The sequence below is a fragment of the Silurus aristotelis genome (assembly GCF_946808225.1).
Source record: "Silurus aristotelis genome assembly, chromosome: 10".
NCBI classification, from domain to species: domain Eukaryota; kingdom Metazoa; phylum Chordata; class Actinopteri; order Siluriformes; family Siluridae; genus Silurus; species Silurus aristotelis.
In genome coordinates this window covers 17,430,835-17,502,923 of record NC_139583.1, presented here as the reverse complement: position 1 = coordinate 17,502,923, position 72,089 = coordinate 17,430,835, and the positions used below count along the sequence as shown (strand labels likewise).

Below are 72,089 nucleotides of genomic sequence, written 5' to 3'. Positions count from 1 at the left end.
TCTACTTTCATTTCTGGATATTGCCTTTTGTTGTGGATTACTCGTCCCGAGCGGATATCCTTTCTGTTGATGACTCCTCGCGTTGTGTGTGTGGCACCGAGGTGGTGGAATTGGCACCGAGGTGGTGGAATTAACTGTCCCTAGATGTCCGTACAGCGAAGGCCATGATTATCTTCAAACAACGACTGAAGACCTACCTCTTCCTGAAACACTTAAATTAGCACTTTCCAAGTTTGTAGAATTCTAGGGTTATATTTATATTAAGTTTGTAATCTGGCGTACCAGTGTAGATTTATTCATTACTAGAGATTCAAAGCACTTTTGTACGTCGCTCTGGATAAGGGTGTCTGCTAAATGCCGCAAATGTAAATGTAAATGCAAATGTTTGTGTATTTTGAGTTAAAAAAAAGACAAGATTGAGTTACTCCCGCTTCCACGTCATCACCCTGACAACATAGTTTGAAAATAAAATTTTTAAGATAAATATAATTAAAACATAAATATCAAACATTTTGATACATTTAAATTTTTTTTTTTGCACAAGTATATTCATTTTGCCATTGTTAGTTTTACAGCTATGACTAAATATATTTTAATATTAAAATGTAATTAATATGTAATTATTTCTTACATGGCTGCTGAAAATATTTTATACAAAATTTGAAAGAAGTCAAATGAAGTTTAGTTAGGGTGATTGTAAAGAAGATTTTTTTTGTACATCTATCTGTACCTGTAGATGTAGAGATTGTATGTAGTATGAACTGAATTATTCATAGATTTCAAAATGTTGTTTTTATAATATTCATACTATTCTCAACACTACAGTTCAATACAAAAAATACTATTGTCATTAAGGAATGTAATTATTATTATTGATCATTTATGAAATTTTGAAAGAGAGAGAAGGTTGGATGGTGTGGAGTTGGTGAAGCAGAAAGTGGATAGGATTAGTAAGGAGGAAGTGAGATCAGCGATTAAGAGGATGAAGAGTGGAAAGTCGGTAGGACCAGATGACATACTCCCGGTAGAAGCGTGGAGATGTTTAGGAGAGATGGCAGTGGAGTTTTTAACCAGATTGTACAACAATATTTTGGAAGGTGAGAGGATGCCTGAGGAATGGAGAAGGAGTGTGCTGGTACCGATCTTTAAGAATAAGGGAGATGTAAGGAAGAAAAGAGGAAGCTCAAGGAGGAGGTTTATGGATGTGGTGAAGGAAGATATGCAGGTAGTTGGTTTGAAAAAGGCAGATGTAGAGGACAGAGGGTATAAAGACAGATTATCCGCTGTGGCAACCTCTAATTGGAGAAGCCGAAAGAAAAAGAAGAATCTTTTTCAGTCATGTTAAAGGTTTTTTGTTGTTGTTGATTTTTTTTTCAGCTTGTGTATTTACATGCAAGTAGATACTCACACATGCCTCCAATCACAATTCCAAGTGAACTGAAGTTGGCAAAGCCACACAATGCATAGGTGCTGATGATTTCTGATCTGACCTTAAATGACAAAGACTATGTCCTTAAGGAGAAATTGGGCAATCACATAATCAAACGTAATATTTTTACCGTTTGTTTCAATACTTGAATTTCTTAAACATAATATGTTTGTTATTAATCTTAAAATTATTTTTAATCTATCAATAACTGAATGATACAGAATACAGAAATATTTAGAATAATTTTTTTACAGCCAGTATGTTACAAGACCAAATTAATTCAGATTGTATTCCAATACAATATTCTTTACTTACATTGAAAACAAAACATACTTTGTTTAGATTACAATGTGTTTCAGATTCTCGGCTTTAGAAAAACTGAATAGAGTTTTAGATTCTCGGCTTTAGAAAAACTGAATAGAGCAACTCACTGAAATGTATTTTCCCACTTCATCAATGCCGTTTAATCGATTGTTGATCAATTTTGAAAGCTTCTCATAAGCTATAAATTCATTGAGGAACAGTTTTGTGCCAATAAGTTCAGCCACAATGAAGCACTCATCAAATGGTATGCCCATCATGAAGGCTACCGGCATGAATACATAGGAGCAGATGAGCTAAAGTGTTGGGGACAAAAGTCACTTATATAAGTAACATATATATATATATATATATACATTACATTTAGACCAATTAAAATAAAAGACATAGTGGGTTTAATCATACTGGACCTCAAATGTGATCTCTGGATATCCCACCATTCCTCCTAGCCAGCTTAAAGCTGCATTGATGAAAGCCAAAATGGCAAGAAATCCAATTAGGTTGGTAGCTATGTTAGCCACAAGCCCAACAGATGCAGATGCTCCACTAGAAGCAGCCTCGAGTATATTCTGTTCACCACTTATTGAAAAGAACAAATAAATACACTGACAAATAAATTGAGCCTTTTGGAAAATTTCACATATTATGAACAATATCATATGATGGAAATTTACCCGCCGTGTACTTTGATGCTGTCTTCAGATGTAAACTTGCTCTCTTCTGTTTCTGGATATGAGAGCTTGGACAGGGCTAATGCACATGGAGCAGCCATTACAGAGGCAGCTATCAAAGATGAGGCATCAATCTGTGAAGATTAAAATTTAAATCAGCACAAAATATTATACAGTTTTTAAACACTGGAACCTTTTCCAGTCTTCTTTTCAGATGAAAGGAAATAAAATTTTGCATTTAATTTGAAAATCAAGGTACCAGAGTCTGGAAGTAGAGAGGAGAGGATCTAAAGGCCACTGTCAAAGAAACCTGAGCTTCCATACCACCTCAGCTGTGCCACAGACTGATCACCTCCATGCCATGCCAAATTGAGGCAGTTATTAAAGCAAAAGGAGCCCCTACTAAGTATTAAGTACATATACAGTAAATGAAAACACTTTCCAGAAGGCCAATAATTCACTTAAAAGGAAGTATTATAGATAGTGAATTGGTGGGTTTTGTTAAATGTAAGCCAAAATGATCAAAATAAAAAAAAACTAACATTTGAAATATATCAGTCTGTGTGTGATGAATCTATATAATTGTCAGAGAACCACCAGCCATGCCCCCCTCTAGCGCTCAACAATCCCGCTCAGCCTCTCCCTCCTACTAATTACCTATACCTTTTTCCCCTTAATTAAGCACCCTTTAAAAGATCCCTCTCCCCTTCACTCGCCGTCTGATCTACAGTATACATCCCTCAGATCACTTGGACTTCCCACTGATCCCGCGTTCCCACTGTTTCTCGTATTCCTTGCTACCCTTCTCAAGAACCTCGCTTCAGCTAAGTTCATTATTTTCAGCACTCCCTTCTCTGATACTTCTTTTCAGCTCTGTTAAGATCAATAAACTTCACCTCGCTTTACTCACGGTGTCTGACGCCTGGTATTCCATGACAATAATATTTCCTTTTTTTGTCTCGAATTACTAAAATAAATCAACATTTTAATGATATTAAAATTTATTGAGATGCACCTGTATATCCACTAAACTTATTGTCAGGGTGCGAGCGAAACAAAAAGCAGAAGCTGGAGTACAGCTCGCTTGGGTTTTAATGACATGCGTGAGAGAAAGAGAGATACACACACGCACCTGCGCAAACGCGCATACACACACGCACGGCAGTCCTTCGGTTGAGAAAGAGTCCGAGGTGCGCTTTGGGAGAAGCGTAGCTGACCCAAAATGCATGGGGAGGAGAAGCGCAGCCGGTACAGGATTCTGGAGTCCGAATAGAACGGATAAGAGGAGTCCTGTGTGAAAACTGGAACGCGAAAACATAACCCGCACGTGAAGTCCAACACATAAAATAACGAACGGCGAGATAATGTGAGAGAGGGGTTTATGTAGGAGCGGGGTGGAGTGATGATGAGCTTCAGGTGTGCATAGTTACGCCTGGAGCTCCAGAGAGAGCGGAGGCATGAGTGATGAGCCCCAGGTGTGCGTGGTTAAACCTGGAGCTCTAGAGAGAGCGGAGGCATAGAGAGTCACCAAAGGGGGCGTGGCAGGTGGTTCCCTGACATTACCTCCCCTGAGGGGGCGGCACCTGACGCCCCAAACCCACAGACGCTCGGAGGGCCAGGCGGAAACCAGAGGCCGCGCGTCACCCATGGCGGAGTCCAGAGGCCACGCTACAACCACGGCGGAGATGAGGGACACAGTGACACCTTCGGCGGGTCTGGGAGCCATCAGACCTTCAGAGGAACTCGGAGGTGTGGCTTCGCCCAGAGAGGAGCACAGAGGTGAGACGTCTCCTGGAGAGGGACGCTGAGGCATGACTTCGCCTTCAGACGGTCCAGGAGGTGTGGTTTTGCCTTTTGGGAGACTTGAGGCTGAAACGTCTTCATCGGAGGAGCTTGGGGCTATGGTGTCGCCCTCAGAAAAGTCTGGGACCGCGACATCACTGCCGGATGGCTCTGGGAGCGACCCGGGGCTGTCAGAGGACCAGTGGGTTGCCATGCCACCGTCATAGGCAGTCGGAGGCGATTTGACCTCCTTCTTGTGGCCAGGCGACGGTGCGACGACCCTCTTGCGGCCAGGCGACGGTGCGACGACCCTCTTGCGACCAGGCGGCGGCACGACGACCCTTTTGCGGCCAGGCGGTGGCACGACGTCCCTTTCGCGGCCTTGGGGCTGAGCTGAGTGTTCTGGGGAGCTCCGGGCCGGAACAGAGCTGTCCTGGAGGTCCTGGAGCGGAACTGAGCTCGCTTGGAGACCTTGGAGCGGAGAGAAGCTCTCGTGGAACTTGCTGGAGCTGAGAGGAGCTCTCGGGGACATGCTGGAGCTGAGAGGAGCTTTCAGGGACATGCTGGAGCTGACAGGAGCTCTCGGGGACATGCTGGAGCTGAGAGGAGCTCTCAGAGATGCTCTGGGACGAAGTGGAGCTCTTGGGGACGCTCTGGAATGGAGATGAGCTCTCGGGGATGCTCTGGGACTGAAAGGAGCTCTCAGGGACGCTCTGGGATGGAGAGGAGCTCTCCTGGAGCAGAAAGGAGCTCTCCTGGAGTGGAAAGGAGCTCTCCTGGGGGTCCTGGAGCGGAAAGGAGCTCTCCTGAAAACCCTGGGGTGGAAAGGAGCTGTCCTGGAAACCCTGGAGCGAGAAGGAGCTATACTGGAAACCCTGGAGCGGAAAGGAGTTGTTCTGGAAACCCTGGAGTGGAACAGAGCTGTCCTGGAAACCCCCGAGTGGAAAGGAGCTCTCCTGGAAACCCTGGAGCGGAGCTGTGCTCTCTTGGAGGTCCTGGAGCAGGGTGAGGATCTCCTGGAGGCCCTGGGGTGAAGTGGTGTCATCCTGGAGGGCCTGGAGCAGGGTCTGGAGCAGGGTGGTGATCCCCCGGGGGTCCTAAAACGGAGCGGAGCTCTCCGGGATAATCTGGTGCGGAACCGAGCTCTCCGAGCTCTCAAAAGGCAAAAGCTGGAGTACAGCTCGCTTGGGTTTTAATGACATGCGTGAGAGAGAGAGAGAGAGAGAGAGAGAGAGAGAGAGAGATACACACACGCACGCACACGGCAGTCCTTCGGTTGAGAGAGAGTCTGAGGTGCGCTTTGGGAAAAGCGTAGCTGACCCGAAATGCACAGGGAGGAGAAGCGCAGCCGGTACAGGATTCTGGAGTCCGAATGGAACGGATAAGAGGAGTCCTGTGTGAAAACCGGAACGCGAAAACATAACCCGCACGTGAAGTCCAACACATACAATAACGAACGGCGAGATAATGTGAGAGAGGGGTTTATGTAGGAGCGGGGTGGAGTGATGATGAGCGTGTGCGCATCAGGTGTGCATAGTTACGCCTGGAGCTCCAGAGAGAGCGGAGGCATGAGTAATGAGCCCCAGGTGTGCATGGTTAAACCTGGAGCTCTAGGGAGAGCGGAGGCATAGAGAGTCACCAAAGGGAAAAGGCAGGTGGTTCCCTAACACTTATACACTTCAACTTATTAACCTCTTTATCTCTGTAAAGCTGCTCTGGGACAATGTCTATTATTAAAAGTGCTATACAATAAAGCCTATATTAAAACAAAATGGAATGAATTGAAGTGAAGTGAATTCTGGTATTAACAACCATGTCATTATTAAAAATACTTTTTTATTTTTCATATTTAAATAGCTGGGTGTACAGGTGTTATAATATAAAAAAAAATATAAAAAAAAAACAATAGTATTTTTCTGTAATAAAATGCAATGTGCCTGATCTTTTCACAGAAAAACTGCTTAAGATCCTTGAGTGTGACAATCTTTCTCACCCCAAATGAAATAAAAGCTCCCATAACACTGCCTGCAATTGTAGCAAAACCGCCAACAATGACAGCATGAATCTCAGACTTGGTCATATCTTTTAAATAGGGACGAATCAGCAATGGTGCTTCTGTCTGATACAAAAAGAAAGTAAGGATGTTACCATAACAGTTTGGATGTCACTAGATCAAAACTTAACAGTGCTCAACATTAGGTGAAATTTAAGCATTGCTGAATGGAAAAAAAAAAAGGGATTATACCAAATTTGATTCTATCGCGCTCAGCTGAGCTTTGTAATTAGAATTAATATATGCAGTTTTTTTTATGTTTCTAAAACATAATTATAATTATATTATAATATTTATAGTTATAATTATATTATAATATAGTTATAATATTTCTCAAACAGAGGCTTTTGATTTAGTGCATATAGGGATCATCTTAAATATTAAAATAATTTATTATACAAATAGTATTAAGAATTAATAATTAACAATAAAGTTTTTTTATTTTACCTGTCCCACAAATATATTTCCTGCAACACTCAGTGATTCTGTAGGAGAGGTTCCCATTGTTATCTGCATTATCCAGGAAATCTATGGAAACAAAAAATGTTCATTAATACACTCACCACAAAGATATTACATGATTCAAGGTTTTAATCATTCTTACCTTAATGATAATCCATTGCATCACACCAAGGAAGTAGAGTACTGACATAATACTGCTGAAAAATATCACTATAGGCAAAGCCTACAAAAACATAAAAAGAATCAAGCCTCAGTTGTTTTGAAGACAAAAGAAGTGGGTATTCTGTAGAAACTGACCTGAAATGCAAAGATGCCTGATTCTACCAGACTGCCAAACACAAAAGATGAACCAGCATGGGTATAGTTTAAAAATGTCTGAAATAAAAAATGTATACAATTATCAAAATAAGATGTCAAATGTAGGCAAGAAGTATGTTAAATGCATACCTTTATCTCATACAATTTAATCAAATTATTTTTATTTAAATCTTAATTTGATACATTTGTAAACAGCAAAACTAAAGCCCCATCCCATTTGAATCAGTCACCAATAAGAGTTTAATTATCTGTAAAATTATTAGTTAAACCTGAATTTGTGCTCCGAGCCATTTAAAAGCTATGAAACCAGGCTTAGTCCTTATGACAAACAGGCCCATGATGAATTGTAAACCAAGCCCCCAGAAGATTGTCCTCCAGCACACCTGAGGATAAATATTAAAATGTATTTACAGTTTTACGAAGAGCTCTTATATAATCTCAGTTTGATATGAAATTTACAATGCTATTGTCTGCAAAAAAAGTATCTACTTATTCATAAATTATATAGAATAAAACTTGCTTGTATTTCTCTACTTAAATTGAATCATTTTGCACATTCTTCACTTTTGAATTTGTCTTATTAAATCATAGCCTTTGCCACTTTATCACTTGAAATTTTACATTAACCTCTAGTCGGCTTTCAGATACTGTAATACTTGTGTACGACTTTTGCTGTGTGTTTATTCTGCCATATGACAAAAATGTGTATAATAAATTCAAATATTTTTAAAAAGGTCATTATATGAATGCCTGATATTAATGCTCACTGCATATCTTTTTGCAGAGAAGATAAACAAGCCAAGGACAAAGAGGCAGACACCACCAAATGAAATGAGCTGTTCAGGGTTATGCCTTGTGTCAACTGTAATCCAGGCCACCAACAGACCTAGCACTACTAATATAAAACACCTGTAACATATCAAGAAAAGAAAAGTTATGTTAATTGTCTCTGCCCCCAAAAAAAAAATTTTATTGAAAGATGATGGAAAAATAAAACAAGACTGAGTGCTAAATTAAGAAAGGTTGAGAATTATTGTCTAGTTCAAAGGTAAACTGTGTGTTGCTACTTTAGGTTTCAAAGCAGAAATCAAGTACAAAGTGCAGTGCTCACCATTTTATCCACCTTAAGTTGGTTTTAAAGCAGCTAACAGCAGGTTTTAAGAAGTGTTTTATAGTCTCTCCCTTAGACCTTTTTATGAATTCATACAATGTGAAAAACACTCCCATGCTGGTAAGGACTACAAGAGCAATGGCATTTTGGAAGTTCATCCAGCAAGCAGCAACAAAGTATGCCACATAGCCTATGTTGTAAAAAAAAAAAAAAAAAAGAAAATACTCTTAGAATGACAAGAATCCAGTATTATCACTATGGTGACATTATTTGCAATGTATACCTGCAGTAAGTATCCCCAGGGCAATGTATTTGAAGATTCGGGAGTGAGCCTTCAAGCAGTTTTCAGTAGCCATGATGGGTTCGAATATTTTACTACATTGTCCACAAACAATATATAATTATGTGATTTATGTATGTATTGATTTTTTTGTATTACTTCTAAATTCCAAAGTTTGTGGCACTTTCAAAGGGTGTAACATTGTTTTTTATACAATTGTTTTTTTGAACAATTATATATTGATCTGTGCTATCAAGACAAACCTTGCAAATGATTTTGACTCTTTTTCTGATTCATTCACTCTCTCACTATTGTGATCTGATGTTTCCTCCTAGAAACCCAGAAAAGCTCACATTACATTCTTTAGTAAATAAGCAAAGTATACAGTCAAATCACAATTTTGGTAAATGGAAAATTCCCCAAAGCACTTACCTCAGCCTCAAATCCTGCATTGTCCACTCCTTGTCCATTACTTTGAAAGGCATTTTTCAACTCTATGTCATCAAAATGCGCTACAGGAAAAAGCTTAATTTTAAAATCTATTACCCATAACCAGCAATTAGAAAATTTGACAGCGTAATTAAGAAATAATGTGAAATTTCTTAACACTCAATGAAATATTTCTCATTGTGAATTCCCTTTTTAAAGCAAGAAAGCAATTCAGCAGAGAAAGGAGTAATAGCTTACTCATTCTGCTTCCTCTTCGAATGACTTACAAATGCGTAGTTGTAAAACATTTATTAGCAAGAATAGTCAGAGCTTTTAGTAGGATCTTATTACTAATTAACTGCAGGGTTGTGATGTCATGTTCTATCGCTCTAATCTTATCATATTTTCTGGAAGTGTAACTCATATGCTTAGGGAGGGGTTAAGATAAAAATAAATTAACTTAATAAGATGTAACTATTATATGAACAGTAAATCCTGACAACTTGTCAGTCTTTAATATGTGTTTAATTGTGTGTTGTAGTGTTTCTGGTTGTGTGGTTTGATAAATCTTAATTTATGTCTAAAATATAATATTATGAATAAAATATAAGTTTATGAAATTTGTAAATTATTGCATTCCTTTTTTATTCACAATTTATACAGTGTCCCCCTTTTGGAATCGGGTTTGTACTTCCTGGTCTGATTAAATCATCTAGTTTTGTCAATGTTAGCATTCATTGCCATTTGCAGTAATTTGTTTCTGTAAAAAATAAAATTAAACAAATAAAAATTCAGTTATCACAAGTTTTATTTCCCATAAGTCGCACATAACTAGGCTAATTACTAATACTATTACTAATACTATTACCTTTCTATTGCTGTGAACCCACAATATGTGGTCTCCATGCAAGGAGCTCTACATACAAGTGAACAGGCTTCAAAAACAAAACAAATCCATTAGAGATATACCAGGAACAATGACCAAAAACATTCTGCAAATGTTAGCAAAAGTAAAAAATTTACTTTTTAAATTTAAAGGTAAAGAAGTGGAATGTTCTGCAAAGGATGAGTCAATCACATTGGCAAAAGAACCCATGAATAAACTACTGGCAGTTGCAGTGAAGGCCTAGAAAAGCATAACAAAGGAGGGAACCGAGTCACTGGTGGTCCACCTGTTTGATATAAAAAGGGATATGACTTTATATACAATCTCAATAATTATCAAAGATCATTTGTTTTTAAGTGGGGTTGTATGAGTTACCTAGTACCTTATACTACCCCAGAGTAGACAGTGATCCTACGTGCATCATTTAAAATAAAGCGGCACTTTATTTAATTCTGGTAGCATAAAAAGCCGGAAATATGAAAATTGTGATATAGATATAGAACTGTATGCCTGGCCTAGTGTATTACCTGCATTAGACAGCACCTGCATTTGACAGCATTTAGCACATATATTTCGCTCTAGTCTAAGAAGTTTCACCTGGTGCTGTGTTGTGTCTGTGCTCAGCAATGTGTCTCTCTGGTTCTGTCTCTGCTCTGTTACTTGCTCTGGAAGAGTGCTGATCACGGTCTACTCTGAAGTAGTATGATGTACTAGGTATAGTACATTACCTCATACAGCCCCACTTTAAAACAACTGAACTTAGATAATAATTTTGAGACTGAATATAAAGTCATATCTCTATTTAAATCAAACAGGTGGTCATTTAAATAGGACACCATAATTATTAGCATAATCACTAACTAGTTACGAGCAGTTTGCTAGTGTCAACCAACATTAGCAATGACATGCAACAATCTAGAGACCTGTATGGGACGGATCTTTTGGCTATGGATATGTTACCCGCTCCTGCCCACAATATTTAAGTTTTGTCCCACTCCCGTCCGCAGGTAGAGACCTGCGTGGGATGGATCCTACTTCTACAAAAATATTTTATTTTCTCCCACCTGCAATATTTAAGTTTTATCCTACTCTCGCCCGCAAAAGCCAGCAGGTAAAATGTATAGTAGTTTTGTAAGTTATAGTAGTAGTGTAAGTAGTTTTGTTTTTTAATGCACTGACTGCTTGGTCCTTTTTTGTTTCACTTGCTTTCCTTTTGAATATGAATGAAAAATAAGCAGAAAATTGACAAATGTTTAGTTTAGAGTTTGACTTTTGTGTAAATGATGAACATAAACTTTAAAAAAGGAACTTTTCAGAACATAGAACATTAACTGAAACGCTAAAAGACCCAAAATAAACAGGCCAGGTTTTTGTTGTATTGTATGTTCATGGGAAGCCATCTTCAGCAGCAACAAATGGTATCTAAGTAAAAAGAACTCCATCCAGAGGGTATGCATCACAGGGAAGAAACCGCTGAAAGGCGTGCTTCCAAAACCTGTGAACAAGTGCCGGACCAGGCAGGTGAGGTTGGGGAAAGGGACAAGCCTGTCTTGAATCGTCCTTGTCTATCTGCAAATCCCAGGAATTAGCACACCGCCCTGCCTCAGCAAAAGAGCAGGGCCAGAACCGTGAGGAGTGAGGGCACCCTCCTCGAAGAGTGCCCATCAGGAGTGGAACAATTGCATAGACATGTGAGCACAGTGCTTGCAGTTGGCTCCCTCAAGAACCGACTTAGCATGCTCCACTCCTAGACAAGCCACACAGAGGCTGTGTGTATCCCCCCCCACTGAGATATAGGGAGGAACACAGCTGAAAAGTGTGCTTGGACTTTTTGCTCATGTTCATATTCATTTATTTTTGGACAAACAATTGACAATCAACATGACATACACACAGACTGCTTAATGAACAAACAGAAGCTAGCGCCGGCTTCACTCCATGTGCATTTTATATATCTTCCTGTATGTGATGTCACCCCACTGGTGACGCCATGCCTTCTATTAGACAGATTAAACACGTGATTCAAAGCATGGACAACACGGAAGCGTTCTAAAAATGTTGCAATGCAGCTCAAGTTAACGAAAGGGAACGTCTCTAGGTTACATATGTAACCCTAGTTCCCTGAGTAAATGAGTCGCTGGGTCGGACCGCTTTGGGAACGCGACTGTGTTGTCCATGCTTTGAATAATGAGTGTAATCAGTCAAAATTGAAGGCAGGCTGTCACCGGCAGGGTGACATCAGGACCAGGAAGTATATAACACACAGGAGAGAAGCCAGCTTCAACTTCTGTAACCGAGAAGGAAGTGCTGAAGGGACACCATAGATGTGTGGCATAGAGACGCAGCATCTCGTTCCCTCAGGGAACTAGGGTTTACATACGTAACCTAGAGACATTCTCTTTTAGTAACTCGAGCTGCGTCTGACTGCTTTGGGAACGAGAGTCCAATACCACCACACTAACCAATCCCTGACTAGTGTGAAAGAGCACAGCTAGATCAAAGGACGGAGGTGCCAGGAGTAAAACCTGACAAAGGTGAAAGGGGTGGACCAGCCTGCAGCGTCACAGAGGTCTTGGAGCGACACTCAAGAGGACCAAGCTAGAGTCTGCCATACTCCGGGTCGAGTGACTCCGAATGGAGCCACTCGACCCGGAGTATGGCAGACTCCGGGTCGAGTGACTCCGAATGGAGCAGGAAGACCAGAGGACCCATAAGAGGACGCAATAGCATCAATAATCCATCAGCTGAGCATCTGCTTATGAGCAGAAAGGCCACTCCTCTGAGGGCCTTAGCAAATGAAAAATTGTTTTGACTTCCTCCAGGGACTTGTCCTGTGGACATAACAGTCTAGTGCTCAGATCGGACACAGTCAATTCAATTTCTCCTGGTCTGGGTTCTGGAATAGAGAGGAGGAATGAATGCCTGGAGCCTGACAGGTTGTGAGACGACCGAGGGCATCTTAGGGAAGTAACCCGTTTTAGGGTGCAGGAAGGCACTGGCCATGCCTGGAGTGAACTCCAGGAAGAAGGGGGCCACAGAGAGGGCCTGTAAATCACCTACTTTCCTCAGAGAGCAGATAGCCAACAAGAACACGGTTTTAATAGACAAGTGCCTCCACGAAATCTCAGCCTCCGTGTGGCACAGAGAGAACGCATCAGGAGCGGGTCTCTGCCCCGTGAATGCCCCGACACGGGGGCGTGATAAGCTGAAACGAAGAACGTGTAGACTTTGATGGTGGACGGAGCCAGCCCTTTCACGAACTGCTCCTGCAGAAACTCCAGCACTGAACCAACTGGCCAGTGGACTGGGTCCAAACGGTGCCTGGGCGCACCACGCAGTGAACAGGTACCATCTTGTGGCATATGACCTACTCGTGGAGGGAGCTTTGGACTGCAGAATGCTACCTAGGTGGAGAGACCAGAACCTCAGAGCTGTGCCCCTTTAGGGTCCACAGCCACAGCTTCCACCATTCCAGTTGGGGGTGAACTATTGTGCTCCCTGACTGGGAGAGGAGATCCCTCCTCAGAGGAATCTCCCATGGAGGCTGCTCGAGGAGACCCACCAAGTCTGCGAACCACGGACGGCCCTACCACCGCCGGGCTACCAGGAGAATTCATCCCAGAGAACTCTCTCCAGAACTACTGGAAGCAGGGAAAGGTGTACAAGCACAGTGGGGCTGGTGGATGGTGGATATGAGACCACTGAAGTGTTGTCCGAGTGGATCAACACATGATGGCCTCTGAGGTCCGGGAGGAACCACTTCAGTGCCATAAGCACCGCCAGCATCTCTAGGTGATTGATATGCCATTGTAGATGGGGACTCTCCCATACACCCTGCATGGAGCGGCCACTCATAACCGCTCCCCACTCCGTGAGGGAGGCATCCGTTGTTAGCACTATGCGACAACCGGGAACTCCCAGCATGGGGCCTTGAAGTAGGAACCCGGGATCTCTCCAAGCATCTAAGGCACATAAGCATCGTCGCGTGACCTTGATCGTGCAGAGGGGATTGCCCTTCTGTGAGAACCTATGGGCTCTAAACCACTGAAGGGGTTCCATGTACAAGAGACCAAGTGGAATGACATTTGACCCTGCTGCCATGAGCCCGAGCAGTCTCTAAAACTGCCTGACAGTGAGTGACTGACCTTCCTGACTGCAGTAAGGATGGACGCATTGCGGGCAGAAGAAAGCTGCACGCGCATAGTCATTCGAATCCCATATGACGCCGGTGGGAACTACTTTTACTTAAGTACATGCTTTGTGTACTTCGTCCACCACTTATCATTTAGAAGTCAAGGAGATTATGCCTGTCATGATTATGAATGTGTGTGTTAAACATTGTAACATGGAGAGGTACATATGCCATGGACAGAGACACATTTTTAAAGGAAATGAGATAGTGATCTAAAATAACTTCAGACTGTGGAATTATGACTATATTTTCTTTATTTAATCCAAATAGTATTTAATCAAGAGTGTCTCTGCCACTATGAGTGGGTCTACTGAAATAGGAACACAGGTACACCTTCTCATTAATGCAGTTATCCAGTCAGCCAATCATGTAGCAAAAGCACAATGCAAATGATCATGCAGTTCATTCAAGAAAGAATTTCCTTTGGGATTAATAAAGGTTGACCTTATATTATTTTATCTTATCTTAGATACAGGTCAAGATTTAGTTCATAAAACATGAGACAAATTTATTATTTCTTACTTAAACCATGACATGGTTTTTGGTGTTGGTTAGACTGGATTGTTCAGTTCAGAAACTGCTGATCTCCTGGGATTTTTACAATTGGCATCTCTGGATTATAATTTTGCCTTGCCAAACCAGTAATGCAGCTGCTTGGGATGCTCTCGATGGTCCCTCTGGAGAAGGCTGTGAAAATGTGTGGTGGAAGATGTGCTTTGCTTGGCTTTCTCGGACAGTAGAGACATTGCTGGGCTTTTCTTATTACGAAGCTGGTGTTAAGGATCCAGGCAAGGTTCTCCACCAGATGAACACCACGGAATTGGGTGCTCTCCACAATCTCTGTAGAGGAGCTTTTGATGTTCAGAGGGGAGTGCTTATTTTGTGTTCTCCTAAAGTCAACTCATTTGATTTGTCTAAATTCAGAAGCAGGTTATTGGCTTTACACCAGTCCCTTAACATCTGCACCTCGTCTTTGTATGCTGGCCCAACACGGTCATGTCATCAGAAAACTTGATGTGATTTAATCGGTGCATTGCTACACAATTGTGACACAGTAACACAATGCTTTATGAGGCTATATCATGGATACAGACTCACTGAAATTGAAACTTGAATTGAAATTGAAACATTTTCACCAATACAACTGTCACTCACTTGTGGATTGTGGTCCTTACCATTCTAGAGGATGTGTGTGAAATTCCCAGGGGATCAACAGTATTTAGAAATACTCAAACCAAATCATCTGATATATGTAATATATATATATTATACGACTACGACCCTGTAGCCCTGACCTCAGTAGTGATGAAGTGCTTTGAAAGACTGGTCAGAGACTTCATCACTGCATCACTACCAGACACACTGGATCCTCTACAGTTCACGTACCGCTAGAACTGTTCTATGATGACACCATCTTCTCCACACAACAATGATCCACCTAGACAGTTTGTAAACTAAAGTTCAGCGTTTAACACCATAATTCCCTCCATGCTCACCTCTAAGTTTGAGGTCCTGAGACTCAGCCCACTTCTGTGTCAATAGATCTCTAACTTCCTGACAGACAGACTACAAGCCGTAGAGGTGGGTAAACACACCTCATACACCCTCACGCTCAGCACTGCAGCTCCTCAGGGTTGTGCTCTTAGCCTCCTGCTGTACTCACTGTACACACATGACTGTGTTGCCACTTCCAACTCCACCACCATAATCAATTTTGCTGAAGACACTGTTTTGGTGGGCCTCCAACAGCTGAACGTACCATCCAACAATTTTTTCTTCATCTTATTTGCACTATGTATATGTCACCTTAACTCTGGACTGTCACTTTAACTCTGGACTTGCACAGCACAGTGTCACTTTGCACATTATTCTGCACATGGACACTTTAATGACAAATCACATTATATTACTTTAATCTGTACCCTGTCAATATCTGCAGTACACATCCATCCTTTCTGGCAATTCATGTGTATAAATCATTTCTTTATTTTTCTAGAGTGTGTATATACAGGTGCATCTCAATAAATTAGAATATCATTAAAAAGTTTATTTATTTTAGCAATTCAATACAAATAGTGAAACTCATAATATATAGTTTCATTACACAGATACTGATATTTTGTGTTTATTTTTAATAATTTTGGCTCACATTTAACAAAAACCCACTAATTCACGATCTCCAAAAATTTGAATACTTCATAAGACCAATCAAAAAAACTTTTTTAGTGATTGTTGGCCTTCTGGAAAGTATGTTTATTTACTGTATATGTACTCAGTACTTGGTAGGGGCTCCTTTTGGTTTAATTACTGTCTAAATTTGGTGTGGCATGGAGGTGATCAGTCTGTGGCACTGCTGAGGTGGTATGTAAGTCCAGGTTTCTTTGACAGTGGCCTTCAGCTCATTTCCATTTTTTGGTCTCTTGTTTCTTATTTTGCTTCTTGACAATACCCCGTAGATTCTCTGGCCAGTCAAGCACACCAACACCATGGTCATTTAACCAACTTTTGGTGCTTTTGGCAGTATGGGCAGGTGCCAAATCCTGCTGGAAAATGAAATCAGCATCTCCATAAAGCTGGTCAGCAGAGGGAAGCATCAAGTGCTCTAAAACTTCCTGGCTGTGCTGACCTTGGACTTGATAAAACACAGTGGACCACTACCAGCAGATGACACGACTCCCCAAACCACCACTGACTGTGCAAACATTACACTGGACCTTAAGCAACTTGGACTCTGTGCCTCTCCTCTCTTCTTCCATACACTGGGACCTTGATTTCTAAAGTCATCTTAAAAGATAACATTGGTCCACTGAGTCCAGAATTCTTTGTCCTTTGCCCAGGTAAGACACCTCTGACGTTGTCTCTGGTTCAGGAGTGGCTTTGCCATTGATACATCGGTGCATGGTGGCTCTTGAAACACCGAATCCAGCTGCAGTCCACTCTTCGTGAATCTCCCCCAAATTATTGATTGGGCTTCGTTTCACCTTTTTCTACCACATCTTTTCCTTCCATTCAACTTTCCATTAATGTGCTTGGAATGAGTCCATTAATGTGCACTCTGTGAATAGCAGCTTCTTTAGCGATGACCTTTTGTGTCTTACGCCTCCATGTGCAGGGTATCAATGACAGTCTTCAGGACAACTGTCAAGTCAGCAGTCTTTCCCCATGATTGTGTAGCCTGAACCAGACTGAGACACCATTTAATGGCTCAGGAAACCATTGCAGGTGTTTGGATTTAATGCGCTGAATAGAGTAGGACACAACGAGTCTCAAATATTCAACTTTTTCACAATATTCAAATTTTCTGAGATACTCAATTTTGGGGTTTTCATGAGCTGTAAGCCAGGGGTGTCAAACTCAAATTCACAGTGGGCCAAAATTAAAAACTGGGACGAAGTCGCAGGCCAAACTCAATATTTATTGAAAAATTGACTGCAATTGTGCATGTTTTCCATCTCTCCAGATCTGTAATGTTTAACCTTTTCATATGGAAACAAACTTTAGTTTTGCATAAACATTGAATCTGGAACAACCAAAGTTTAATATTTTAAACACATGAGAAATTAAATTTGAAATAAAACACATCAGTGGTATTCATTTCTTATTATGTCTCTCTCTATCTATAGCCTTTTTAATTCCCTTTTAATGTTTTTCACAGGGCAACAACAAAACAACCAAAAATAATAATTTCCTTCAATTAAAAAAAAAACACTTACCAGCGAGGGGCTGAGAAGTTTAGTAGACTTTTAGCTCTAAATGAATGGTTACAGTCATGGTGTCGAGAACATAAACTTCTCTTTGTTAATAACTGGAACTGTTTCTGGGAGCGTCCTAGGTTCTTCCGCCCTGATGGCCTGCACCCCAGCAGAGTTGGAGCAGCAGTGCTATCAGATAACATCTCTAGGATACTTCACACCATCTGACTGGTAAGACATCAGTAAATCTTCAACTATAAGAACACTCATACTACAGACCAAATAGTTACAAGTTCACACACAGCCCAGTTTATAGAAACCGTATCTATTCCTCGTGTAGTAAAACCAAGAATTAAATACACAAGATCCAGAAATATTCTTATTGCAGTTAAAACTGAAAAATGCCAGATAAGCAAACACCAAAAAGTTCTAAAGTTTGGTCTTTTAAACATTAGATCACTTGCACCCAAAGCACTGATTGTAAATGAGATGATCACAGATAATAATCTCGATGCACTCTGTCTCACTGAGACCTGGATTAAACCAGGTGATTATATGGGTCTAAACGAATCTACACCGTCAGGATATGTTTATAAGCATGAGCCCCGTCAGGATATGTTTATAAGCATGAGCCCCGTCAGACTGGTCGTGGGGGGGGGTGTAGAAACCATTTATAGTGCCTCTCTTAATGTTAGTCAGAGATTAGGATTCAGCTTTGAATCATTTGAAGTGCTCGTTCTTAAAATTATACTTTCAGACATACATAGAAAACTCGCTCTGGTCACCGTGTACAGACCCCCAGGGCCCTACGCTGATTTTCTTCAAGAGTTTGCTTGTTTTCTATCCGATCTCTTGATCAATTTTGATAAAGTGCTGCTTGTAGGAGATTTTAATATTCATGTAGATGATGTAAACGATGCTCTAGGATTATCATTTGTTGACTTATTAAACTCTTTTGGGGTTAACCAAAACGTCACCAGACCAACCCACCGTTTTAACCACACACTAGACTTAATAATATCCCACGGAGCAGACGTCACTGATATCGATATTTTACCTCAGAGTGATGACATCACAGACCATTACCTTATACTGTACACACTACCGGTAGAGCAGATTAGCCGTGTTTCACCACGCTATCGACCTGGTAGGACTATTGTTCCAACCACTAAGGACAGATTCATAAATAACCTGCCTGATTTATCTCAATTTTACCCTAAACCCATAACTGATAATAATCTTGATGAAATAACTAACAACATAAACCTTATCCTCACTAGCACATTAGACACTGTTGCCCCCATCCGGTTAAAAAAGGTTAGAGAACAAGCACCTGCACCTTGGTATAATAGTCATATGCATGCCCTCAAGAGAACAACATGTAATCTGGAGAGAAAATGGAGGAAAACTAAATTGGAGGTATTTAGAGTTGCGTATAAAGACAGTATGCTCAGCTACAGACAGGCGCTAAAAGCTGCTAGAACTGAACACCTGAGCAAACTCATAGAAAATAACAAAAACAATCCCAGGTTCCTTTTCAGTACTGTAGCTAAACTAACTAAAAATCAGGGCTCTGAAAATTGTGTTCCATCACAGTTTAGTAGTGAAGACTTTATGAATTTCTTCACTGAAAAAATAGATAACATTAGAAAAACAATAGTGGCAGTTCAACCTCTGACACCATCTCCTGAGACAGTGTTACCTTCAACTCCACAACTCTACTGTTTCACATGTATAGGACAGAAAGAGCTGTATGATGTTATTGCCAAAGCTAAATCGACAACATGTCAGTTAGATCCCATTCCTACTAAATTACTGAAGGAAGTGTTATATACAACTGGTGAACCTCTTCTGAATATTATTAACTCTTCACTATCGTTAGGACATGTCCCTAAATCCCTCAAGTTAGCAGTTAACTCCTCCTAGATCGCTTACAAAATTACATCGGCATTCAGGGACAGGCATTAAGCTGGTTTAAATCCTACCTGTCCGATCGTTACCATTTCGTAGATTTAAATGGAGAGCTATCCAGGCTAATGCAAGTAAATTATGGCGTGCCGCAAGGTTCAGTTCTAGGACCCCTGCTCTTCACAATATACATGCTTCCGTTAGGAAATATTATTAGAAGGCATGGAATAAGCTTCCATTGTTATGCTGATGATACTTAGCTATATATCTCATCTAAACCAGGCGATACAGCTCAATTAACTCGGATAACTGAGTGTGTTAAGGAAATAAGAGATTGGATGACCCATAAATTTCTGCTATTAAATTCTGATAAGACTGAGATTTTTCTCATCGGCCCAAAAACAGTATACAGAAGCTCCAGCATCTCAACTTGCATTTAGACGGATGTTCTGTAACCACTAGTTCAACGGTAAAAGACCTGGAAGTTATTTTAGACAGCAACTTGTCTTTCAAATATCATATCAACCAAGTTACAAAAACAGCCTTCTTTCACCTTAGAAATATTTCTAAGTTAAGAAACATGTTGTCTATATCCGATGCAGAGAAGCTCGTCCATGCGTTTATGACCTCCAGAATAGACTACTGTAATGCATTACTAGGTGGATGTCCTGCGTCATTAATAAACAAGCTTCAGTTAGTCCAGAATGCAGCAGCCAGAGTTCTCACAAGGTCAAGAAAATATGATCACATAACCCCAATCTTATCGTCCCTACACTGGCTTCCTGTTAAGTTTCGAATAGACTACAAACTATTACTTCTCACTTATAAAGCACTAAATGGTTTGGCTCCTATGTATCTATCCAGTCTTTTAACACGCTACAATCCGCCACGCTCCCTGAGATCTTAAAACTCTGGGCTTCTAGTAGTTCCTAGAATAGCAAAGTCCACTAAAGGTGGTAGAGCATTTTCACATTTAGCTCCTAAACTCTGGAATAGTCTTCCTGACAGTGTTCGGGGCTCAGACACACTCACCCAGTTTAAGTGCAGATTAAAAACATATCTTTTTAGCAAAGCCTACACATAACACACATCACATATCATAACTTTGTGCTCCAGAACATCTGATCACATGAACATTATCAACTTGTGCTGTTAATATCATGAACAGCAGTTACGCTAATTCCTCTCCACTACTTCTCTTTCTCTGCTGAGCTTATAAACTAGGAGCTACTAACCATATAGACTGTATAAGACTGCAGAAAGAACATCACTTATAATCTTATACTCTAGTAATCATGTTAGTTCTCACTCTCCAGTGTTCTGTATTGTTGAAAGATTTATGATCAAACTCTTGATGTCACTCAAATGAGGATGGGTTCCCCGTTTGAGTCCGGTTCCTCTCAAGGTTTCTTCCTCATAACATCTAAGGGAGTTTTTCCTTGCCACAGTCGCCAGCGGCTTGCTCATCAGGGACAAATTCACACCATTTACCTTAACTGTTGATTTGTGTAAAGCTGCTTTGAGACAATGTCTGTTGTGAAAAGCGCTATACAAATAAACTTGACTTGACTTGACATGCCTTGGAATAGAAAAAGTGCATAAAGACAACATTCATTCAAGCTCAGTTTGCTACACTCTGATTTACTCTGATGCACATTGGTTCTAGCCAATGTGCATCTATGTCTGGGGTTAGGCTCTGAGCTAAGGAAATCCTCAGGATTAAGTGAAGGTGTTCATCAGTGAGACTCCTGAGTGGTTTTTTGTTCATCTTCATCAAAGAGAACAGTTGCTCACACAGATATGTGCTGCAGAACATAGAGAGCGTTTGAGCAGTTTGGGCATGGAGTTGGAGCAGTGTGTCGGGTAGGAAACTGTGCAGCACACACAGAGTCGTACTTTGACTTAAGCCTGTCTTTACATTGTAGTTCAATCAGCTCCATTTGGAGGTTGGTTGGTGCGCTTTCCACGTCAACCACAAACGGATTACTGAGCAATTCAAATCTGCATTTCTGGGCTTTAAAGTCGGTAAATCACTGGGTAAATTCAGCGCTGAGTACGCAGAGTTTTTCAGCGGTTTCGACTGACGCACCCGCGCACTAACAAAGCATTCTGGGATTTGTAGTATTAGCGGTGTATGCGCTATACACTGGCGGGCCAGCTCTAATACACACCTGATATGATCTCGCGGGCCAAAAATAATTACTCCGCGGGCCAAATCCTGAGTTTGACATCCCTGCTGTAAGCCATAATCATAAATAAATATTTGAAATATATCAGTCTGTGTGTGATAAATCCATATTATATATGAGATTCACTTTTTGAATTGAATTACTAAAATAAATCAACCTTTAATGATATTCAAATTTATTAAGATGCGGCTGTATATATTATATTATATCTTAACCTTATTTTTATACTTTTTAGTTATACTATACTTAATACTTATACTTTATACTTTAGTTGGACATTCAAAAAAGCATTTTATTACATGCTGTGCTCTGTATGAAAGTGATTTTAATTGATTTGAAAAATTTGAATTTGAATTGAATAAAGGCAAAACATCAGCACAGTGAGCAAAAACTGTATATCCTCATCAAGTGAAAATGGTTAAGTTTTATGAAGTGCTTATTGTGTGAACTGTTTCTTTGCTAACTTCAGGACAGTCGCACTGGATCTGTTCTGTCGTGACTTGAGAGCATCAGGTTGCACAATCAGCTTACCTGCAACGTGTGATTAATTAAATTAAAATGGTGCTAACAAACACTAAATCTAAAAGCAGCAAATAACAGCAGCAGTAAATGGTTAATTTTTTTCTCACTGTGGTGGTTTTTAGCTAATGCTTATGCATTTGTACACCAATGTATATATTTTCCTTTTTTTTTGTAATCAAGCCTGTTTCCTTGCTGCATTTCATTCCATTCGCTTTTTACTACACTTGTATTGAAATGCTTGTTTTCAATGTTTGTATATTTTTTTTATGCATATATCATTGAATTAATAAATAATTATTATCAACTGAACAAAATGTCAGTCTATTTTTCTGAACTAGAATTGTAAAAACAATATTTTATTTTACATTGATTTTTTTAAGCATGGTATAATACAATACAAATGTTGGTTTTCACAAATTGTATCACCTTCCATACAGAAATGCAATTTTTGTTTGTTTGTTTTTTGGTGGGTTTTTTCACAGAAGGAAACAATCCAGCATGAGTGAATTTGTTCAAGGAGAAATCCCCCATGCACTCCTCGACAAGCAGCCACTATAAGCTTTATAAAATGTCCAAATTGAAGATAGTTAAACTTAATGTGGCTTTTTTCTGTACACTTTTATACAGAAATACTCTGAATTGGGGTTGTATATTGTTATAATAAGCAAAACATGTAATTACATTTTTAAATCCAATTAATTATTATTATCAAAATAATCATTAGTTGCATCCCTACTTTCTTTAAATGTATGTGGACCTACATAAGCAGTAGGATGAAACCAAGAAGATGTGAAGAAATCCTTCAGAAACAAGTTCAAGTTAAAATTGTATTTGTCACATACACATACATACAGAGTATGTCATGCAGTGAAATGCTTTATATGACTGTCCGACATTTAAGCATGAAAAAAGGAATAGTATATAAGGATTGATTGTCCTTAAAGTGTCCATGTGCAGTATGGTGTGGTATAAAGTGACACTGTGCTGTGCAAGTTCAGAGTTGAAGTGACAGTCCAAAGTTTAGGTACCATATAATAGTGCAAAAAAGACTGCAGAAATAGCAAAGATGGAGAGAGAGATCCATCACTAGTTCCTGGGTGTTTCCTGGTTTCAACTCAGAATGGCCTGCGGGAAGAAGCTCCTCCTCATTCTCTCTGTGTTTGCTTTCAAGGAGTGGAAGGGCTTCCCTGAACGCAACAAAGAAAATAGTCTATTGTTGGGATGGCTGAGGTCCTTCACAATCTTCCTGGCCCTGGTTCAGCTGAACGCACCACCCTCTGGAGGGCTAGCTTGTCCTGCATGGTGCTGTTCCCGAACCAGGAAGTGATGCTACCCATCAGGCTGCTCTCAATGGTGAAAGTATAAAAAGTCCTTAGCAGCTGAGAGGGTAGTGTAAAGTTCTTTAGGCGTCTCAGATGGTACAGACGCTGCCGGGCCTTCTTCACCAGGATGTTGATGTGACAGGACCAAGACAGGTCTGTGTGGTGTGAACACCTAGGCACCGAAAACTGTCTACTCTCTCCATGTTGTTTATGATCACTAATACTTCGTGCTGAAATCCACTATCAACTCTTTAGTCTTGCTGACGTTCAGGGGACGATTGTTCTCCTGGCACAATCTCTCCAGGTTTTTAATCTCCTGTAGGTAGGTCGTCTTGTTGTTGTTGGAGATCAGGCCCTCCACAACAGTGTCATCAGCAAACTTGATGGTGGTGGAGTTGGAAGTGGCCACACAGTCATATGTGTACAGTAAGTACAACAGGGGGCTCAGAACACAACCTGGGGGAGCTCCAGTGCTGAGAGTGAGGGTAGATGAGGTGTGTTTGCCCACCTGTATGGCTTGTGGTCTGTCTGTCCGGAAGTTAAAAGATCCATTGTCACAGCGGCGGAGTCCCAGGACCTCCAACTTAGAGGTGAGTGTGGTGGGACACTGTTGAACACTGAACTGTAGTCCACAAACAGCATTTTTGCATAATTCCCTTTTCTGTATTCCAGGTGGCTCATCGTTGCGTGCAGAAGATGTGCAATGGTGTCCTCAGTAGAGGGGTTCTGCCAGTATGCAAACTGTAAAGGATCCATGCGATGAAGTCTCTGACCAGTCTTTTAAAAACACTTCATCAATACGGAGGTCAGGGCTACAGGGCAGGCTGGGGCTTCTTCGGGACAGGAACAACGGCGGACTGTTTGAAGCATGAGGGGACAACAGACTGTTACAGAGAAAGGTTGAACACCGGTGCTAGGTAACTTTGCTGTGGACCAAGGTGGAGTGCTGAAGCCGCTGCGGCTGCCCCCTGCACCCTGAGCAGCAAAATGGGCACTCTATCATCTGCCACTCCTCTCCAGGGAAGTCTACATGGTGGTATACCCAGGGTGAAAGAGTGATGGAAAGACGGGCCGATCCGCAAGTGAGACGGGCGGATGCTGAGGAACTGCGAGACTGTGGGTGAGCCCTCCACCTGCAAAGTGCTGCAACATTGTTTTTTAGAGCACCACTCAGACATTCAGCAGTTCAGCAGCTGTGTTCACAGACACTTTCTGGAGGTGTCTCGAAATTCATGCAGTGTTTTTCACTCTAGAAATTTTTTTTTTAATACAATGCCACCTGAGGACCCAAAGATAACAGGCACCCACTATATTAATTTTCTTCTTAGTTCCCACTCTCCAGTGTTCTGTATTGTTTAAATATTTATAATCACAATCTTTATCACCCAAATGAGGATGGGTTCCCCTTTTGAGTCTGCTTCCTCTCAAGGTTTCTTCCTCATAACATCTAAGGGAGTTTTTCCTTGCCACATGGCTGCTCATCAGGGATAAATACACATCATTCACCTTAACTGTTGATTTCTGTTAAGCTGCTTTAAAACAATGTCTGTTGTGAAAAGCGCAATAGAAATAAACTTGACTTGGCTTGACTTGACGACTTCTTATGCACAGAGACTTATGCTCAGATTTATTTCATGATACTATCTATTGTAGATGATGAGACATTTATAGTTTTCACAATTTGATGTCGAGAAATAGTATTCTGAAAATGTTCCATAATTAGTAGATGCCATTTTTCATAAATTGGTGAACTGCCGATTTTTACTTCTAAAGAGTTCTGAAAGATCTTTCTGTAGCCAATCATCTCACTGTCCTGTTGTCAATGAAACTTATTCGTTACAAAATGGTCCGCCAACTGTTTCTGATAGTAACACCTGGACCAGCCTTTCATTGCCCTGTCCCAATTTTTGACATGCAGTCATCAAAATTACATTATGTTTTGCTTAACGTTACATTTCCTCAGTTTAAACATTTGGCAAGTTTTCTATGTCTTATTGTGAATAAAATATGGGTTTATATATTGCAAATCATTGCTTTGTTTTTATTTACATTTTTCCAAACTTTTTTAAATTGAGGGTATAATTTTTTATTTAATTCACATTTAATTAATACAACTGTATAATATTTACCTTTGAACATGATCTTAAATGTGATTGTTCAGTCCAGCAATAATCCAACAACTACATTATAGACAATAGTAACAGCTATTGTAAACATTACCCTTACTTAGATAAGTGAATTAATTTTACTTATCATTTAGCTTAAAAAGCAATTATGGTCATTTTGATAAATTGACAAGATGAAGTTGACGCCATGGAAAAGATAAAAAAAATTTAAATTTAATGTTGGATGGAACAAATAGTTAACACCAAGAGCTTTACTGTTAGAGGTATGCTATTGTGTGTGTGATGAAAGCACAGAATAGCAAAAGTGGCTTTGTTCATTAAATAAGATGGCAAGCTACAATTTTAAGCAAACACATACACATAAATAGCAAAGGTCTGGCAATTAGCAACATCAATATGTGAATGAAATAATGAAAGCACAATCAAAACACCAGGAAACAATGAACATAATAATAAGACAGCGACAGAGAAGCACTTTTGTACGTCACTCTGAATAAGGGCGTCTGCTTAATGCCGCAAATGTAAATGGTGCAGCCATTATGTGCATATATGCTTGCTTTGTGCTGCCACAAACTAAGGAAAGGATCTTTAGCAGTTAGTAAAGAAACATATGCATGATTCTCTCTTGTTTACTCTCTGGTGACTATTTACTGAAATCTATTCAAATAATTGCAATGTAATAGTACCAATTTATCGCTGTGTATGTTTCAGAACAGACAGAATTCCAGATCTAACAGCCTGTAAATATGAAAAATTAACCACCATTTTTAGCCATTTAGTTAGTAGATGCATACATGTAAATATCTATGAAAGCTTTAAATTGTCACTTGTCATAATACATTTTACACACACACACACACAAAGAAATAAACAACAAACAAAAAACACACAGGCAAGATGTAATTTTAGCTTTTGTCCTCGAGAAACAGATGTTTGTGTCATTCAGTGCCAAGGACCATTTCTACTTAGTGCTAACATACACAAGCTACTCCTGAATCTTCCTGGACCTGGGCCTAAACAACAGATTTCTAACTTGTCTCAGGTTCTTTTTTGTTGAACCAAAATATCCACAAAGGTAATGCAAAGCTCATGTGTAGTAAAGAATAAGAATAAGTGAAGAGGGAACAGCATATATCGAATATGTGCTGACTCCTTGCCTTCCTGGTGTATTAATACCAAGCTGTCTGAAAATAGCCATAGACTCATTCTCCATTTAAGTCATCGGCTATAAGGAAAAAAATAGCCCAGATCATGTGTGAGTACCCTTCTTTGCCTCCTCACTTAGCTAAGTGAACTGAACTAAGCAGTCAAGACTACAGGCAGACCTAAAGGCACCAGTAACAGTGCTGGAACTCTCTCTCTCTCTCTCTCATATATATATATATATATATATATATATATATATATATATATATATATATATATATAATAATCACAGACACTACATACCAGCAAACCGGTTACATTTTTTCTTCTGCGGTATTATGGTTAAGTGCCTGATCCGAATCAGTACCAGGGTTAATGTGCACCTGCGCATGATTAACCACTGCTACCGGGATGTGAAAGTGCGCGTACTCAGTCTGGGGCCACGACTGTTGGGAAAGGCCCTGGGAGTGCTGCCTCTTTACCCAGCCATTACCAGTCAGCAAGAGCCTCTGCAGACATTTCCTCTGTCTGCAACACCACAGCTGCATGTATTTTCCAGCACAAACTCAGGTGCAGTGCTTGATTTTTTTTCCAAAATTTTTTCAAGTACATTGGGGCTGTGTATTTAAAAGCACACAGCAATGTAAGATTTTAGTCATTAAATGTGGGTTCGAAATTAATTATTTGTAGAGTTAAATACGTTGATGTTTGCATACAAAGGTAAGAATGTGTAGTAGATTTTGTTTGGTTTAGTAATAATACATTATATAGAAGAAAATACCATCTTGTAGTCTAATTATGTTTTCTTGTAGAAAGTAATATAACCCATTACAGAATAAATTTGTTTAATTAAACTGTTACTGCTTTGAGGCAATGCCCAGTGTTAAAGCACAAATTTAACTAAACCGATTCATTAAGTATAACTTGCGTTCCTTATGTTCTAACCAAAAAAATATCCCTAGAAGTAGAATAAGAACAAATCATTTAACACAACTGAGATTTTTTTTTTCCACAATGACTGTGTTGCCACTTTGAACAGTTAAATGTTTAAATGGATAGTTCACATAAACTGTTGCTTAAGCAACAGTTAATGTGAACTATCCATCCATCAACCAATCCTCTATTAATCTTTTTTTTTGGTCAGGGGTTTAAATGTAAAACCAGAATGTATCTGAGGCCATGTAGTGAATAAGTGAAGTAGAATTTTAAACCCCAGCTAATCCCATACAAACAAACTGATCACAAGCCAAATTTTGATTTAAAGTTTGAGCACCACAAAATAATTTTAGGAATAGTGCCCTGTTTTTTTTGGTTTATTTTTTTTTTTTTTTTGTTAAGTTAGATATGTTTTCCAAAATGTTTCTTTCAAATAAATTGTTTTCTATGCTTGATTTGTTAATAATTTAAAGAATATTGTTGATTTGATCAGGTGTCAAATGCATCAGAAGCTCTTGAGTTCTCTAGCACAGCCTTCAGCTATAATTTAACAAACCCTCAGCTTATAGTTAATTTCATTTCTTGCATGTTGCTTGATGCCTAAGCTTGTTATAGTAGTATAAATAAAAAAAAAAAAAACATGATTAAAAGAAGTGATATCATAAACCAGGGCATCTAAAAGTAGCTACATTTCATAACAGTTTACGATTCGCTATATGACCAAAGTAAAAATGTTTTCCTTTTTAAAGCAACTTCACTGACAATCAGTCAAGCATAAAATAACATTCTCATTCAGATGGGCAAAATAATGTGTGCACGAAGATAAAAAAAAACACTGGGGAAAAAGCTTTTCCTTTAAAATAGCTTATATTGAAATCTTACAGTAAATTTTTATTTAAAAAATATATTCTTTTTTTATTTTTAATTACAATCATAATACAGTAAGATAATGTTTGATGTATCATATCAAGTATTAGGTAAAGTTCTCAATGTGCATATTAATTAATCGATTAAAATATTTTAACCTGATTAATCGCATGATTGTCATGAGTTAATTGCAACTTAATTGCAAATTTTCTCTGTTCTAATTGTACCTTAAATTAATACATTAAGTTTTAATACTCTAATCAACATGGGCATGTGTAGCTCGTCTGCTGCTAACCGCTGCTACTCTCGTCTGCGTTGTGTTCAAGAAAGGCTCAGGACACTTTCATTCAGTTCACCAGAGAAGGTTTATTAGCAGTCTCGCCCACCAATCAGCACTCCTCGTCTCTCTCCTGTGGATTAATGTCAATAAGGAGATAGATCACTCGTGGGCACCTTGTGACAATGCATTCCTCTCTCCAGCATATGCAATGTAAACTCCATTATATGCAACAATTGAACAAAATACATTAAACATTTAAATACTAAATATGCAAAAGACAATAGAGAAATAAGGGATCAAGAAAGAAATACCTGTGGATTAATGTCAATAAGGAGATAAATCACTCGTGGGCACCTTGTGACAATGCATTCCTGTATAAACTCGGGGAGTTTTTCTTGCCACAGTCGCCACCGGCTTGTTCATCAGGGACAAACTTACTTATAAAGAACATCGACTTTTAATCACCACATTATCTGTGTAAAGCTGCTTTGAGACAATGTTCATTGTTAAAAGCGCTATACAAATAAAAATTAATTGAATTGAATAATACAACACTTGTTACCTGGCTAACAACACATTAACACTGAATACATACTGCCCACAAGATAAATCCTCACATTCTAAATTCACTTGCACAATAAACATACAACAGACCATATCAGTCTCAGAACTGTTCACAAAGTGAAATCAAATACATTTTACACTTAATGAGTTTAATTCTCTCATTAATTGAAGAGCTCACACAAATGCCTACCTCCCTCCAGCATGTTCAATGCAAACTGACGAGGCACGTGCGCTCAATTGAAAATGACGTCCGCATAACACTAAGAGTGAATCTCAAAATAAAAGTCTCTTACAGCAAAATGAACACTTAATACCCAAAGAAAAAAACTTCATTTCGGCTTCTCCCATTGTTGGTCGCCACAGCGGATCATCCATATTCATGATCCACATGTTTGATTTGGCACAGGTTTTAACGCTGTATGCCCTTCCTAACGCAACCCTCCCCATTTATCCAGGCTTGGGACCAGCACTAAGAGTGGCTGGGGTTGGTTCCCTGACCGGGGATCAAACCCGGGCCACAGTGATGAGAAAGCCGCATCCTAACCACTAGACCACCAGGGTACCTTACTTAATACCCAAAGAAAGAAAACAGAAATAATACAGCAATACAGGATTTTGGTGAAAAAGTAAATGATTCTATTTATATATTTTTATATATTTGCACTCATAACTCGTTACACATGGACAAATATGAATGCTTCATGCAAAGTTATGTTCATTATTAATAACTCAACATAAAGCGTGAAGACAACATATTCTAGTAAATGTTTTAAAGTAATTATGGTGTTTAAAATTACGTAAATCATCAGGAAACCAAACAGAATCTTTGCTACTGTTTTTCAGTTTTTACTGTTTTTACACTAATAGATTTAATTGCTGGATGTCTCATCACGGTGGTCTTTGGTGCTTTTCGTGCCTAAGACTTGGGCATCAGTAAAGTGTTTTAGTGAATAAAAATAATTTTTCATTGGAGTTTTAAAACTATTTGTCCATTTTTTCCTTTGTTTTTCTTCACAGGCCTAGAATCACTGAGGGATAGTGCACACTCCACACCTGTGCGGTCCATCTCACATAGTGATTCATTTATTCGTCATTCCCATAGCCAGGTGAATGAATCCGACAATGTTGCAGAGGTAATTGCTGAGGACATCTATAGCCCATCAGACAGTGTTCTACCTACAACACTTAACAAGCTCACCACAGAGCCAGACATTCTTACCACACGTCATACTAACGAAACTTCCTGCAGTACTGAGGAGAAACAGGAGGATGAGCAGAGCTCAACAATGGTAAGAGAACCAGGTGAACCAGAAACAACAGCAAGCACTCTCCTGGTGGTGCCTGACCCTACAGAGGTGGAAGGCATAAACAAATTTGTCCTAAGTATCCTCTGTTTGCTCCTCATAACCATTGTACCCCTGTTCCTCCTTATTCTTACAGAGTCTGATCTGGACATGGCCTTTTTAAATGATATCCGTCAAACACCTGAGTTTAAGCAATTTCATTATGAATACTTTTGTCCTCTTCGACGGTGCTTTGCCTGTAAACTGCACTGGGTGGGAGACTTGCTCATTAGCAAATAAGAATAAATAAAAGTGGAAAAAAGTGTCAATCAATTGAAATATGCATGGGAGAATAAGAAAGAGAAAAGGGTGAAAAGAGACAGACAGACAGACAGTGAGCTTGAGTTTATTTCTTTTAATTTAACCTTTTAATGTTCCTTTCTAGAACAAGTAATAACCTGAGATTATTTAAATAAAACAGATTTGTTTATTATTTACATTACTATTTATTATTAATTCATGGAAAATCTTTTAAAAGATGACACCAGTAGCTCCAAACCCATCAGTAAGGTTAAAAAAAAGGAATTTGTGAAATAGATTTGATCATCTTGAAGCAATCCCAGAATTTGCTCTCGAATGCTGTTTCATAATAACTTATTATAAGGTGTTATATCCTAAAGAAAACCACTTTAGGTGGAGCGATTGATATACAATATATTGCATTGGTACAGTAACAGAAGTATTTATAAGATGATATTGCAGGCAATATCTTATAAAATTAAGATGAAAGATTAAAGGATTGAAGTAAGATGAAAAGAAAATGTTATATATAGAATAATGAGCCCAATCAAACAGGCCAAAGCTGTTGGAGAGAGAGAGGCCACATTTTTTCTAAGGTGAAACGTAAGAGATTAAAAGTGAAGTGAAAGAGTTTGTCAGGGAGTGCTGAGTGGATATATTCACTCTATGGAAATATGGAAAAATTAGTTTGAGTCTTTTGAAATAATTTATGTTCAGATTGGTTAAAAACAAATGTAAAGGTTTCTTGTATGATTTGTTTTTAGAATGTTATTTCACTTGTAGTATTTTCAATTTATGTAAACATAACAATAACTTTAAATAATTGTGTGAGTGTATATATATATATATATATATATATATATATATATATATATATATATATATATATATATATATATATATATATATATATACACACATACAGTGAGGAAAATAAGTATTTGAACACCCTGCTATTTTGCAAGTTCTCCCACTTAGAAATCATGGAGGGGTCTGAAATTGTCATCGTAGGTGCACTGTCCACTGTGAGAGACATAATCTAAAAAAAAAAAAAAAAGAAATCACTATGATTTTTTATCTATTTATTTGTATGATACAGCTGCAAATAAGTATTTGAACACCTGTCTATCAGCTAGATTTCTGACCCTCAAAGACCTGTTAGTCTGCCTTTAAAATGTCCACGGCCACTACATTTATTATCCTAAATTAGATGCACCTGTTTGAGGTCATTAGCTGCATAAAAACGTCCACCCCATACAATCAGTAAGAATCCAAATACTAACATGTCCAAGAGCAAAGAGCTGTCCAAAGACACTAGAGACAAAATTGTACACCTCCACAAGGCTGGAAAGGGCTACGGGGAAATTGCCAAGCAGCTTGGTGAAAAAAGGTCCACTGTTGGAGCAATCATTAGAAAATGGAAGAAGCTAAACATGACTGTCAATCTCCCTCGGACTGGGGCTCCATGCAAGATCTCACCTTGTGGGGTCCCAATGATCCTAAGGAAGGTGAGAAATCAGCCCAGAACTACATGGGAGGAGCTGGCCAATGACCTGAAAAGAGCTGGGACCACCGTTTCCAAGGTTACTGTTGGTAATACACTAAGACGTCATGGTTTGAAATCATGCATGGCACGGAAGGTTCCCCTGCTTAAACCAGCACATGTCCAGGCATGTCTTAAGTTTGCCAATGACCATTTGGATGATCCAGAGGAGTCATGGGAGAAAGTCATGTGGTCAGATGAGACCAAAATAGAACTTTTGGGTCATAATTCCACTAAATGTGTTTGGAGGAAGAAGAATGATGAGTACCATCCCAAGAACACCATCCCTACTGTGAAGCATGGGGGTGGTAGCATCATGCTTTGGGGGTGTTTTTTTGCACATGGGACAGGGCGACTGCACTGTATTAAGGAGAGGATGACCGGGGCCATGTATTGCGAGATTTTGGGGAACAACCTCCTTCCCTCAGTTGGAGCATTGAAGATGGGTCGAGGCTGGGTCTTTCAACATGACAAGGACCTGAAGCACACAACCAGGATAACCAAGGAGTGGCTCTGTAGGAAGCATATCAAGGTTCTGGCGTGGCCTAGCCAGTCTCCAGACCTAAACCCAATAGAGAATCTTTGGAGGGAGCTCAAACTCCGTGTTTCTCAGCGACAGGCCAGAAACCTGACTGATCTAGAGAAGATCTGTGTGGAGGAGTGGGCCAAAATCCCTCCTGCAGTGTGTGCAAACCTGGTGAAAAACTACAGGAAACGTTTGACCTCTGTAATTGCAAACAAAGGCTACTGTACCAAATATTACCATTGACTTTCTCAGGTGTTCAAATACTTATTTGCAGCTGTATCATACAAATAAATAGTTATAAAATCATACATTGTGATTTTTGGATTTTTTTTTTTTAGATTATGTCTCTCACAGTGGACATGGACCTACGATGACAATTTCAGACCCCTCCATGATTTCTAAGTGGGAGAACTTGCAAAATAGCAGGGTGTTCAAATACTTATTTTCCTCACTGTATATACATATATGAAAGCAATGAAAACTCAATTGAAGTGCAATGTTTTAGTTTTAATTCAAGGTGTTGAACAAAGATGTGAAATATTTAGGAATCGCAACTATTTTTATACACAGCCCCCCTCTCACAAATGTAATTGACTGAATCTGGTGAGATCTTTTTATGCCAAATCTTTCCAGTCATTAGCTAAAGGCTGGGATAAGTGTATAAATGTAGCATTTATATAGCAGGGGTATATATATTGAAAAATAAATGCAGTTTCCCCTCCTTGAAATTTGTTCTTTTCTTTAATAAAAAGTCCCTGTTTGACTTGTGCCCCTTGACTTGTGTGTGTGTGCGCGCGTGTGTGTGTGTGTGTGCGCGCGCGCGCGCGCGTGTAGAACCAGTTAAAAGTTTGGACATATATTCCTGTAGTTTGCATTTAACCTGCCAATTCTGTGTAATATGTTTTTTTTTATCTGATACAACTGGACAGCAAGCAAAGTACACAGCTAAATAAACACTGATAATCACGTCATTTACATTTACAGCATTTAGCACACGCCCTTATCCAGAGCGACTTACAACTGAGCAGTTGAGAATTCAGGGCCTTGCTCAAGGACCCAGCAGTAGCAGCTTGGTGGTGCTGGGATTTAAACCTATGACCTTACGATCCAGAATCCAATGCCTTAACCATTGAGCTTCCTTCATAAAGTAATATGTTTTGTTAGCAGAGACATTACTTGTTTTCTTCTGTTTGTTGGACTCATAGATGTTGACTCTTCGTAATGTTTATTTACATGTTGACTGCAGGCAAATAGTAATAATAAAACCTTAATTTAATTTGTCTGGGTCATTCGTATAGCCCATCATTTTACAAGCTGTTTTCTTACAAAATATATAATTAAAGTATGATCAGAATTATACCCATTTGTCACATGAATTGCAAAAATAGTGCAGTAACTGTAGGAAATCATATTGCCTCAATTTCTCGAATTCAAAAGTAATTAGACAAACTAAGATTATTATTATTATTATTTTAAATACTTTAATACATGTATTTTTCAGTCAGTGGAATAACTAAATGCTGATTTTGCTTCATCGAGATTTTTTTTTACAGCCACCTTGAGTTGCTGCTTTTTTTTTTATATAGTTTTCTGATTTCAGTTTTGTCATTTAACTGCATCTGAACATAAATAATAGCTGAATACACCATAATTAATCCTGCTGATTCTATAAAATGTCTGCTCCATAAAGATTGTGTGCCCTAATAAGAGTCAAAAGAAGAAATACTCAAAATATAATCCTTCATTTAATAATTGAATTTGTACATTGTCCCAAAGCAGAATTAAAGTAGTACATAGATTACAAATATAAATGTAAAATGTATAGATCAGGTTACATAAGTTTAATCCTTATAAGTGTGTCCTTAATGAGCAAGCCAGTGGCAACAGTGACAAAAAAAAAAAAAATTCCTGTGATGAAATAAAGATGGAACCTTGAGAGGAAACAGACTCAGAAGAAAACCCATCTTAATGTGAACAAATATATGTTCATTATACAATAGTTCCATCTGTAATGATGACATCCCTAGGAAACTTAAATAATTAACTTAACCGTTACTTATTTACAAATATTATCTAGTCCCAGGCAGGATTATTCTCCCAAGCTAAAGATGTTTTGTTATCCAGACAGCTAAAAGGTAGATAGGAAGGTACAAAGGTAAAACTAGATGATCATTTCATAGCAAAATGCAGTTAAGCATCTACCAGAAAAGCAAATAGCAGAGTTGTGCAAATATATGTACATATATTTTATATACATGTAAATATATTTATGTTTTTATATAAAATTAGATTAGACTATTATGTGTGGAAGGCACAATATACAGTGCATCCAGAAAGTATTCACAGCGCTTCAATTTTTCCACATTTCATGTTTCACATCCTTATTGTAAAATGGATAAATTATTATTATTATTATTATTATTATTATTTTTACATATTTGCACATTTCTTTTTTTTTGCTGCTGTAACAGAGAAATTTCCCCACTGTGGGGTGAATAAAGGTATATCTTATCTTATCCAGTCAACTGAATGTACCACACGTGGACTCCAATCAACTTGTAGAAACAGAGGGGAGATTTAGGCCACATAATAGCAGAGAGACAGCGCTGGTTAGAATGGTAAATGACCTGCTATTGGCCTCTAATCAGGGCTGTCTCCTTGCTTGTTTTTGGTGCAGCTTTGGACACCATTGATCATAATATTCTCCTTGCTGGACTAGAAAATGTTGGAATAAAAAAAAGCTCTCCTGGATTAGATTTAATTTGACTGATCCTTATTAGTTTGTTGATGTAAATGTCTGCTTTACACTCACTGAGAAAATGTTTGATGTTCAGCAAGGCCCACTGCTTCTTTCGTTATATATCTACCTCTTAGAGAAATTATTTGTGAACAAGGAAAGCTTCCGTTGCTATACTGAGGATACACAGTATACAGATACACAGCAAAGCCAGATGAGCGACATCAGCTTAACATGTTGACGAATGTGTAAAGGACCACATGCAGCTAAAAGTAATCTTTTAGATTAGGTAGCATCTCTGGATGGCCTTTCTGTCTCAGTGTCTAAAAGACTTTGGTGTGATTATTGACACTGTTCTTTCCTTTGAAGCTTATGTGGATAACATTGCAGAATAGCTTTATTTCATTTTAGAAACATTGATAAAATGAGAAACATGTTACAGGATACAGAAAAACTAGTTAATGATTTTGTTACATCTACAGTGGTGTTAAAAAAAATAATTTCTTATTTCAGATAAAAGTTATCGCAATTGCTTAATTGCAGTTGTTGCTGCTAAGGGCGGCCCAACAAGTTATTAGGTTTAGGGGGCAAACACTTTTTCACACAGGGCCATGTAGTTTTGGATTTTGTTTTCCCTCAATAATAAAAACCTTCATTTAAAAACTCCATGTTGTGTTCACTTTTTATCTTTTACTAATATTTTAATTGGTTTGATGATCTGAAAATAAACGTGTGAAAAACATGAAAAAATAAAAAAACAGAACACTTTTTTCACACCACTGTAGATTAGACTACTGTAATGCTTTATTGTCTGGATGTTCTATTATTAAATAAGCTTCTGTAAGTCCAGAATACAGCACCAAGCGTCCTTACCAGAAACAGAAATTATGACCACATCACCCCTGCTTTAATCAGCCACTTACAGGTGGTCACCTCTCTCATCTCAGCCTAGCTTCCTCTATTCTTTCAAAAAACTTGGTGTGACTGATTAACTTTTTTCCTCTGTATCCCTGATTGCCCTAACCTGCCACAAATGTTTCAAATCCTTTTCTCTTCCTTAGTGTCCAACTTCTTATACAGCTCATCATATGCCTTTCCCTTGGCTTTTTCTACATTCTTCTTCATCTGTTTCTGTATTTTCTTGTACTCTTGCCTACATTTATCATCTCACTGCCTATTCATATACTGTTTTACCAACCCCTTTTTATCCAGTTGTGATTTTTTCAACTAGCTTAGTTGTGTTTTATATTTTATATATATATATATATATATATATATATATTGGTATAAATAACTATAGAATAAAGTGATCTATTTAGAATAAAATGACAAATTCTAAAACTAATGTAAAAACAATATAAAACATCTGTTTATTGAACTATACAATATAAAAACAAAACACAAACATACAAATATGGGCTTAATATATATATATATATATATATATATATATATATATATATATATATATATATATATATATATATATATATATATATATATATATATTCATAAAATTCAGGCAAAAAAGGAGAATGTCCTTTAGAATTCAACTCTAAGAGAAGAATAAAAACTGCATGTGGACTCAGTTAAGAGAAGACTGGTTTAAGGAATGTCTGCTCAGCACTCTGATGGATGGGCAGGGTCATAAAGCCAGGTTTCCCAGTTTGTAGAGCTGAAGGAGCGTGTTTAGAGACTCTATCTACACGCATGTGTCTTCTTTTAGATGAAGACCAGTTTCCACTGCAAAATTAAACCAAAATGTAACATAGTTTCTATATTATTCTGTAAATTGATGTCTTACAATAGTTCAAGCAATTAATTATTAAAAGCATTATAATAATTAAAAAAGTCTTTTGTTTGGATTTATTAACCTTAAATAAAAGTAAATTTCCCCATTTGGATTAATAAAATCATCCATCCATCCATCCATCCATCCACGCATCCATCGCATAAAAACTGGGATCAGTTATTCATTTGCTTTGTGATAGCTGCGGTCAAGCTGTGTGAGTGGTTATATATATCTAAACTGTTCTAAATAAAAAGAAAAAATATACAGACCCTTTAAAGGAGTTCAGGGTGTTGCAACCCTTGCGCCTTTTGGAGTTCTTTGATAAAGGTGTTTTTTTTCTCTTTTCTCCTTGAACATTGCTCTTAAAGTAGGCAGACATGCTGGCATCATCATTGTCATCAATAGAATGAGATCTCTCAGTCTTCTCTTCAACTTCAAGGGGAAAGAAAATAATTCAGCATATGAACAGTTAGATGTTCGTGTCTGTGTATTATTATTTACAAATATAAAGCAACAGAATCCCGCTAATAAAAATACCCAAAATGAAAATTCCATTTTACTACCTTAATTCCTTGAATTTAAATCTAATTGTATTAAAATGTTGTAGAACACTCCATATTTTCATTGAACAAAAATATTGAAAGCATTCGGGTGACTGGAGTTTCTTGCTGCAATGCAACCAAATATTAAGTGTTACTCTAATTTATTTTACTTTTTAATACTTTTCTTTACTGAAATATTTGGATAATCTCACAACAAAATTGCCATGTTTAAGCTGTTTAACAACAACAACAAAAAAAGATGTGAATAAAACTAAATACATTGTCTCAATAATCCTTTTTAAATCCTTTTATAAACCCATCTGAAGAGTAAAGCAGAATTAAAACATTTGGCCCTACTGTTCCAATCCTTTCAAAGATGTGTGTATGTATGTACAGTATCTCACACAAGTTAGAACATCCCACACCTTTCAGCAACGATTATAGTATATCTTGGAAAGATAGTACTATAATCGTTGCTGAAAGGTGAGGGATGTTCTAACTTTTCAACATGTTCACTTTGGGTGAACATGTCGAAACTGTATCCAAAGTGTCAATATTTTCAGTGAGCACCATTGTTATTGAGCACTGCTCTAATATTCCTGTGCATGAAATTTACTAAAGCAATTTACTAAATAGGTTGTTGCTGGGATCCTCGTCCACTCCTTCATAATGACATCACAGAGACGTGACATGGGTTTAACATCCAACAGCTCTAACTTCCGCTTGAGGATGCCCCAAAGGTGCTTAAATAGGTTAAGGTCTGGAGGCAAACTTGGTCACTCAACTGCCTTGCTGAGGTAGCTTAAGGTGATTGTCAACTTGGTGGTGTATTTGGAGTCGTTTGGCACAGTTTCTAAAGGCAGAACCTCATGTTCTGCTTCAGAATGTCACAGTACATGTTGGCGTCCATGGTTCCCTCAATAAACCACAGCTCGCCAGGACCAGCAAAACTCATGCAGCCCCACCTCCACCAGGATTATGACACACATGCTGCAGCCTGATACTACATTTGTGTTCATATACAGTTAGTACCAAACAATGACAAAAGTGAAACCAGAATGTCTGTAAATTTATTAAAAAAAAAAAAAAAACCTGAAATATATCACATGTACATAAGTATTTAGACCCTTTGCAACAACAATTAAAAATTAGCCCAGGTACCATTTCTCTTGATCATTGCCGAGATGTTTCTACACCTTGATGTTTGTACACCTTTCTACACCCAGCTGTGGAAAAATTTATAGACTGGGCACAATTTAGAAAGGCACACACCTTTTTCATAGCCTCACAGCTTACAATACATATCAGAGTAAAGAACAAGCCATGAGATTAAAGAAACTGCCTGAAGAACCCAGAGACAAGATTGTTGCTAGGCACAGATCTGGGGGTAATTTTGCTGCTGGACTAAAGAGCACAGTGGCCTCTATAATTCTCAAATGCAAGAAGTTTGGCACAACAATAACGCTTCCAAGAGCTGGTCACCCAGACAAACAACAATGAGAGAAGATGGGCCTTAATAAAAAAGGTGACAAAGAACCAGATGGTTACTCTCATTGAGCTCCAGAGATCTTGTATGGATATAAGACCAAGTTCCAGGAAGAAAGCCTTCACTGCAGCCCTCCACCAATTTGGGCTTTATGGCAGCGTGGCTAGACGGAAGCTTATCCTTTGTATCCATCTCAACAGTGAAGCAAGGTGATGGCAACATCAAGCTGCGGGGATATTTTTTAGCTGCAGGGCTGGGAAACTGGTCAGGGTTGAAGGAAAGTTGAATGCAGCACAGTGCAAAGTTCCACAGCAATCAGGACCTCAGACTTGGCCAATATTTTACCTTCCAACATGACAATGACCCTAAACACACAGTCAAGACAACACAGAAGTGACTTAGGAACAACTCTTTGAATGTCAAAGAGTGGCACAGCCTGAGCCCTGACTTGAAATCTACTGAACATCTATAAAAAATACCTGAAAATGGCTGTACACCGAAAACCCCTATTCAACCTGATCCAGCTTGACAGGATTTGAAACAAGAATGGCCTAAAATCACCCAAGCCAGGTGTGCAACTGCACCATAACCAATAAGACTTGAGGCTGTAAACGATGCGAAAGGTGTTTCACCCAAGTACTGAGTAAAGGGTCTAAATATTTATGTTCTTTTTGATACATTTACAGGTATTTCTAGAATTCTCTTTTAATGTTGATATTATGGCATAGATTCATGAGAAAAAAGCTCCAAATCCAACAGTTTAAAAAAGAGAAAGTATAAAGCAGGGTTTAATTCACAAATCCCACCAAGTTTTTATATGAATATATATATATATATATATATATATATATATATATATATATATATATATATATATATATATATATATATATATATATATATATATATATAATTATTATTATTATTATTATTTTTGTTTAATAACACCAACTGCCTGATCAAAGTTTCATTGGCTTAAATTAGGCAAAATAAAATAATGTCAGAGCCATAATTCACATACAATTAAAAGAATGCTTGCTATTTGACCTCTTACAATCTGCAGGGGATAAACACCATGTACAGATCATTACATAGGTAGTTCAAACTTAGGCCAAATGTTTACATATGCCTTTCAGAATCAGCAAAATGTTAATAATTAAACAAAATCTTAAAAATTGCATTTTGTTTTGTACTGCTCTGAATTTAATTTATTGAAAAAAGGGGTTTACAAGTCAGAGTGTCCCAAGCCCAGATAAATGGAAAGGGTTGTGTGAGGACGGGAGCAATAGGAATGACAGACTGGTTCAATGTGGAGGTGGGACTAAATCAAGGATCAGCTCCAAGACTTTTCCTGTTTGCAGTGGTCATCGACCGATTGAGATGGAGTTTACTGGTGCAGTTGCAAGGAGTTGAAATGTAAAGGTGGAAGAGTTTAAATATATGGGGTCTACTGTGCAAATTATTGGAGAGTGTGTTAGAGAAGTGAAGAAAAGAGTGCAGGCAGGGTGGAGTGGGTGGAGAAGATTGATAGCAGGAGTGATTTGTGATAAAAGAGTATCTGTAAGAGTGAAAGGAGTGAAATATATGTTTAAAGATGAACATGCTGTTTAACTTCTCAGAATAAATAAGGGATTCAGGAACAAAATCTAAGAACAGTTGTTGGTCTTCCAGGTAACAATACACAGAATTCAAGAATATTTAAGCTTTTTAACTGGTTCGCTTGGGTAAATTTATTTATTTTTTCTTGTGGACTATAACCTGTTCTTAATGACTTGCCTGAAAAAATAAAGGTTAAATAAAAAAAAAAAAAATAAAAAAATAAGTAAACATCTGCTAATTGAAATGCTTATTCAGGCATTTCATCCCACATTTTTTATTTTATTATTACCACTTTACAAAAACTGCAAGGCTAATGTAAAACTGTTGTTTTCAAGAATTGCATAGAACAATAAAACAAACAGAGATGCGTAATATATTAGATTCATAAGAATAGATCATGGTCAATAATGTAAAGTGTTAATTGCAACCTGATCAGATAATAGTAGCCGATTTAGAAGTACAAGTCTATAAGCAGAAGAAAAGAAGAATCCTAATGAAAATAATTTGGCTCTCATTGTGCTTGGCCTTATAATAAAATGAAACAAAAACAAATAAATACAGATAAGATACATGTAAGCAAATAGATGCAGATAAACAAACAGTAACAGATTGTTAGACTCTGTCAATTAAATAAGCAATCTGGTAAACCTTTTTTTTTTTAAATACCTACCTGACAGCTGCCATTGTGAATATTTCTGCAGCAGCTCAATGAGTTTAGCTCCATACTTCTCCAGTTTGTCTTCAGTCACACCATCAATCTGCAACAGCACCTGAGGGTCTGCAGACAAAGTTTCTGCACAACAAATCAATTTAAATCATACTTAATGCAGGAGACAACTAATAGAGATGTTAAAATGTGTCTGTTGATACTGGAAGCAATACAAATAGAGACAAATACCAGCAATATAGGTGATTTATTGCTATATTGCTTCATTGTAATCAATCAGTCTCAAAATATGTCTCATTAAGTGTTAATTGTTTTAGAATATTCTATTTTAGTTTAGAATCTTAATTCAAAATTGAAGCTGCAAACAGCATTTTTGGAGGACCAAACAGCCAGAATCTTTGAGCCACACATTCAGAGATTTAAACAATTGTTGGCTAATCAAGCCCAGAAAACCAGAGCCGTAGCTTTGATTTGTATTCAATTGTAGTTTTACTAATTACAGTGGTAGAATATTCTGAATATAAAAGAAAAAGTCTAAATAAACAAATGCGCGGAAGTTTGTCAAGATAATATTAGTTAAATATGGTGAAGATTAGACAGATTTGGAGTCACAGTATTAGCAGTAGAATGTTAGTTTAATCTTTGAACAGCCTCATGTCCTGTTTGGCATCTTTGCTGTCGAATACTTTGACCCATTACAGGCAAACATTTTGGAAAATTCAAAATTATTACTCTAAAGATGAGGTCATCTCATATTGTGGCAATTGGGTGAAATTTGTAGCAAAACGGCTTTTAAGAGCTGAAAACTAAAAACTATTTAAGAATAGTTGCAGCAAACACAGCCACTAAAGACAGCTTTAGGTGAGTCAATGTAGATTTTCTTTTGTTCAATAGAATAGAGAATAAAGATGGTCATATAAGGACCTTTTAGTAATTCTTCCTTTTATTAACTCCTGTGCATCAGCAGAGTGCATGGCACTATATATATGACCTTATATACAGCCATATAGGACCTTAAAATAACTGGATTTTAAACAATATTGCAGGCTTTCCAAAGTAGCCTTCAGAACATAATTTTGTTAAGGTATGGTTATGCCACTGCCTTAATATAGTAATTTTAAATAAATATCTTTAGCTCTCAAAGTGCTAACATAGAAGAGCTGAAAGGAAAAAAAACAACAAAACATTTTTCAATTTTGTACGTGTGGAAAATATTTAAAATCCAAGCTCCCTCAGGAACATACAAGTTTGTTTAGTCTCTGCCTTGTACTTTGAGCACATGTTAAGTAGATCAAATCTTTAGAAAATTAAATATTAAATGTAAAACACACACATCTGTATTACCTAAACGCTTTCCAAAAAAATGTAAACTACTTTATATTTTTTATTTATTGAATTGAATCAATTTGTGGCAATTTAATGAATTACTCAATTTAATCAATATAATAAAAAGTGTATTGCATTCATTTTTTTTTCATTTCATTTTCAACTCACCAGCAATCTTTTTTAATGTGGCTGTTGAGAAGATGTTATAGTAATGGAGACCAAACACTTTTCCAAGCTTTTTGCACAGCTCATTAAGTTCTTTCCGACACTTCTTCACCATTTCATCCCTTTCAGAAACAGCCTTGGTCACACTGGCTTTGTGTTTTCTAATGCTAGAGGCACTCTCAGTTTCATGGAAATTCACCTGCAATGAAAACATTTTTTAAAACATTTAAATAAAAAATAAAAAATGGGACTGATTAGTATAATATAATTGTGACCATGGAAACAAACTTGATATTGCTTAAATTGAGGATTTTTAGTGAACTAAGAAATACTGGCCTCACTTGTAGTGCACACACAGAAAAAAAATTGTGGTTACTAAGTCTTTACTTTAAAGAAAGAAAAAAAAAGGATGAAGTATAACATAGTCCCAACCTGCAAGATGCCTCTGAGGACATCTATGGCTTTAAGGCCAACTGATATATAGGCTACAGCTTGTCCATTATTAGTAATGTAAAGGTCCTCCATGAGAATGTGGTCCAGCACTAGTTTCTTAAAAAGCCTTTCTGCATTGTGTTTGGAGTACAATGATCCAATCCCATATATGCCTGATTTGATTCTGGCATTTTTCAAACCTGTGAAGATTTCTTCATGTCAAGATCTATATAATTTCACTGAATTTAAAAACATTAATTGTTCACACGCTTACCAAGAAAAATGTCGACCAACATGTTTAAAGTTAATCTGTTTTGCTGGTAAGATCTGGCACATCTACCACCAACCTTCTGACAGTTTTCCTGTACAAACCGCACAATCTTCTTCACATCCTCGGTCACATTTCTTGCATTGTATTGCTAAAAGAGCAGAATTTGCCTATTATTTAAATTGTACATGTACATCAACTTCAGTTTTATACCAACAACACACTTAGTAATATATATTTAAGAAAAATTAACGAAATAATTTAGAAAGCCATATAAATTATTTTCCCCCTTTCGGGTTCTGACTATCAATGTCAGCTACTGCTGACATTGATAGTCAGAACCCAAAATTTTTTCTAGTATAGGCAGGAAACATTAAAAAAAGGTAGTGCAAAATATAGCAAAACACTAAACTACTTGCAAGATGACATATGGATCTTACGTGTGGTCGTGCACAGTTGTCACACATGACCTCTGTGTGCTGCTTGCAAAAATCTGTATTAAATGTGCGCTCTCCAAAGTATGCAAGAAGCTGGATCCTCCTACATTCTGTCACATTTTCACAGAAATGTACCATGCTGTGCAGGTTGTTTATGTGAGTAGCTTTGGACTGGTGGTTACCTTCTTTGTCCACTGAAATGAGATAAAGCAATTATTACCTTACAATTACAACTGATTATAATAAATTACCTGCCAGTTAAAAAAAAAAATTACATGGTAAATTAGACCACAGCACAGTTGAATTATTGAATCTGTTCTGTAATTTGGTGTAGATATATTATATTTAACAGTCCATGCTGTTACAAGTGATAAATCGATGACTGCAACTAACAATTGTTTGCTAATTGATAATCAGATTTTTTGTTTTGCTTATTATAACAATATATAACACTAATACATGGTATTTATGTATAAAGGTGTACTTAAAAATGTCACATTGAGTTTAATTATCTTTAAATTTGACATTTTAAAGGACATAGTGGCTGCTTGTTGAGGAGTGCATGTGGGTTTTCTTCTCTGAACAAAATTCTCTCATGCTAGGTTGTTTCTTTCTGTAAGAAAATAATAAAAAATCATTTGAATATGAAAGGTGAAGCAATTTGTGTAAATCAACATTAATATTGTATTTTGCAAATGGCACGTTAACAATCATGCTTAAAAAAATAAATATAAAATATAATACAACATTGTTTTGACAATTTTTGTTTAAAAAAAAAATACACAGACATTTAGTTAATTTGTGAAGATAAGCATCTAGAATATATAATTAATAAAATATTTTATAACAATTTAATTATATGTCTAAATTAAATATACAAACAGAAAACAAGCATTTGAACATAGCAAACGCAGTAAACCAAGTTTGAAAACAGAAGTTACTGTTGTAGTAGACAAATGCTATAAAAAGAAAATAGAACGGAGAAATGCAGCAAGCTAACAAGCTTAAAAAAAAAAAAAAAGGAAAAATATGCATTGGTGTAGAAATGCATAATCATTTGCTGAAAACTACAACAGTGACTGAAAATGTAATAATTTACTGCATCAGTTATTTGCTGCTTTTAGATTTAGTGTTTGACTCTGCTCGCACCGTTTTAACCTGATGCTCATGAGTCACGACAGAACAGAATGTGCAACTTTGCAACTTTCCCAAAGTTAGCAAACAGTTTACACAATAGCACTTTATTAAACTATACTATTTTTACATGATAATAAGACAGCTTTTAATTACCATGCTAATGTTTTGCTTTCATTCGTGACACCTGTGTGTTTTCTTTTCACATGCTTGTGCATCATTGTGGTAGTTCCATGCCACACAAGCTCTTCTTTGCATAGCTTGCAAGTTACAGTCTTTCTTTAGTTTAATATAAAATGCTCCCATGCCTTGGATGAAATTGGACGCACAATTTTTTATCTGCTGCAGATTAACCTGTACTTTGTGCCATTTCACACGTCTGTGTTAGCTTACAGTCACATTAACCTGTAACTTGAGCAGCCCAACCAATCGATAACAGCATATATTGACAATGAATTTCATCATCGATAAGTTGTTGCAGCACTAGATAGATCAATAAATTATTGTTAGTTTATTTAATCAATTACTTAAACCAATCAATATAATCAAAAATGTATTGCAGTCATTTTATTAATTGTATTTTATTTTATAAGTTGTATAAAATTATAATAAAATATTATTTTACATATTATTTAACCAAGCAGGCATTTTATTTAAAATTGTTTTAAAAATCTAAATGTTCAAAAATAAACTGTGTTAATAAAAAAAAAAACGACTAGAAATGTAGTTTATAATTTCTTCCCCCGACTTAAAATCCAAGGTACGTACAGAACCGCGAAGTTTGTTTACCCGTACACTCCTAATATTTATATTTATATATAACACACACACAGTCATGGTCAAAATTGTTGGCACCCCTGACATTTTTCCAGAAAATCAAGTATTTCTCACAGAAAAGTATTGCATTAACACATGTTTTGCTATACACATGTTTATTCCCTTTGTGTGTATTGGAACAAAAAAAAGGGAGGGGGAAAAAAGCAAATTTGACAAATGTCACACACACAAAAAAAATGGGCTGAACAAAAAAAATTATTGGCACCCTTATCTTAATATTTGGTTGCACACCCTTTGGAAAAAAAATAACTGAAATCAGTCGCTCCCTATAACCATCAATAAGTTTCTTACACCTCTCACCCGGAATTTCGGACCACTCTTCCTTTGCAAACTGCTCCAGGTCTCTCATATTGGAAGGGTGCCTTTTCCCAACAGCAATTTTAAGATCTCTCCACAAGTGTTAAATGGGATTTAGATCTGGACTTATTGCTGGCCACTTCAGAACTCTCCAGCGCTTTGTTGCCATCCATTTTTGGGTGCTTTTTGAAGTATTTTTGGGGTCATTGTCCTGCTGGAAGACCCAAGATCTCGGACGCAAACCCAGCTTTCTGACACTGGGCCCTACACTTCGCCCCAAAAACCTTTGGTAATCCTCAGATTTCATGATGCCTAGCACACACTCAAGGCACCCAGTGCCAGAGGCAGCAAAACAACCCCAAAACATCTTTGAACCTCCACCATATTTGATTAGGTACTGTGTTTTTTTTCTTTCCTTTCGTTAAACAGTAGAATGATGTGCTTTACCAAAAAGCTTTATCTTGGTCTCATCTGTGCACAAGACGTTTACCCAGAAGGATTTTGGCTTACTCAAGTACATTTAGGCAAACTGTAGTCTTGCTTTTTTATGTCTCGGTGTCAGCAGTGGGGTCCTCCTGGGTCTCCTGCCATAGCGTTTCATTTCATTTAAATGTCGACAGATAGTTCACGCTGACACTGATGCTCCCTAAGCCTGCAGGACAGTTTGAATTTCTTCGGAACTTGTTTGGGGCTGCTTATCCACCATCCGGACTATCCTGCGATGCAACCTTTCATCGTTTTTTCTCTTCCGTCCACGCCAGGGAGATAAGCTACAGTGCCATGGGTTGCAAACTTCACAAAATGTTGCGCACTGTGGATAAAGGCAAATCTAGATCTCTGGAAATGGACTTGTAACCTTGAGATGTTGATATTTTTCCTTGAGATGGAGATAGTTGATGTTGTGGCACAAACAATGCAAATACTAAGTGAAATTCTCTCCTTTTTATCTGCTTTCAGGTGTGATTTTTATATTGCCCACACCTGTTACTTGCCCCAGGTGAGTTTAAAGGAGCATCACATGCTTTAAACAATCTTATTTATTTACAATTTTAAAAGGCCCATTTTGTCCAGCCCATTTTTGGAGTTTTGTGTGACATTATGTCAAATTAGCTTTACTCCCCTCCATTTTTATTTTTTTCCAATATACACAAAGGGAATAAACATGTGTATAGCAAAACATGTGTTAATGCAATACTTTTTTGTGAAAAATACTTGATTTTCTGGAAAAATTTCAGGGGTGCCAACAATTTTGGTCATGACTATATATATATATATATATATATATATATATATATATATATATATATATTAGCCATGACCAAAAGTTTGGACACACCTTCTCATTCAAATGAAATGACTATGAAAATTGTAGAGTCAGACTGAAGGCATCAAGGGCTATTTGACCAAGAAGGAGAGTGATGGGGTGCTGCGCCAGATGACCTGGCCTCCACAGTCACCGGACCTGAACCCAATCGAGATGGTTTAGGGGTGAGCTGGACCGCAGAGTGAAGGCAAAAGGGCCAACAAGTGCCAAGCATCTCTCGGGGAACTCCTTCAAGACTGTTGGAAGATCATTTCAGGTGACTACCTCTTGAAGCTCATCAAGAGAATGCCAAGAGTGTGCAAAGCAGTAATCAAAGCAAAAGGTGGCTACTTTGAAGAACCTAAAATATGACATTTTTCAGTTGTTTCACACTTTTTTGTTATGTACATAATTCCATAAATAATTCCACATGTTATATCATGAAAATAAAGAAAACTCTTTGAATGAGAAGGTGTGTCCAAACTTTTGGTCTGTACTGTATATAAAATGTTGTGACCTGTGACATGAATAACACTCATCTCTGATTTCTCCATCACCTGTTACTGTTTGGAATATATTATGCAGCAAGTGAACCTCAATGATGATGTGTTAGAAGCAGGAAAAATGGGCATGCATGAGGATTTGAGCAAGTTTGACAAGGGACAAATTGTGATGGCTAGATGACTGGGTCAGAGAATCACCAAAATTGCAGCTCTTATGGGGTACTCCCAGTCTGCAGTGGTCAGTGTCTATAGAAAGTGGTCCAAGGAAGGAACAGTGGTGAACCAGCAACATTGCCATGGTTGGTGAAGGCTCATTGATGAACTTAATCCAACATTGATCCAACAAACGAGCTACTGTAGCTTAAATTGCTGAAGAAGTTGCTGTTTATGCTCAACGGGTCATGACTGTTTTTGCAGCAAAAGGGCTGGTGGTCATAAATGTTATGCATGTATGCACACACATTAGAGCATGCAAAATTCTACTTGTATAAGACTTTTTTTTTTTTGTTTTGTTCAAGCTGACACGAAGACTAGAATAACAAATACTTATCCAAGAACAAAAATCTTACAGCAAAGTTACAGTGGGCACAGCTACTGTAGCATAAAATTCCTGTTATTTGAGTTATCATTGTCTTCCTTCCAAACCAGCTTATTAAACTTGTCTGATCATTCTCCTCTCAAAAGCTGTTTACACTCAGAGAATTGCACTTCACTGTAAGTTTTTTTTGTCATCCATCCATCCATCCATCTTCTCCCGCTTATCCGATGCCGGGTCGCGGGGGCAGCAGTCTAAGCAAAGATGCCCAGACTTCCCTCTCCCTAGACACTTCTTCCAGCTCTTCCGGGGGGACACCAAGGCGTTCCCAGGCCAGCCGGGAGACATAGTCTCTCCAGCATGTCCTAGGTCTTCCCCGGGGTCTCCTCCCATTGGGACGCGCCCGGAACACCTTCCCAGGAAGGCGTCCAGGAGGCATCCGGAACAGATGCTAGAGCCACCTCAGCTGACCCCTCTCGATGTGGAGGAGCAGCGGATCTACTCTGAGCTCCTCCCGAGTGACTAAGCTTCTCACCCTATCTCTAAGGGATCGCCCAGCCACCCTGCGGAGGAAGCACATTTCGGCCGCCTGTATCCGGGATCTTGTCCTTTCGGTCATGACCCAGAGCTCATGACCATAGGTGAGAGTAGGAACGTAGATTGACCGGTAAATCGAAAGTTTCGCCTTGCGGCTCAGCTCCTTCTTCACCACGACAGACCGGTACATCGACCGCATTACTGCAGAAGCTGCACCGATCCGTCTGTCAATCTCCCGTTCCACCCTTCCCTCACTCGTGAACAAAACCCCAAGATACTTAAACTCCTCCACTTGCGGCAGGAACTCCCCACCAACCTGAAGTGGGCAAGCCACCCTTTTCCGACTGAGGACCATGGCCTCGGATTTGGAGGTGCTGATTCTCATCCCAGCCGCTTCACACTCGGCTGCAAACCGTCCCAGTGCATGCTGAAGGTCCTGGTCTGATGAAGCCAACACGACAACATCATCTGCAAAGAGCAAAGACGAAATCGTGTCGTCACCAAACCGGACACCCTCCGACCCCTGGCTGCGCCTAGAAATTCTGTCCATAAAAATTATGAACAGAACCGGTGACAAAGGGCAGCCCTGCCGGAGTCCAACATGCACCGGGAACAAGTCTGACTTACTGCCGGCAATGCGAACCAAGCTCCTGCTTCGGTCATACAGGGACCGGACAGCCCTTAGTAAAGGGCCCCCGACCCCATACTCCCGGAGCACCCTCCACAGGCCGCCGCGAGGGACACAGTCGAATGCCTTTTCCAAATCCACAAAGCACATGTGGACTGGTTGGGCAAACTCCCATGAACCCTCCAGCACCCTGTAGAGGGTATAGAGCTGGTCCAGTGTTCCACGGCCTGGACGAAAACCACAATTTTGTTTTTCACAAAATTCAAGTTTAAACTCTAGCCCAGTGGTCCCCAACCTTTTTTGCGCTATGGACTGGTTTAATGTAAGACAATATTTTCACAGACCGGCCTTTAAGGTGTGGCGGATAAATACAACTAAATAAAATGATACGACCGGCATAAAAACTGGTATTTTTTAAAAATACAATTATAAACATAAACTAACTTTGTTTTTTTGTTAATTTTGCTCGCTTGGGGGTTTGAATTTAGCGGTAATGTATTATCTGTTGGCGGCTGGAGCCCCTTAAGAAGGTAGTGGATGGAGGTAAGACATGTGACGAGGCATCTTCACATGCATCAAGAGTGAGTCATAGACAGCTGTGGTGGAGAGAATGCGGTAATTTTCCAAAATAAAACATCGTTCAGAACCAGATAATAAATAAAACGGAAATAATGTAAGTTATGTATTCTTTCTGTGCCGCCCGGTACCAGTTGACCCATGGGGTTGGGGACCACTGCTCTAGAGGCGGTGTGAAAATCCCAGGAGATGAGCGGCTTTTTAAATATTATAACTAGGCTATTGGACCCAACAACCCTAACACCCAGTTAGATCACATTTTCCATACATAAACAAGGTTGTGTAGGCACCATCGATATGCTTGACATACTTTAATTAGAAAAATAAAACTTAATTAACAAAAAGATGAGTTTAACTGTCTGGAATGTGGGGGTACATACTGGCTATTAATCTTTTAATGCGAATGACATCTGTGTAAGAATAGAAGAGAATGCAGTGGGAGATTTCGCCATCCCGGCCAGCTCTGCCAGATTCTTGGTAGTAGCCTTCCATTGACTTGGGCAGGCTGGCATGGATCACATAACGCACATCAGGCTTGTCAATGCCCATTCCAAATGCTACTGTAGCACATATGACCTAGACAGGATAAATATTAATAAATCAAATAATTAGAGGAGTTTATACTGCATTCACTAGATTTGCATGTCTGCTTACTAGACACTAGGTACTTTAGACTTACATTAGCAATGTAAGATGTAAGTTGCATGTCAATAAACAATTTGTGTACACAAAAATGGATCTGAAATATGCGTATGCCACCTCCAGAAAGTGGGAGTACAAAGACAAAAGATTATCGACATATAAGCATATAATTGCAGTTAGGATCGTTACACATCCTAACGAATTATGCAGCTCCATAATTATGCAGCAATTGGGCATGAGAAAATGTTAAGAACAACAGTATTTAATGAGTTTATTTGTATACTAGCATAACCTGGTTATTTAGCCATTTCTATGTTAATAATATATTGCTTATCTATGGAAGCGCATTGCATTCACAAAAGATAAAAAATTACAGAAAGGATCTCACATGACTTACTATCTCATAATTATGACTTAATAGCGCATGACATCGAATCTGACGTAGCTACTGCACATTTCTTCGCTGACCTGCCCCTCCTGCTAATTAATTTAGTTACGGTAAGTCTTGCTTCAGTTTATAGATACGGGGCATTTACTATTATTATTCTTATTGTTATTATATTTTAACATTGACTACTAATATGTTACACGTTCTGACTGTCCACTTGATAAAACAAACTCTTATCAAGTGGACAGTCAGAACGTGCAACACATATTAGTAGTCAATTTTAAAATATTATGACTAAATTAATTAGCAGGAGGGGCAGGTCATTGAGGAAATGTCCAGTAGCTTATTAAACTAATATACAGTCATTAAGCTAAACCATATGATAGCTGTACATCTCCATGGTTGCGCATAATGATAATAGGAAGCACTAGCTCAGTGGGCAAAAGCCTTAAATAGAGGTAACTGTGTCTATGGTCTTAATCTCCAACCCCAACAAATGATAAAAAAGAGATAGTATTTCAGAAATGGTAAGTAACATTGTGGAAGAAATTTGGAGAGTAAAGCCTATTACCTGGCATCCATCCTGGTTGATCCATTTGTTTTGCACATACTCTCGGTCACTGTCATTTATCCCAGCATGGTATGATAGTGCTGCAATACCAGCCCTTTGAAGAGACTCTGCCATGCAGTCACAGTCATTCCGTGAGAGACAGTACACAATTCCTGAGTCATCTGTGTGTAAAGAAGTCACCTTGATTAGTGGTACAAGATAAATACATTGAAAAAGTCATATGTTACTTGACTACTACGCTTTAAATGATTAACACTCACATGGATGGTGTTTTTTTATCCAGTTAATGCAGTCCTCTTCAACTTTCTTGGGTTTTTTAGGTAACACTGAATACTTAAGATTTTGCCTGTTAAAGCTCATTGAAAAACTAGGATAAGAGAAAACATTGTGACTGAGATAAATCAAGTCTCTTCTATGTTCATACACTGTGTTAAAATTACTCCAAGCTGGCTGTTTGAATCAGGTGCTACCTTTAAAACTTGACTACAGCCCTACCGCTCTACCAAGCACTGTCTCTGTCTACTATTATTTCTAATAAATCATTGCCTTGTTTTCTTTTCATATTCTACCACCATAACAGATTTGTCATGATGGTACTCAAAGTCCCTGATCTAGCATAAGGATGTGTTTTTGATAGGAACTTATATTTCCCTAAATATTTCATGTCAAATGATGGAAAGAAATAAAAAGAAAAATTCCACAGTGTGAATAAAGCATGATCATATGACTAAGTTACAAAACATCTAGGTTCACACAAAAAAAATACAACCAACTAAAAATCTGGTCCTAATGAGTTAATATTATTGCTTTCCAGGTGTGAGTGGTCTACAGCAAAAACAAATTTATTACAAGCATTTCCTGTAAACAATTAGAATTTGGACTACATCACAATTTCCGTAAAAAGGTACTATATGCCATTGTCTAGTGTTAAAAAAAAAATACTCACATTTGTGGTCGAGTCATAGCCAACTGGTTGAGAATGTCCTTCTGGACCCGAGGTGTTGCTGTGGCAGTCAATGCCATAATAGGAACTTTGGGGAACTTCTGCCGCAGTTCATGCATCCGCTTATAATCTGGCCTGAAGTCATGTCCCCACTAAACAGCATAGTATTATACATGAACACTATCATTAACCATACAGGTTAGAGCGCAAAAAAATTGTAATAGGCAATGTTACTTTGTAAGCATAAACACATGAAAAAGAACGTGAACTGTGCATCTTGCCTACCTGGCTCACACAGTGTGCCTCATCAATGACAAAGCGAGCAAGTAAGCGTCGCTCATACAGATTCTGCAGAGCACTAACCATCCTCCCACTTGCACAAATCTTAGGGCATGCATGCGAACATATGCAGACACGTTGAAGCATAAAAAAGAGTAAAAGAAATATGCTTCAATGTGTTCAAAAGCAGCATGTAATGATAAAGACTAGTAACACAAGATTAGTAAGTACTAGTAAGTACAATCTGGTCTCTACTAAATTCTTTTGTTTGTAGTATCTAACAATTTTGGTACAAGTACACTTTTTCAACCTTTTCAGGAGTGGCATACAGCAGTTTGATAACTGGATCATTTTTGGAAAGCTGCATGTAGATTCGCCCAGCTTCATGGTCACTTTTTTCCCCAGACAAGCTAATGGCAGGGACCTAAAAATAATAAAATAAAGGTCTTCTGCAATCACAACACATTAAACTATGGGCAATGTTGTATTTATTAGGAAGCATAATAAAATAGAAGTTTACATCTAAAGTTGTAAGCTTCTGGACTTGATCCACTATAAGGGAACGAAGTGGCGATATTACCACAGTCACTCCAGCAGAGACACAGGCAGGCAGTTGATAGCAAAGGCTTTTACCCCCTCCTGAAAAGTGAGATTTTATTGTGAAATAAGTAAGAAATGAGTATCTGTTTAAAGGCTATGCATGCTAAGATGTGATTTACAGTACATTAGTCACATCTTCTATGTTGTTTTCTTATTTAAAAAAAAATTCTGACAGGGGCACAATTTAGCAAAGCCAGCTATGTCTGAGCAGTTGTCTTAAAGACTGAGCAGTTTTCTTACAGACTGTCTTATGTCTCTCATTACATGATACTACCAGCTCACGGTAAGATGCAAACCTGTAGGCATTAGGACAAATGTGTCCTCTCTCAGCAGAGTAGCATTGATGGCTTCAAGTTGATTGAATCTGAACTGATGAAGACCAAACTTCTTATGAAAAATCTTCATCATTTCCGGGGAATGGGGAAAGTTGAAGCCCCGGAAGCGGTCATGTGCAGGATTTCTGGATGTTACCTCTTCAGAGACACGTTGAATTTTACTGACTACTGACAATTAGAACTGAGTAAGCAGATTAATAAATATAACAAAGTATAATGTAACAAAAAGTGTGTATTGGTGTTAATAAAATGTACAAAGCTTATTATTACATACCAGGGAAACATAGTTTAGTAGACTTTTCAACAGCAGCAACGGTGGCAACATTCTTTTGATCACAGGAGAGTCCTCCTTCACAAAATGGCTGTGGTAGTTCATTGGAACTCAATAACAGAGATAAAGCTGCAGGTTTCTCACAATAATCAGGTATATCATTTTCACTGAAGTCATCAATGTCAAAATCACCTGTGCAGAAGTAACCCATGTCATCTGGTTCTTTGTAATCTTGTAAGCCAGACCCACCAACTAATGCTTTGCTGTCAAGATTCTTTCTCTGTGCCACCACAGTATTCTTAAAAGTGTTTCCATTTCCATTGTTCAGCCCAGAGATTATTTCTGTGTGTTGAATCAGAACCTGTGCTGTGGAAGGATTTAGACTGTGGGTGTCCCCTTCAAGCAGATCATTAATAATGCAGTCTGAATCCTTGATTATACTATTGTTGTAATCCAGGGACAAAGCAGAAGCATTGTATTTACAGAATTTAATGGGTGTAGAAGAACTATTGTTTGTGACAGCTGAACTTGTTTTGTGAAGTGTTTCGAAATGAGTGTTGGTTCCGCCGTTTGACTGCTGCTTTTCCAACAATGCTGCATCAGCAATAATCCTTTTCCTAGGGAAACCATCACACATTTGGTGCGATTACAAACTGTGTTCAATTACATTGATTTGTGTAGGTTATATAAGGCTGCTAGCTTTAAAACTAGTGCTTGATCTTACCTGTGAGCTCTCAGTAAAAGCAATTCTGTGCCACAAGTAAGAGATATAAGCTCCTGTTCAGGGATTGTGTCAACCAGACAACAAATAGACTTCATGACACTGAAGAGAGTATCATCAACCACTAAACAGATCAAAAGATTTAGTCACAAAGATATTGGCACTGTGTACATGCATATAAAGAGAATTAAGAGTATAAACTAATGTAGAAGGTTAAAGTTCATTGATGAATTTTGATTCAATATTATTGCATTAGTCTTTCATCACACTGCTCTTTTTGTTTAACTGACTTTCATTCATGCAAATACTGAAGACCTACTGTTTTGCACTTCACTGTGCAACGAAGTTTGGAGAATTATGACCTGCAAACTTGTATCATGTATCAAGATGTGCCACCAAGAGAAGATTGATGCATCATGACCTGACCTCTTAGTAAAATACAAGATTAAGAAAGCCCTGACTATATATACTGTTATAATGTGGTGCTCCACTCTTCCGTTTTATATAACACAGCTTTAAAATAATGTAAAATCGAAATTTAAAAAAAGCTGCGTGGAATGTAACACAAAACAAAATATTTTTAATAGTCATATTTGGTTGCCACCCATATTCACAGCAGGTACAGTGCATCCGGAAAGTATTCACAGCGCTTTACTTTTTCCACACTTTATTTTACAGCCTTAATCCAAAATGGATTAAATTAATTATTTTCCTCAAAATTTTATAAACAATACCCTATAATGACAACATGAAAGAAGTTTGTTTCAACTGATCAGCTTAACCTGTGGTAAACTCAGTTGATTGGACACGGACCCACAATTAACAGTGCATGTCAGAGCACAAACCAAGCCATGAAGTCCAAAGAATTGTCTTTAAATCTCTGAGACAGAATTGTATCGAGGCACAGATCTGGGGAAGGGTACAGAAAAATTTCTGCAGCATTGAAGGTCACAATAAGCATTGTGGGCTCCTTCACCTGTAAATGGACGAAGTTTGGAACCACCTGGACTCTTCCTAGAACTGTCCGCCCAAACTGAGTGATAATTAGTCAGGGATGTGACTAAGAACCCTATGGTCACTCTGAAACAGCTCCAGCTCCAGCTTCTCTGTGAAGAGAAGATAACCTTCCAGAACAACAACCATCTCTGCAGCATTCCACCAATCAGGCCTGTATGGTAGAGTGGCCAGAGGGTAGCCACTCCTCAGTGAAAAGCACATGACAGCCCACCTAGAGAACCAGGGACCACTCATCACCTGGCCAACACTATCACTACAAGCATGGTGGTGGCAGAATCATGCTGTGGGGATGTGTGTAGAGACTAGACAGGATCGAAGGAATGATGAATGCAGCAATGTACAGATACATCCTTGAAAACCTGATCCAGACTGCTCAGGACCTCAGACTGGGGTGACTGTTCATCTTCGAACAGGACAACAACTCTAAGGAGTGGCTACGGGACAACTCTGTGAATGTCTTTGAGTGGCCCAGCCAGAGCCCAGACTTGAACCCGATTGAACATTTCTGGATAGATCTGAAAAAGGCTGTGCACCAAAGTTTCCTATTTAACCTGATGGAGCTTGAGATGTTCTGCAAAGAAAAATGGGAGAAACTGCACAAAAATTGGTGTGCCATGCATTATTTAGTTGTTATAAATTTGCAAAGATTTCAAATAAACTTCTTTCACATTGTCATTATAGGGTATTGTTTGTAGAATTCTGAGGAAAATTATGAAATCAATCAATTTCACCGCTGCGGCCCGGGTTCGATCCCCGGTCAGGGAACCAACCCCAGCCACTCTTAGTGCCGGTCCCAAGCCCGGATAAACGGGGAGGGTTGCGTTAGGAAGGGGATCCAGCGTATCGAGTGTGCAGTCATTCACTGCGACCCCTGATGGGAGAAGCCGAAAGAAAGTTTAATCAATTTTGTAATAATAAGGCTGTAACATAAAATGTAAAAAAAAAAAAAGTAAAAGTGAATATCTCCCAGATGCACTTTATATGAAAAAATTATTGTCAGTTGCTTTCTTGAGTGCTGCAAATTGGTTACTATCAGTTAAATTTGTAAAGGTAACAATGCAATATTACCGCATTAAAATGTTGCTAGCATATTCAAGTTGGTGCTAAGCTAACCCAGTTAATTTGCTAATGTGTTATGAAATTCCAATTGGCATGTACTACAGCGCCTGATAAAAGTTTGTAAGAGGCAAAAACACTTGGACACAATTGGACAGTAAATGAATGGAATAAAGGTTTGTGCATAAATAAGTACCACTGTAGCACTTTTGGCTCTAACAAAAGAACTTATGTAAAACAGAGAACAGTGTTGCTTCCCCACTAAACTGATGGTCATACTCCTTGACTGATGTTTTGCAAAAATGCTTAATACATTAACAATGAGTAAAACACCGGAGGAGCTTATAACACTTTTAGCGGAATGCACGTGAAAAGGAAAAACCCATTACATGTGCAACATGCCTGCAGTCACACCCATACACATAGAAGATTGAAAGCATTTCATAATCACACATTTGTGTGTTGGCAAAAAAAACAATTCTCTCAAAGCCACCTCAAACACAAAAAAAATTATTATTTACAAAGTCTTTTAGGTCAATAGTGAGTCATCCACAATTACAGTTGAACCCGGTTATGTCGCCGGCCTAGGGGTTTGCCAAAAAGCGTGTGCTTGAACATGTGCTTGAAATTTCTTTATTTACATGATGTGCGTTAATAAATAAGAATGTACATGCACGTGTTTTTGGAGTTTTCCTTTTACACAACAGCGTTGCCGCGATTTGTTTGATGAAGCGATTGGCATGCTATAAAAATTTACATATATGTTTGCTAACAACAAAAGGCATATGTGCACCAACTAACAGCAGAGATTTACCAGTATTCAATACAAACCTTTATTATATTCTCCAACATTGCAAACACAAAAATCGCTCACAAAATCACAGTGTAGTTCGTTTTTACAAAAAGCTAACCAGTGTCAAAATTAAATTCGCGAGAAATTTTACACCGACACAGCTCTGAAAAGTATCCTACATGCAGTTACTATGGTTTCTTTACCATGTCTAAAATGGTTTGTGCAGATGTGCTTGCCTGTGCTAACTGCACACTTGATACAATGTCTTCATCTGTGATCACGCTATCAGTAACAACGTTTTTGTCAATTTTTATGTAATCTTGGAATTCCTGGACAGTAACTCCTGTGCCTCCTCTTCCAAGATAGCATCCGTAGGGCTTGATTTTTCCTCCACTTCCGCAAGTTCTTCTGCGGCTGCACGGCACTGTGCCTGAAACTCACGCCCACTAATATAAGACGCAACCTGGGTGAGGGGTACGTAAAACTTTGTATAAGACGTGTCTTATATACGCGAAAATACGGTAGTGAGATGGTGAAGTGGCATCGATAACTAACATTTTTAAAAGCCGGCGCTTGGTCATTGGGATCGAGATAACCGACGTTAAGTGGCAAATTTGGCCCTCTTTTGTGCTCGAGATATTAGGGTGCGGCGACATAAAAGAATTGACATAACTGATGAGAAAATGCTAGGACAAAGAGAGAATTTGCCGGTTCCACTTCAAAAAAGTCGACTTAATAGGGTTGGCGAGTTAACCGAGGTCGAGATAAGTGGGTTCGACTAGATCACCCTTAAAGCAATACAAAATCTTTTTAATAAAATACATAGTCAAAGCAAAGGGGGAAAATAAATAAATAAATGAATAAATAAATAAACTATAATTTCTTTTTTAACTAGTTACTAGAAGCTTCCAATAAAATAGCCATTTCAACTCAAGGCTTACTTAAGAATTTTGGACTCAATCTTTCCAAAATATTTGTCACCAAAATTAACCTGCTTTCTCCTCACAAGTCCCCCTGAATCAATAGCAGTTTCAATTATCCTATATAAAGGCTACTGCTGCCCAGGTAGATCATTGTCCTTGATGATCACTATATCCACTGCTAACAGATTTCTCCTAGTGATGTGTCAGTACTGGCCAACAGTGATATTGGAGAGATACTCCATATGATAATTCCAACAAAAATATTTTTTACAAAATGCTGTATATGGCACCACCTTTTTCTGGCATATATGTCCTCGTTGACTATCCCCTTTGCAGGAAGTAAAATGATGGTGGATTTTATAGATAGAAAATGATTTTGCATCTTTTCTTTCCAAAGCAATCGAAAATGTAGCGTAATGAACACTTCTCGCGGTTCTGACACTCCCATATACTTTACCACCTTCTTAGCCAAAAAAGGCATTCATCTTATCTGCATCAAATTTATTGAGGGCTTCAGACAACTCACCCACAATGTTGCTCGCTTGATCAGATTTAATCTGTCCAACTGCTCCATATATGGCAATAAAATTAAGAATTCCATTGACATACAACAGCAACTTAAGCATCTCAATATAAATGGCACAAAAAAATAAACAAGATAATAAAGATAAGATCCATATCTTTTATGCACCGGTCATACATATTTAACAAAAAATGGGCAAAAACAATCCATACCACACGAAGTAAAAGGCTACAGATAGTTGTAGAATCATAAAATGCTATATAACAGGGGTGTCAAACTCAAATTCACAGTGGGCCAAAATTAAAAACTGGGACGAAATCGTGGGTCAAACTCAATATTTATTAAAAATTTGACTGCAATTGTGCTTTCCGTCTCTTCAGATGTGTAATGAACCTTTTCATATGGAAACAAACTTAGGTTTTGCATACATATTGAATCTGGAACAACCAAAGTTTAATATTATAAACACACGAGAAATTTTATTTGAAATAAAACACACATCAGTGGTATTCGTTTCGGTATTATGTCTGTCTCTCTCTATCTATAGACCTAATTCCTTTTAAAAGTAAATCTTTTTTCACAGGGCAACAACACAACCAAAAATAATAATAATAATAATAATAATAATAATTTCCTTCAATTAAAAAAAAGCAATCTTTCAACTATTACCAGGCCATGCCTTAGAGTAGAAAAAGTGCATAAAGACATCATTCATTCAAAATCAGTTTTTACACTCTGATTTACTCTGATGCACATTGGTTCAAGCCAATGTGCATCAATGTCTGGGTTTAGGCTCTGAGCTGAGGAAATCCTAAGGATTGAGTGAAGGTGTTCATCAGTTAAACTCCTGAGTGGTGTTTTGTTCATCTCCATTAAAGAGAACAGTTACACACACAGATATGTGCTGGTGAACACAGAGAGGATTTGAGCAGCTTGGACACGGAGTTGGAGCAGTGTGTCGGCGAGGAAACATGGAAACTGTGCAGCACACACAGAGTCGTACTTTGACTTGAGCGTGTCTCTACATTGAAGTTCAATCAGCTCCATTTGGAGGTTGGTTGGTGCGCTTCCCACGTCAACCAGAAACGTATTACTGAGCAGTTCAAATCTGCATTTCTGGGCTTCAAATCTCCGGGTAAATTCAGCACTGAGTAGGCAGAGTTTTTCAGCGGTCTCGACTGACGCACCAACGCACTAACAAAGCATTCTGGGATTTGTAGTATTAGCTTTGTATGCGCTATATACTGGCGGGCCAGCTCTAATACACATTTGATATGATCTCGTGGGCCAAATATAATTGATTGCCAGATTGCCCCGCGGGCCTGAGTTTGACACCCCTGCTATATAAGGTTAGGGCCATATATTTGCGGCAAAATATATTTCTTTGTGAGTGAAATTTCTGCCAAGTTCGCCATTGGCGACAATCCAAATTTTCACATCCAAATGATTGCATAATATGTGCATGTTTTGTAACCTTTCTAACCAGTATCTTATTTGATTTATCTTTCCGTGTCAGTCAATGAACACCGTGCCAAAAGACATTTCAAGAAAGCAGGTTTAAAAATAATGAGAGACAACACACAGCACAAAAACACAGCACTTTTATCATGACTCTTGGACAACTACAATTTTGGAGAAAAAAATGAAATTGACACATTGCTGAAATGGTATCAAGACAGGTTGCTGAAAAATGGATGTGACATCAGTGCTGTACAGGCAAAATGGAGATTGCTGGAAACCCTTGTAAAACAGTTTATAGATTAATCCTATCGCAGCTTGTGGGAGCCCCTACTAACAAAAGAGCCCTACTGCACAGATTTCCAGAATGTTTTGCATCTAGTTGAGAATTCTTGTCCTACCAATTTCAGTGTGAACGTGGCTTTTCAGCTCAAGACAGGATCAAATCATCATCTTTCAGCTTCTCCCATTAGGGGTCGCCACAGCTGATCATCCGTCTCCATACCCGCCGTCCTCTACATCTGCCCCTTTCAACCCAACTACCTGCATGTCTTCCCTCACCACATCCATAAACCGCCTTCTAGGCCTTCCTCTTTCCCTCCTTCCTGGTGTCTCCATACTCAGCATTAGTCACTCCCAACGAAAACCTGAACATCTTCAGCTCTGCTACCTCCAGCTCCACCTCCTTTCTTTTACTCAATGCCACGGTCTCTAAACCATACAACATCTCAGGTCTCACCATAGTCCTATAAACTTTCCCTTTCAGGCTCCCAGATATTCTTCTATCACAAATCACTCCTGCTATCACTCTTCTCCACCCTGCCTGCACTCTTTTCTTCACTTCCCTAACACACTCTCCATTACTTTGCACTGTTGAACCCAGGTACCTGAACTCCTCCACCTTCACCACCTCTTCGCCCTGCAACTGCACCACTCCACTGCCCTCCCTCTCATTCACACACATGTACTCGGTCTTACTCCTACTGACTTTCATTCCCCTTCTCTCCAGCGTGTACCTCCACTTTTCCAGGCTCTTCTCAACCTGCTCCCTACTTTCACCATAAATCATATAGTTCACAAACATCATAGTCCACGGAGACTCCTGTCTGACCTCGTCCATCAACCTGTCCATCACCACTGCAAACAATAAAGGGCTCAGAGCAGAACCTTGATGCAGTTCAACCTCTACCTTAAACCAGTCTGTCGTTCCTACTGCACACGTCACTGCTGTAACACTGTCCTCATACATGTCCTGCACCACCCTCACATACTTCTCTGACACACCTGACTTCCCCATACAATACCACAACTCCTCTCTCCACTCTGTAGTTCGCTTTCTCTAAATCCACAAACACACAATGCAACTCCTTCTGACCTTCTCTATACTTCTCTGGGCTCTTAAATTTATGTGGTGCCTGTATTGATCTTTTTGTCCGGAGCCCTGTAAGGTGTTACAATATGATTAATATAGGGATAAATTGAACTGCAATGAATTTCATTGATGGTAATACCTTAGAATACCTTGTTGTTTAACTCTTTCATGGATGTCAGCTATGATAAATTTTATAATGTGATGGTCCTTGGGAATAATTGTAAGATGTCTGAATAGACTACAAAGAGACTTGTTATTTAGTCTTTGTTCATACATGGAGAATATTCTTCTTATCTTTTTTTTTGAATAGCCTATCTTTGTAGCACAATTATTGTTGCTTAAACAAACAGAATGTTGAGGACCCTGAGGTTCCCCTACAGCTCTGTGGATGTTTCTCGTTATCACGACTTAATTTTCCAAAAATGTTTTACTAGAGTCAGCATCATCGCAGCATCATGAAAATTAACTATAACTATTTGTGGCAGCGGGCACATGGGAACACGACTTGTCACTGATCACAAGGAAACAATGTTTGTAATGTCAAGATGACAAGAAAAGTCTTCACTGTCCTCATACATGTCTCACATACTTCTCTGACACACCTGACTTCCTCATATAGTACCACAACTCCTCTTTCCATCCTGTCGTACGTTTTTTCTAAATCGCCAAATGCACCACTGTGTTTTGCAGCTGGATTTCTGACTCGGGTTGCATTATTCCCAATTACAGGGTGAGTTTCATTCAGCAAAATATGTGATAATCCTTCTGTAAAGTTCATTTTTCAAACTCTATTGCACTGAAATCACATAGTCTTTGTATCCCACTAAAATGACTGGTGTTTTCCGCTGCTTTTCTGATATTCGTGAAGCCTCCAGCGTTAGAAATAAAAATTGCGTTATTGTGTTTCACTTTTTGCCCAAAAGATCTGCGTGCAGTAGCTTGTTTTCTTTCCGGAATGAAAACTGTTCTTTATATAAAAATATACTTTGCTATATGTTCTCTGAGAGTAATCATTTCCCCTTCAATAGTTCTAAACACACACATTTGTTTTTCAGGTGGTTGATCGGGATAAATCCGGAAAAGAGCACAAGGCTGTAGGAGTATCAAAGTGGACGTGTCTCCAGTCTACTTAAAAAATTTATATATTTTAAGTGGGACATTATATAAGTAATAGACACTACAGACCACACACAAACATTGCATACACACACTCACAACACACACATCACACACACATTCATATTCACTCAGAAATACTGTAGATACTTGGGTGTTTTCTGTCATTCACTTTGTCTTTCTTTAGATGTATTTCCATACATGTAATAAGCTTTGGGCTTTTGGTTGACCATTGTTTTTATTTTATACAAATGTTCTGTAAATAAGAATCTGTTATTTTTTTTATGTTATTTAGGTTTTATACTAAGACAGTTTAATAAAGAAGAGATGTTTTGAAACAACTCTCTAAAGCTGATTTACTTCTGTTAAAGGGTACATTTATACATGGTAGTAATGTGGTGTTTTGTAGTTAAACAAAAACCGCAATTTTTTTAAATCACAAGGTTTAAAAAAAAACTGCTAATTATATTTTCAGAAATATACTTTAATGTATAAACAGTTTTATGTTGTATTTAGAAAAACAGCAGCCAACTGTAAATTTCACCAACAATAAGACACTGTTAATTTTACAATAAGTTGCTGGCAACAGTGCGGCCAGTTATTTACTGTTTTTTAACGGGAAAATTTTTAACAGTGCACAGTCAAACATGGAAGTAGAATCTTAATGGCTGAAAATACTTCTGGACTCTCTGAACCAACTTCACCATACAACAAGACAATTCCCAGAGCACATGGTCAAGCTTTGAGCATTATTTAAAAAGCAAACAGGCAGCTGGAGTGTTATGTATCATGGAATGGTCTGCCTACTCACCAGACATAAATTTAATTGCTCTGGTATAAACTGGACTGCAAGTTCAGAAAGAAATATACGACAGGCACCTTTGGCAAGTTATAGAGGAGGCAGGCAAAGTTTTTTACATTTAATTTGTGGATGCAAAGAGTGTCTAAATCTATGTTAAGGGAGGTTTGTTCAATGAAAATAAAAGTACAACATCTGCGCATTTATATATTTTTGATCAAAGTAAATCTTTTAAATATTCTAAACCATGAGTAAATATGAGCTTTGTAATCACAAACAAATGCTCATAACAAAAATTGTTGACTGATTTGGTGCAAAATAATTGGTAAATTGAATGCGATTTGTTTGTGATCACACGACAATTGGTTTAAATGACAGATTTTGAATTAGACTGAATGGGACTCTTTCTAATAATAAACTCCAATTCTAATAAATAAGGGGTTTAGACAAAAAATATATTCTAATAACTAGAGTGGTGGGGAAAAGGGCTAAAAATATCTAATAAGATCTGTATGTAATTTATTATGTCAGATTTCTGGTTATTTTTAACCATGTAAATTTTAGATGATGTAAGCTTGAATTTGAATCAATTAAAGAAAACTAACTGTAAGCAAACTAACTGACTCTCACCTACAACATATCCTGTCTTTGTCCAAAAATTAAAAGAAGTCATGAAGCCTTTATTTAATATGTGCGCTGCAACCCAGTTGAATAAACCTTTTAAAAAATAAGGACCATCATCATGTCTCTTGTTAGAGGTCATTGATGTTACAAACTGATATTAGTAATTTAATTCTATAGTACTATAAACAAGATTGTGTTTTCATTGTACTCTATGTTTCACTGAAAAAAAATAGAAAACTGAATAAAACTGAATTTGTAGAGCATATTACAGAGTAATGTTCTCTATTTAGTCAATTGATCATAATTAGAAAAAAAAAAATCAAAGAAATATGCATTTTTCACACTTGCTTAATTAATTAATGCTTAATTATTATTACTCACAATGATAAAAACACACATTGAACAAACCCAACTTAAGATGAATAAAGAGAAAAACTGACCTGTTAAACAGTTGAAATTCCCCTTAACTTTAGGCTCCATGCGAGTGGCATTGCTCTTGACTTGTTCAACTGAAATTAGGCATTTTGTTGTACACAAAAGGGATTCACTTTTGACGCCACCCTGATCAACAGCAAGAACTTCTGTTGAAAAAAAGGCAAACTCTATCTGACACTCCAAAATATCCTACTAATAGAAAATCTTTATTCTTAGTGTTGCACATCTGAGCTCCAGCACCTTTAGGTGACAGGTCTTTGTGTGGTCCTGCCGATTCTCCTCTGACTGTAGTTTCAAACTCATCAGAGTGGTCCCATTTGTTCAAGGGAATTGCAGATGAAATGTATTCCTCAGCAAACTGTATAGCTTCAACACCACTGGTGCTTGTGGGTCTATTTTTTTGTAATTTATGCACTTTGATAATGGACGGCTCAGTAAGGGTATGTTTACTTACTGTAAATGGATTAGCCACTGGGTTTAAAGTCTGTGTCTTGGCCTTTTCCCAAAGCTAGGAGAAATTAAAGAACAAAATATTGTTGGATGATATCCTCTGGCTTTTTGTAAATGACAAGAGTAGGTTTTGTTACTGTACAGCTGTGAGAAACACACACTTGAGTTTGTAAATACACAGGCACCTTTTGAGGCATTTCAGCTTTTTTGTCACTGCCTAGGGTAGACTTCCTTTTGAAACAAAACATCCTGAAATATAAGAATATACAAACATAACTTTATTAAGATTCCTTTCATTATCCGATATCAGAAAATTATCTCTAGAACGTACACAGAACAGTGCAAAAAAAACATCCTTTAAGGGTCTGCAGGCTCAAACACATTGATGAGCAAGATCAGAGAAGAATGACTAAGCTTGCTTATTATAACTATATAAAACCCTAATTCAGGGTATTTGTGTATAAAAGCGTACTTTAAAAAAAAAAATGCCAAAAATGCAATGAAAGATATTAAGTTTAATTATCTTTAATTTTGACATTTTAAGGCTTATAGTGGCAGAGCAGGTAAATAAAGTCCTCCAAAAAACAACAATCCCTCGCTGAATCTTTCCAGCATACATATCCAACTGGTCCCGAGAGACACATGAAAATAACACAGGCAGTGGGGGTTTTCATTGCCAAAGATTTGCAGCCGTTTTCGGTGATTGGAGATGCAGGCTTTTGTCATCTTATAAAAACACTCGATCCGCGTTACAGACTACCGTCTCGCACTTTTTTCAGCACCGTGATAATTCCCGACCTCTATGAAAAGACTTGCAACAGTATTGTGTACGTATTGGCTCAAGCACAGAGCCTTTCTCTGACCACAGATGGTTGGACCTCGCGGGCAACCGTGTTCACTACATGTCGGATTGAGAAATGAACAGGGCTGTACTCCAAACCCGTCCCCTGTATGAAAGTCATACAAGCGCTCATTTGGCAGAAGAGTTAACAAACGCAGTGAATACATGTAAGTTGAGGAGGACAAATATGTTTAGGAATTTGTGTGTTCCCCAGTTTGTACATTGGCCACCAGCAGCTGTGAGATGTCAGTGTTAATTTTAAAATAAAAAATGTTTATATTATACAAAACACTAGGAACCAGTGGACTTTTCTTTGCTTTTAAGTAAAATAAAGGAGTATTTCAATAAATCGTTTTTATTTGTTTCTTCTTAACCTCTTACTGTTCTTATTGCCTAAGCATAGAATAACAAAAAACACTTATGTGTTAAGCCATCAGAACCGAACCGAACCGAAAACCGTGGTTAAAAAAATCGAGGTATGTATTGAACTGTGGGCTAACTGTATTGTTGCATCCCTAATATGATATATATATATATATATATATACACACACACACACACACACACACACACACACACCGTTATTTCCGGACTATAAAGCGCACCCACTGAATATATAAGCCGCACCCACTGAATTTTACAAATATTTTTATTTTTAACATAAATAAGCCGCACCTGTCTATAAACCTCAGGTGTCTACACTAATGTACTTTACACAGGCTTTAACAAAAGACACGTTACACACGGTGTAACAGGTGAAATATGTTGCGCTTCTATTAGGAGCATAGAGGTATTTTGGGAATAGCATGCACGGCATCCTTCCGGTATTACTGCGTGTGTGTGCGTGTGTTATGTCCTTATTATTTTCTGATGCTCATTTTTAAGTTTCTTTGACTAACCCATAACGCTGTTGCCAAGAAAAATAAAAAAGCACGAATTTTGGAAACCTGTCTGTGCTTATATGATTTCTGTTGCAACTGGAGTTTTAGTGAGCTCTCCCTTGACCCAGACTCAACGCGTTACAACGGCTTGTATCTAAACAGTAGCCGACCAAGTAAGTCATTGTTCACTGTCTTCCTCCTTCCTTTCACAACTACAGTGGTACCTTGACCTACGAGTGCATTAATGTACGAGGTACGAGCGGTCACCCGGTCGATTTTTTTGCTTTGTTACGCGAGCAAAAAATTGAGGTACGAGCTCGAGACGCCGTTGCTAGATGGCGAAGCCAGAAAGCGAAGATTGTAACGAAAATTAAGATAAGCAAAGAAGAAAAAGTGAAAATTTTTAAGTTTAGGGATACGTAGTGTACAGGAGTGATAGTAAAAAACAAGTTTTCAATATGGAAAACTCGTAGGTCAAGGTACCACTGTATTTCCCTCGAGAGTTTATCTTTTGTCATCGTCGTGTGCCACCGGTGGAAGTTTTTCTCCCGAAGCCATGCAGCTCAGAACACAGGTGAGGTGCGTTTTTTCGTTTCTGTTTGGAAATTTTATTGGTCTAATGTTTTGGGGTTCAGTTTTTTGGCTTGAAGTTTGTGAATCCGGGAAAAACCCAGGAAAAATCCATAAATTTGCCGCTTTGTTGTTTAAGCCGCGGGGTTCAAAACGTGGGAAAAAAGTAGCGGCTTATAGTCCGAAAAATACGGTGTGTGTGTGTATGTATATATATATATATATATATATATATATATATATATATATATATATATATATATATATATATATATATATATATATATATATTACACATACATACACACACAAATTATTTATATATTTATCTTTTTTGACCTATAGAGTTTTAGCCGGCAACGGCAAATGGCACGGTGGATTGTGTTCACCGACAATATTTTATGGAAGTATTCCTGAGCCCATGTTGTGATTTCCACTATATTAGCATTCCTGTATGTGATGCAGTGCCGTCTAAGGGCCCGAAGATCACAGGCATCCAGTATGGTTTTCTGCCCTTTTGACCCTTGCACACAGATTGTTCCAGATTCTCTGAATCTTTGGATGATATTATGCACTGTAGATGATAACTTCAAACTCCTTGCAAATTTTCTTTGAGAAACTCCTTCCTGATATTGCTCCACTATTTTTCATCGCAGCACTGGGGGAATTGGTAATCCTCTGCCTATCTTGATTTCTGAGAGACACTGCCACTCTGAGAGGCTCTTTTTTATAACAAATCATGTTGCCAATTGACCTAATAAGTTGCACATTGGTCCTCCTACGGTTCCTTATATGTACATTTAACTTTTCCGGCCTCTTATTGCTACCGGTCACAACTTTTTTGGAATGTGTAGCGCTCATGAAATCCAAAATGAGCCAATATTTGGCATGACATTTCAAAATGTCTCTTTTAACATTTGATATGTTATTTATATTCTACTGTGAATAAAATATAAGTTTATGAGATTTGAAAATTATTGCATTCCATTTTTATTTACAATTTGTACAGTGCCCCAACTTTTTTGGAATCGGGGGTGTATATATATATATATATATATATATATATATATATATATATATATATATATATATAAACAAACTATTTGTGTTTAAGCCCACTACATGTGCATTTATTCCTGAACTCCTTATAAAATGGGTGGAGTGCAGAGCTTGGTACCCATGCACAGCCCACATAAATAAAGCGGGTATACCTGTGGGCTTCCGTAGTTGGCCCATGGTGATCTTTGATATGGCCCAACCTGCCATAGATAGAAGATGGAGGGGGTGAAAGGCCATTTAAAAAAAAAAAAAAAAAAAAGGACTGAGCTAGAACGTAGGTTTCACTAAACTAGACCTATGAAAATATGTTTTAGTTAAGTAGATTACAGTAGAATGTTCTCTATTTGTTTGTCTAAATCTTATCATATGGTAAATAACAGGATGGGAATTTACATTTTACTATATTGTTTGGTATAATGCAACATTCATTGTCGACACACGGCCCTCAGTCAAGTTTGATTTTTAGCCCTTTATAGAAAAAAGTTTGGGTATCACTGGTTTAAACCTAACAAAATAAGGAAACTAAATTATAAACTTACCCTGTCTTTGATTTGGCTGAAGACTTGCTTCGTGCGGCTGCGCTGCTGAACCGCTTAAGCTGCTCTTTTAAATTGTTTTGAGGGAGTGTAGACATTGCGTAAAAATAATGGAGTTGCACGGTAACTATGTAATCAAAAAATAAATGTAGAAGAGATAATAGATATTGCATACTACTTGACAAGTGGCTAACTACATAGCTAATCCAAATGCCATTTTTGAATTAGTGCTACCTGGCTAAAGTATAACCGGCTACCGTTGAAACTTTGTTTCACTTTTCCCAAACATAAGAATCACTCACAAAGAGTAAAATAATATAATATACGGAAAAGAGTGACAGAATGCATCTTTTACAAAACAGCCGAAACAGTAAACGCGGTTATCCGAGTTTCCTGCCCGGTTTACGTCGCTAGCCAATCCGCTGCACATGCGCAGATACATTTCATGAGAGTACCACAGGAGCGAATCTCACACAACATAGGCCGTAAGGTGAAGCCGTTTTTCGTTTCATCCCGTTCCCATATATGGGGCACTAAATTATTTTCATTCCAATAAAAAGAGCTATTGGTTTTGAGCGTGAAGATAAAAGTTCTCCATGTATAATCCTGCAGTTTATTTTTTATTAGTGTTTAAAGTCGGCAATAGTTCCTTCATCGCGTAATCGTATTTTGATCATGAGTGATTCGGCTCCACGTCACGTTTAGGAAGTACAACCAATAAGGTGGCGGCTGAAGAACGATGAATCGCGCCCTTGTTGTCAACATCGAGTAGCGAAGACGAGGAAATTACGGTCAGACCTCATTCTAAACTCCGTAAAAAGGATGATAAACAATGCTATATGCGATGGGATACATACATAAATAGCGTCAAACGGTGGCTTGGAAATCAAATTTGAAAATGTTTCCGAAGACGCTGGTATTAATTCCATTTGCTACAAGCTACTGGCAGGCCCGTCATGGACCTAAGCTTCGCCATACAGCATCCTGAAATTCAAGACACGTCATACAGCATCCTGAAATTCGAGACACGTCATACAGCATCCTGAAATTCAAGACACGTCATACAGCATCCTGAAATTCAAGATGCTCACAAAGACCAGTCTGTGTCATCGAGTAGTAGTACCTCAACAACTGAATGTCCTAAAAAGAAACTTAGGTCCATGACGGGCCTGCCAGTATCTTGTGCAGGTCCTGTGCTTCCTGCCTTGTGCATAATTTGTAATAAAACGGACAAGTACATTACTGTGTCAGGCAAACGACAGAAGGACCATCTTTCACAGGCAGAAACGTTGTGTGCAGATGGGTACACACACACACACACACAAGTTTTAACTTTAAAGTTTTATGCTATATCCTGGTTACCATGGCTAAATTTATTATTTTGCATACTTCTACAACCAAAATACTCAAAATTGTTTAACGGTTAACTGTTTTTATATAATGGTTTTTATTTACAATCTCGTTTTGTAATGTATAATATATAATATTTATTTACAGGCCAGTTGCTGAAAGCTGCCGAGATGAAGAAAGACACTAGCATTCTTGTGCATATTCAAGACAAAGACCGCGTCTCTCTGGAGGTGGGATACCACAAGCCCTGTTACAGACAGTACACCAGGTTCTTGACGAAGTTTACTGCAACAGTTACTGGGACCTCAGAAGAACAGTGACCTCAGATGGGTCTATCCTCTTTGATGGTATGGCTGCCATTCAAACCCTTAGTTTGTACCTTTGGAGAGCTCGCTGACACTATACTGCAGTACATAGTCAAGCTGGTGGTACACAACTGGTGAAAATTTATGGATGTGATCAGAAGACACCAACACTAACACAATAGAAAAAGTTTCTATCAGATGAACCAAACAAAGAGGCACTGGCAGAATTCCTCTATCTTGCATGGCTAGATGCTGATCTTACCACTGTGGGCAAGGACTTAGGCTCGTACAT

At 38.1% G+C, this 72,089-nt stretch overlaps 2 protein-coding genes and 1 long non-coding RNA gene across 6 annotated transcripts in view; 1 reads left to right on the top strand and 2 right to left on the bottom strand.

Moving 5' to 3' along the window:
• Positions 1 to 9,236, bottom strand: part of slc28a1 (solute carrier family 28 member 1) — a 14,628-nt gene extending 5,392 nt beyond the window's left edge. Inside the window, exons 1-15 of the mRNA XM_083552672.1 lie at positions 9,115 to 9,236; positions 8,860 to 8,939; positions 8,691 to 8,758; positions 8,431 to 8,522; positions 8,148 to 8,337; positions 7,804 to 7,945; positions 7,306 to 7,419; positions 7,016 to 7,093; positions 6,861 to 6,941; positions 6,704 to 6,784; positions 6,197 to 6,322; positions 2,425 to 2,555; positions 2,161 to 2,329; positions 1,861 to 2,046; positions 1,409 to 1,490 (exon numbers count right to left, since the gene is read on the bottom strand). Coding sequence (XP_083408798.1) covers positions 1,409 to 1,490; positions 1,861 to 2,046; positions 2,161 to 2,329; positions 2,425 to 2,555; positions 6,197 to 6,322; positions 6,704 to 6,784; positions 6,861 to 6,941; positions 7,016 to 7,093; positions 7,306 to 7,419; positions 7,804 to 7,945; positions 8,148 to 8,337; positions 8,431 to 8,522; positions 8,691 to 8,758; positions 8,860 to 8,939; positions 9,115 to 9,118 — 1,624 coding nt within the window. The 5' untranslated portion in view covers positions 9,119 to 9,236. The remainder of the gene's footprint in view (positions 1 to 1,408; positions 1,491 to 1,860; positions 2,047 to 2,160; positions 2,330 to 2,424; positions 2,556 to 6,196; positions 6,323 to 6,703; positions 6,785 to 6,860; positions 6,942 to 7,015; positions 7,094 to 7,305; positions 7,420 to 7,803; positions 7,946 to 8,147; positions 8,338 to 8,430; positions 8,523 to 8,690; positions 8,759 to 8,859; positions 8,940 to 9,114) is intronic.
• A 24,377-nt stretch (positions 9,237 to 33,613) lies between these two features.
• LOC310731756 lies at positions 33,614 to 36,541 on the top strand. Its single transcript, XR_014535289.1, has 3 exons — positions 33,614 to 33,942; positions 33,973 to 34,480; positions 35,472 to 36,541. It is a non-coding gene; the product is annotated as an uncharacterized lncRNA (long non-coding RNA).
• Positions 36,542 to 37,373: 832 nt separating this feature from the next.
• On the bottom strand, positions 37,374 to 70,577 carry blm (BLM RecQ like helicase). Of its 4 annotated transcripts, XM_083552614.1 has the most exons (22): positions 70,146 to 70,558; positions 66,441 to 66,504; positions 66,260 to 66,313; positions 66,046 to 66,163; positions 65,811 to 65,951; positions 55,693 to 55,813; positions 54,972 to 55,585; positions 54,659 to 54,865; positions 54,283 to 54,401; positions 54,073 to 54,186; positions 53,769 to 53,867; positions 53,487 to 53,635; positions 52,801 to 52,907; positions 52,541 to 52,701; positions 51,320 to 51,515; positions 44,593 to 44,783; positions 44,159 to 44,303; positions 43,885 to 44,084; positions 43,456 to 43,651; positions 41,965 to 42,087; positions 37,937 to 38,099; positions 37,374 to 37,618 (listed from the first exon to the last, which is right to left on the bottom strand). In XM_083552614.1, exons 1-22 carry the CDS (start codon positions 70,313 to 70,315, stop codon positions 37,465 to 37,467), a joined length of 3,606 nt encoding a protein of 1,201 aa, XP_083408740.1. In that variant the 5' UTR covers positions 70,316 to 70,558; the 3' UTR covers positions 37,374 to 37,464. The 4 variants fall into 4 exon arrangements, with proteins under 4 accessions (XP_083408740.1, XP_083408737.1, XP_083408739.1 ...); XM_083552611.1 differs by having other exon boundaries at positions 66,046 to 66,313; positions 70,146 to 70,577; XM_083552613.1 differs by having other exon boundaries at positions 54,659 to 54,835; positions 66,046 to 66,313; positions 70,146 to 70,569.
• Between the last annotated feature and the right edge of the window lie 1,512 nt (positions 70,578 to 72,089).

Bases quoted from the DNA above. Each gene is read 5' to 3' on its own strand.
- blm (XM_083552611.1), bottom strand. From the start codon at position 70,315: ATGCAATATCTATTATCTCTTCTACATTTATTTTTTGATTACATAGTT. The intron at 66,314-66,440 runs GTGCCTGTGTAT...AATTTCTCCTAG, and splicing joins AAGCTGAAATGCCTCAAAAG to CTTTGGGAAAAGGCCAAGAC. The intron at 44,085-44,158 runs GTAAGCGTGTGA...AAATCTTCACAG, and splicing joins GTTGGTCGACATTTTTCTTG to GTTTGAAAAATGCCAGAATC.